The sequence below is a fragment of the Panthera tigris genome, chromosome D4 (assembly GCF_018350195.1).
Source record: "Panthera tigris isolate Pti1 chromosome D4, P.tigris_Pti1_mat1.1, whole genome shotgun sequence".
In the NCBI taxonomy this organism is placed as follows: domain Eukaryota; kingdom Metazoa; phylum Chordata; class Mammalia; order Carnivora; family Felidae; genus Panthera; species Panthera tigris.
The window spans coordinates 3,749,937-3,821,696 of record NC_056672.1 but is presented as its reverse complement, the minus strand read 5'-3'; the positions used below and the strand labels follow the sequence as shown (position 1 = coordinate 3,821,696).

Genomic DNA, 71,760 nt, shown 5'->3' with positions numbered 1-71,760 from the left:
ATAAAAATAAAATAAAATAAATAAAAGAAGGTTTATCTTTCACATCACCCCAAATAAAAACCTAAATTAAAAAAAAATAAAAGAAGGTTTATCTTTCACAACACCCCAATTCCTATGTTTGGAACTAAAGAGGACGTGGAAATCATCAGGTATCTCTCTTTGCAGAAGGCACATGGCCCCACTGGCACCATGGCGGTGGCTGGATGGGCAGAGTGAACAGCCAAGGGCGGTACCCCCCGTTCTGCATAGGGAAGCATCCCGCCCGGGTCCCCCCCGAGGATCCCTTGCTTTTGCATATTCTCCTGAGGAAGACATTGCTGGAAGGGAGGATTCTTGGAATTGAACTTGGCAGTCATTCATCTTTGTGCCTAGGTTTGCTGGGAGCTGAGGGGAGGAAGTCACCTGCATGCGGGGAAGCCCCTCAGGACAGTGAGGACGGTGCCAGCCTCCGGGAGAGGACGGGGCCAAGTGGGCTCCCGCGTCCGGGGCTGCGCAGTGGGGTTCTGACTTCAGGAGGTGCTTCGGGGTGCAGCCTGCAGCCTGTTTCTTGTGCAAGCAGCCAAGCGGGAGTGTGGGCTGGGGACATGAAGAGAGGGAGAAATCCTTGCCCTTGAATAATTAATCACTTCATCTTCTCTCTCCAAAAATTGGTTTATTATCTCAAATGGAACTCCTTTATTTTTCATTACCCGCTGCATAAGTGACATTTAAATAAATGTCTTGTGGCATCCTGCTCCACGGCTTTGTTCCTTAGAGACCTCTCCTGCATGCCAGATTCAGGAGTTTGTGGAAACCATCCTTCTCACAGCGCACAGCCGGGTGGCAACTCATTAATCACCCCCTCGTCATCTTATTCCTGTGTTCACGGCAGCCCGAACTTTGTTATCACGGCAGAAGTGATGTGGGCTGAAAATTTCTTGCCCAATATTTTGCTATATCCAGACAAGTTAGAATTTTTTCACGGTAGGTGAGAGAGTGAAAAGAGAGAGCACTGATCCGTGCCTCTCCTGATATGTTCTTGAAACCAGTATTTAAAAAAAAAAATTTATTTATTTGGCCGGGGGAGGGCCAGAGAGAGAGAAGGAGAGAGAATCCCAAGCAGGATCTGTGCTGTCGGCACAGAGCCCGACTCGGGGCTCGAACTCACGAACCACGAGATCATGACCGGAGCTAAACCGAGAGTCAGACGCTCCACTGACTGGAGCCCCAAAGCTCAGTATCGTTAATACAGCTATTTTTTGTAAGTCATGTATCACACGGCATTAATTCTCACATGATGTTGCCGTCAGTCTATTTTTTCAAGTTACATAGAATGGAACAGTTGGGAGTATTTCTTCCTTAACTGCCAGGTGATGGGGTTAAAAAACCCTGAGTTATCCTTAAAGAGCAAAAGGAATGCTTCTGAGGAAGGAGACCATGCAGGGAGCATACAAACGGGTCTCTTTTGGGAAAAATAGAGAAGGAACTAACTTTATATTTAACGGAGTCTTTACTTGAGTCAAAGAGGTGGCAGTCGCCAAGGTGTGCAAATATAAACGTACAGCGAATCTCCTATCGCATGTGTTTTCTGGAAGTTCTTTGACAGGCAGTCCCTGTGGACTGGCTTTTAGAGTGTTCTCTTCTGATATGATTTGCATAAGCTTGCAAGAGTGAGATTCAAAACTGTCTGAGTTTAGGGGCGTCTGGGTGTCTCAGTCAGTTGAGTGTCTGACTCTTGGTTTCAGCTCAGATTGTGATCCCAGGGTCATGGGATCGTGCCCCGCATCGGGTTCTGAGCTAAGTGTGTAGCATGCTTGAGATCCTCTCCCACTCTCCCTCCCTCTGTCCCCCCCCAGCTCATGCACGTACTCTCTCTCTCTAGAAAGAAAGAAAGAAAGAAAGAAAGAAAGAAAGAAAGAAAGGGAGTTAAAAAAAAAAAAAGAAAACAACAATTCAAGGGAAATGGGCGAGTGTCTCTAAAATGCAGGGACCAAAACACATCAGCCCAAAACACATCCTTGCAGATGCTGCTGGTTCCTAAGGGTGTGACTCTTCCTCCTGTGTCCCTGCTGATGTGCAGGGATTTCCAAACAGGGATCCACAGTCCCGCAAGGAACCGAGGCTCCACAAAGACCAGAAAGCAATAAAAGGGGAAATTTTACATCAAAGTGTGTGAAAACTATACTCCAGGGAAAATGCATAATCTTACACACCTCCATTACTAAAAACAAAAGGTTAAAAATAAAGGAAATCGGTACTTAGCCAAAGAATATAAAAATCTGGACATAAAAAATTAGAGGAAAAATACGACTCAGGGGAGAGATTTCATAACAACAGAAGCTGAAATTAATAAATTTGAAATCAAAAAATGGTACCGGGAGAACTGAAAGTTGGGTGTTTGCCCTTTCCCCTCGTACAACACGCGGGCGATATTCCTTCAAAAAATTTTTGGGTTGTTTTTAATGAAAGATAGTTTCTTTAAAAAAAGAACAACAAATTCATGGAATTCTCATGAGCCTGAGAAGTAAAAAGAAGGGGAACAAATATTACACGAGATTGGGAAAGGAGGGAGACGCAAACGCAAGGTGGTCAGTCGAATCAGGAGAGAACGTTGCTCACGATTCCACAGCGAGGCACAGACAGCTTCCCATCAAAATACAAAGCAGAAGAAGAAAATATAAGAATTTCCATAGAAGGATCAGAATATGATTGACATTCATCACAGTTTTGAAAAGACAATGTTCAGATGGCTACCTGGTCTTTTTACAATTTTAATTTAATTTAATTTAACTTAATTTAATTTAATTTAATTATTTTTGAGAAAGAGAGGGGAGGGGAGGGGAGAGTGGGAGAGAGAATGAGAATCCCACGCAGCCTCCACACCCAGCACGGGGCCCAACTTGGGGCTCGATGCCATGACCCCAGGATCATGACCTGAGCCAAAATCAAGAGTTGGACGCTCAACAGACTGAGCCCTCAGGTGCCCCTCTACCTGATATTTAAATAACTGGTTATTGGTGTGGTATTTAAAGTATTCTAGGACTCAGGATTAAAAAAAACAAACTTGTAAAGTCACTCAGTTTATCAGAGAATCTAGTGTTGTCAGTTATTTACATTAATATAATTTCAAAAAGAATCACATTAATCCCGATCATGAATACAATGCTGCAAAACCAAGCCCAGAAATATCTTTAAAAGCAATTCAAAATAACTTCAGGAATAATCTACTATAGAAGGGTGGTTCAGAAATTGTAAACTTTTGGGGTACCTAAATGGCTCAGTCAGTTAAGCATCAAACTCTTGACTTCGGCTCAGGTCATGATCTCATGGTTCGTGAGTTCGAGCTCTATGTTGGGATCTGTGCTGGCAGTGTGGAACCTGCTTGGGATTCTCTCTCTCTTTCTCTCTCTCTCTCTGCCTCTCCCCCTCACGCACGTCCTGCCTCTCATTCTCTCTCTCAATAAATAAATAAATAAATAAGTAAATAAGTAAATAAATAAATAAACTTAAAAAATAGTAAACTTTTGGTATTCAATTAAGACAGAAAAATCATGTGATTATGTCGATGCTAAAAGGTAAAATTTAGCAATCGTTCCTCACAAAAGTTACAGGCAACATGGGAATAATGATCCAGGGCTAACGTTAGATTGATCCAGTCTACTCCTGAAAAATAAAAGTAAGACAGAGCCAAACAGAAGAATATTTTACAAAACACCAACAAGTGCTCCTCAGAACTATCAAGTCCTTCAAAAGCAGCACAAGCTGAGAACCGTCATAGTGCATGGAGGCTAAGCAGCCGCGAGGACGGGATGTCATATGAGCCACGGACAGGATGTGTTAATTAAGAGCAAAGTGGGAGTGGGGTTTATGCGGAACCTCTGAACTGTCATGGCACGTTTTTTTATGCACGTGCAACTGTTCAAAAAGTAAAGCTCAGTAAAAATTTTAAAAATTACACGTGTGTTATGTGTATGTGTAGATCTGTATATCCTTGCTTGCAAATAACTATATGAGCAGAGGAAATCATGAAAAGATACTTAGGAGGTTATTAATTTAATGTCAGTTCAGGGAAAGTGTGAGAGGGAGGGGTAGATATTGATGAGCAAGTAAATCTACGTGTTTCCAAACATTAGAAGTGACATGCTATTTGGAAGCATTTTTTTTCATTTATTATTATACCAACACAACTGATATTGTGTGAAGATATATATATATATGTATATATATGTATATATATATAGAGAGAGAGAGAGAGAAAGAGAGAGAGACAGAATATATAAATAGAGTTTACTATAATACTACATAGTATACTATGTATATATATAGTATAAAAACAGTATAAATATATAGCATAAATATATATAGTATATATACTCTAAATATACAGTATATATATACTACTTATAAATATATAGAGCAAACATATATAACATATATAATGTAAATATATAAAATATATACACTATGTATAAATACATAGTATAGAGTATAAATACATAGCATAAATATATAAATATACATAGAATATATGATGTAATGGTATATATATATATATGTATACACACACACACATATACACATATAAACACACACACAAACATCTCTATACATATATGATATAAATTATGTGTCCAGCAATGGTCCTGGGGCAGAGAAATTCCAGAAAAGTATAACTTTCTTCCTTATACTTGCCTTGCTCACAATTGTGAGCTGGTTAGTGGTTTCTGATCATATTGTGAAAGAAAGAAAGAAAGAAAGAAAGAAAGAAAGAAAGAAAGAAAGAAGAAAGGAAGGAAGGAAGGAAAGAAGGAAGGAAGGAAGGAAGGAAGGAAGGAAGGAAAGAAAGAAAGAAGAAAGAAGGAAAGAAAGAAAGAAAGAAAGAAAGAAAGAAAGAAAGAAAGAAGGCAGGGAGGAAGGAAAGAAAGAAAGAAAGAAGAAAGAAAGAAAGAAAGAAAGAAAGAAAGAAAGAAAGAAAGGAAAGAAAGAAAGAAAGAAAGAAAGAAAGAAAGAAAGAAAGAAAGAAAGGAGGGAGGGAGGGAGGGAGGGAGGAAAGGATAGAACGAAGGAAGGACCTGCTTAGGTGGGAAGCAGGAGCCCGCTCACCTGGAAGATTCCATCACAGCAGCGCCTCTGAAGATGCCTTGTTTATGAACCTCCCTCGCGGTCACTGACACGTGTGCACAATCTATCCAGGCCCCCGGGAGTGGGCTGGGCCAACATTCCGTCATTCCTTCCGCGTCATTCCTGTCGTACACCCCGTTCTGGGCCCCCCATTCGTATGTTGTCTCAGTGAATAAGCAGTATTCACGCGGTAAGAACATTATCGTGAATATTTTACAGCCCCATTGCACAGGTGGCTCCTTACGGGTGACCCCTGACTCCTGTGACTGCACGTGGCAGGGCGTGATGGTTAGTTTTCTGTCAGTGGGACTGAGCTAAGGGGTGCCCGGCCAGCTTCTACGACATCACCGGGCGTGTCCTTGAGGGTGTTTCAGGAGAGACGACGTTTGGACCAGCTGACTGAGTAAAGGGGGTCACGGCACCAAGGTGAGCGATCATCCATCGTGACCGGAACAAGAAGACAGACGAAAGGCGAATTTGCTCCCCGCTTGGATAGGAGCCTCCACCTTCTCCTGCCCTTGGCACCCGCAGGAGTCATGGATTTGGGGACCGGGCAAACCGTCCTGAGGCCAGATTTCCGGGAGGGGGAATCAAGAGCTCCGAGGTCTCTGGCCTGAACGGCGGGGTGAGTGGTGGTTTCCTGCGAAGGGCAGGCCTGGGGGGGACAGGGTCCAAGGCGGGGGAGCCTGATACTTCTGACCAGTGCTGGCAAGTGCACGCTCCCCGAGGAGGGGGTGGGTGTCAGCCTTCCACAGACCTGGAAAGCAAGAAAGATGCAGGCTGGGAATTCAGCCCTGGCCTTGAGCACACCTGACTGTCCTTCAGGCCACAAGCAGGCCCAGGAAGGTAGGACACTTAAGAAAACGTCGTGGGGGAACGGCAGGGTGGGACGTGAGCACTGACAGACTCCCCAAGTCCTTCCGTGGCCCTGAGTTTGCACTCCGCGCTCCCCCCAACCCTCGCTCCTCGTGGCGAAACCTCTTCCTGTGATGTCTCTCCTGCCTGCGTTCGGGCCCCGAGACTCCTCTACCAAGGCTCCCGGGACATCACTCGGTTTCTCTAACTTCTCTCTTTATCTGTAAAATAGTGATAACAGTAACGCGATACCTGACATTCACATCTAACCCAATAAGCAAATGAAATTTTGTAATTATAATGCACTGTAACCGTGTAAGACTTCATATAACTACTCACAGGCCTTGTATTTTTCCCCTTCTATTTCCTTCTTTCCAGAATCTGAGAAATGCTTCTGACAGTAAATCAATATTAATTTGAGAACAGCTAGGGAAGATGTTCTAAGTTAGGAGAAATTTGAATTATTGAAGAATTTTATATAAATAGTGTGGGAATACCAAAAAGAATGGCTGTTAGAAAGATATAAGTTTTGGCTTTAGTTAAAAAAAAAAAAAAAAAAAAAAAAACCTTTTAACATTTAGCTATATCCAAAAATAGAATGAACCGCCCCCTGCCCCCGTGTTAGGTCAGGAGCTCCCGAATTCAAGACAGACTGTCCTAACATTTGCACACGGTGGGCAAGACCACAAGTGGGGGCCCACAAGGCATATTTTTGTACTTAAATATTTAAAAGAAATAAATCGAGCTGACAAACTATTAAATAAAACATGTTCTGCGCCCCCCACCTTGAAAAATAAACCATTATAAACTTCTAGATTCATATTTAGAGTATGAAATTCTTTTGGGGTTCCACTGAGCCATATTTTGGCTGAAGGAGGGCTGCCACCCCTTACCCTCACCCGTGTCCCCTTCCTCGTCCCCCAGGGAAGGAGGAGGAGGAAGGAGGAGGGCTCTCACAGCCACCAGTCACAAGGAGGCTTCAGCCCGCTCATCCAAACTCTGCTCAGATGCCTTCAAAGAGCCACCCTTTGGCCACCGAAGGATCAGAGCCACTTGTGAAATGTCTCATAGACAAGCTGGGCTCAAAAGAAGGGGCTCAACTAATTGACCTTTTGAGGGCTCTTTAGAACTCCATTATTTGCAAGCATTGCACAAAAGGTGAGCCAAAGTATATGTGGGAACATGAAGACAAAATGAATTACGTTTTCCATTTATAGTTCAGAGTAATCTACGTTATCCGGTAATGTATCAGAAACACAAGATAGGAATTAAAACGTCTCCTGTCTGAATAGCCACACCTCCTGAATTCATAGGGTCTGAATCCTATTATATGTTAAGTGCTGTTGCAAAACCTCTAAAATACATAGCAATGTTGATCTTAAAGTAGGAAATAGAAACAAAAAATCATCATAAGTAGATCCAAGTTTACCCAGGACATTTCTGGGTTTTGCCTCCTGTCCAGGAATAGTCACCAACACTGTTTCTTTTCAGCCTCAAAAATGTCCCAGTTTGAGGGTAAATTACATGACCGCTTACTCATGGACATCGAGTGACGTCTTCTCGATATCTCTTCACTGCAGTGAAGGCATGTGTAAGCCAGAAATAAAGATTCACATATAATCAAAGGATTTATTTGTTTATTTTTAAGTATTTATTTATTTTGAGAGAGAGAAAGAGCGTGAGTGTGAGTGGGGAGGGGCAGAGAGAGAGAGAGAGAGAGAGAGGGAATCCTAAGCAGACTCCATGCTGTCAGCATAGAGCCCGAAGTGGGGTTCCAACCCACCAACTGTGAGATCATGACCTGAGCTGAAACCGAGAGTCAGACGCTGAACTCACTGAGCCCCCCAGGTGCTCCTCGAAGGACTGTTCTAAGTGAGAACGTCTTCAGAGATCATCCTGTTGGAGCCTGTGGTCTACCAGGAGGTGAGCACAGATTTCCAGTGAGTCTCCCAGGATCCCATAATTCTGAGGGTTGGATTCTCTTTTTCCCACTGGAGAAACCGTAGGCCAGGGGTCCCTCTCAGTCTGTCACTGTGCCCGCCTGCGTCGGGGGCGGGGGGGAGTGATGCGGTCTGCGTATGGCCGCTCCTTAGCCTCACGTTCTGGAATTTTCACAATAATTGCCTGGTTGCCAGGTGGTCTTCTTGGGAGGGCACTGTGATTGGGAATGTCCTATGTCACCATCTTGACGATGTCACTCTTTAGTCTCTGAATTTTACTCACTTCGCTCAGGGCAGAACGTGGCCTCCCGAGGGGGTGGTGTAGCCGTGAGTGGCGGACAGAAGCATGCTTGAACCCCACCTCCTGTTGTCCTGTGTGTCACTCTTGTGCCCCACCACCTCATGCAGTAGAGGAAAACGGCCCTGGGGACGAGGACTCCATGGGCTAAGAGAGCAGAGAGTGGGTGATCAAGGGGGCACTCAATCCACATGGACAGGAAGACCCCTAGACCCAAAGAGTGGCAAGGCGAAGGCCAGAGGCTGGAACCTTCCAAGAGGAGGCAGGATCCTACAGCCAGAGGGGAAGAGAGGGCTCAGGAGACACCGCACTGGGATGAAGGGGACAACGGGGCACGGAAGGAAAACCAGTCTCGGCCCGAGATGCCACCGGAGAGGCGGGGGCTGCTGAACTGTCAGCTTTCCATTTGACCAAAAGGCTGGCGGACTTGTACAGAGCGGTCTAGAATTTAGAGAAGCTTGACGGACAAGGCGTGCGGGTCCGGAAGGATACGGTGGAGGGTGTGGGGAGGAGGGGAAGAGAGGGTTTGTGTTGGCTGGACCCGGGGACAGGCAGTGCATCGTGCCTGCACGGGTTTTCCGGCTACAATCATCCGTGTGTGTTCCCCAATATTCCAGTCGGCCGAGAGAACCAGGTCAACCTTAGATAAGGCGGGGATGAGAAACTCTCGAGATTACAGAGCACAGATGTCAGCTTTAGCATCTGTGTGGCCCGGGGAAGCCGAAAAGCTTAAGAACAGAGAGCAAGCGTGAGGCGTGGGCCTCGCATCCGCGTCGAGGGTCGGGGGGGGGGGGGGGGCGCAGGGAAGGACAGACGTGGAGCCTCCTTAGGCCTGAAAGCACCGGGTACAGCCGGGTGGAGGCTGAAGGGGTGGTTAAAAACAGAGAATCAAGATGAAAACCGACGGACTAACAAAGAATCTGCCTCCTCTGCGACAAGGCCTGCCTCCGAGAGGCATCATTCGTGGCCAGTTTACACCCGTGTCTGGACCTTATCTCTGGAAGCAGGGTGTGGCTGTGGCGCATCCCCGAACCCACGGCTCAGGATGGAGGCCTCGGGGTCCCCGTGCCTGGAGTCTTGCTCCTGAAATCTTGAAGGCTCTCGGCTGACTCCCTCCCCGGGAATTGCCTCAGAGAGGGCGTGGGGAGGGGACAGCCTACGGTGACCAATCCCACGGTTGATCTGATGTGGGACACCTCTGAAGAGCTAACCCAACTGCAGAGCTCTTACTGGGGGGCCACCGAACTCCTGGACAAAAATCAAAGGCCAACTTCATTTTCTTCTTCCCTTTTGTGGGAAGCCTTTATTTTCTTGGGCCTGGGCTTCCCTTTTGCCAAGTAGATGTGCAAGGCTTTTTACGTTTTGGGGCCGAGGGCTCAGCTCGGCGGGTCCTGCCTGTCCGAGGATTAGGCTCCACGGGTGGAGGATGGAAACAAGGGTTTGAACTGAAGGGTCAGCCCGGCAGGTGGACCTCGCCCGGGTGTCATTGCTGGGAGACAGGGTGTCCTCCGGGTGCTGGGGACCTACACCCCACCCTTATGGGGTAAGCCCCCCGAAAGGACAGCGGCATGGACAGGCCCTAAGGGCCACAGCACTGGGGGAATCTGGAGGACCAGAAACATCTAGGGATGGAGGGCACCGTCCCCTTAACACATCCCAACGAGATGGAAGCCTCAACCATTTTCAGGAGATACGTTGACATGGCGTTTGGTAAAAATATGATGAAAAAGCAGACTTTAGTGCAACGGGTTTCAAATCCTACCCCGTGTCATCAGGATGGCCGGGACTGATCACTAAACGCAAGTTGCTCCGTGGACCCTTCAGAGTTTCTGAGTCGGGAAGTCTGGGCGGGGCCGAAAAGGGCCTAGTAACTTCTCAGGTGCTGCTGGTACAGCTGGTCCCGGGACCGTTGTCTCAGAGGAAAGAGGATGGACGTGAGACCATGAGATGCTTAAGGGACACAGGCCAAAGGTGTGTGTTTTCACTGCACGTGAGCTCGTTCAGCGGCCAGCCAGGGTGTCCCCGGCCTTATCCCGTCGGCTCCTGCCCCGATGTCACTTTGGCCCCGCCTCTCCCGCGATGGCGTCTGGCACTCTGTGGGCCTGTGAACTCAGGTCCTAAATAGAGCTGCTGGAGCTCAGGTGAACGAGGGATGCTGGCCCGGGGGGCGGGGGGGGGGGGTGCAGGCCAGAGGAGTTCAGTTGGGCCCTTCGTGTAATGTACAAAGGTGCCCAGCAGAGGGCGAGGGTGTGGGTGGGGTTTGGCCGGTGCCCCGGAAGGTGGAGCGGGTAGCACCTGCCCCAGGAAGGTTCTTGGCACAAAGGGTCTCCTGCGCCTCAAGTCGTGCATTGCCTTGGGGCAGGGGGAGAGTGTGTCCACCCAGAGAGGGGTCCTTTGGCCGGGTTGCATACAGGCTAAATGTCCGTTGGCCAAGTTGTAGGGGGAGAGAGCAAGGTGGGAGCAGAGCTGAAGAAGCTCTTTTTACAGCCCCCCCCCCCCGAAGGCCCGGGGCTCCTGTGTGGTTCTGTGGAGAAGACAGTTTTCCTCTAACTGAGGGATGCTGGACTGGCTAAGCTCGCTTCGATTTGCTTCAGAAAACGGAAGCCTGCGCGTTTCTCCTACCTGACCACACTGTCGTTTGTCTCAGTCTCTGCATTACCCGGGGGGCTGGTTCTGCGGGTCCCTGCTCCAAGCAGCCTCAGCACGACAGGGAACCTGATAGAACTGCACATTCTGGGAGCCACCCCAGCCCTGCTGAGCCCGAAAACCTGGGGCGTGACCCGGCTGGCTCCGTTGAACATGCTAAGAGTTTGGGAGACACTGGCCTGGAGCTTCTCGCCTCCAACAAGCTTAGAAATCTCATGGGGATCTTATAAGAGTCAGATTCGGGGAGCAATCAGCTCCTTCTGGCCAGCGAAAAGTCGGGGCTCGCCGGGTGACGGGGAGACCAGCGACATCATTCAAAGCGCGGCACTGCTGTTTACACGGGGCCTCTGAGGTCCCCGCATCAAGGTCTCGGGACAAATAACGATTGTATGTGGCAAAATGCGGATTCCTCTGCAGTGTGGAATCTGCAGAATCCACTGGTTCCGTTGGCCAGCCCCCGGTCCTCCCTTCCCTGAGCGCAGTGCCAGGAAGGTCGGCCTCCAGTATTTTCTGCCCGTCCCATCCCTTCACCATGCCTTGGCATCCTCAACTTCCGTTTTACCATTTAACCTGATAACCCACATTTGAGGTTGTCACGGAAAACAACATCCCGATTTGTTAGACTGTGCGGTCCTTTCAGATTCCAGAAACAGATGCAGGCAGTGCCCAGAACCCACCGTCGGTGCACCTGCTCCCTCCCTGGGATGGCTTTCCTCCTCCTGGTCGTGGGTTCACTTGTAATGCAGAGCGGACCCAGATGGGGAGCAGCCACTATGCTTTCCTGTCTCGCCCCAGGGTCGTGGCGCTTGGGGGCTCAGTTGGATGAGCGTCTGACTTCGGATCAGGTCATGAGCTCACCGTTGGTGAGTTCGAGACCCACGTTGGGCTCTGTGCTGACAGCTGGGAGCCTGGAGCCTGCTTCGGATTCGGTGTCTCCCTCTCTCTCTGCCCCTCCCCTGCTCATGCTCTGTTTCTCTCTCTCAGAAATAAATAATAAACATTAGGGGCACCTGGGTGGCTCAGTCGGTTGAATGACTTCTGCTCAGGTCATGATCTCACGGTTCATGGGATCAAGCCCCACATCAATGCTTGGGATTCTCTCTCTCCTTCTCTCTGCCCCCTCCCTGTTCACACTTGGTCGCTCTCTCTCTCTGTCTCAATATAAATAACAAACACTAAAAAAATAAATAAATAAAATAGGGGTAGAGTTGCCCAGGGTAGCCTTCATGCAGTTCGACAAAATGGTGTATTTTTCATATTCCAATGGCCCTGGCTTCTAGGTCGGAATTCAGATGAACCAGTGGGAATCCTAAATTTTCTCGATTACAGTTATCATCCTAAGGTAAGATTTTTAAAAACAGATATTTCCTGTGAATAATAGAGCACAAATTTACTTTGGAAATGACATCAAAGGAGAAGGCAATTTGAAACTATACGGAAATTCAAGACAGTTTCGGAACAGGGAAATGGGATTCTATAAGCTACACCAAACGTGAAAAACAACAAAACACTGCCCAGTTCTCTGGGAAAAATTGTCATTAAAACAGACTGGGTTTTAGTAGGGCGAGGCAATATTCCTCAAACCCGTAGTTTCAATGCAATATTCCATCAGGGTTACAGGCAAGCGTTTGAACACCGTTGGCACAGAGCTGTTAGCCACAAATCTTGTTTCTTGCTGATTCACCTGTTTCTGGGCAAATGCTTCTTGGACAAAATGGTTTATCAATGTCAGAAAACAAAGCTGGTTGTTTGCTCCAGACGCTAATGCGAAACTATTCGGTGGAAAGTCAGTTCCAGCCCCAGACCGCCCGGGGTGGTTTTGTCCCAGGGGTTTGTTAAATCAGAACGCGTTAATCTGCAGCGTGTGGTTGGCTACCGGCCTGGCCCTATTTCACCCGACTTCGAAACGAGGTGGTTTTTCATTCAGCGTCTGGACGCGGAAAGAAAAGCCTGTGTGGTTCGCGGTGATTGCAGCTGACGGTGTGAACGATCCCAAACAAAAGAATCCGGCGCACTTGCCACGGAAGGGTGTTAATTCACTGAATTCTCAGAAAATTCCAGTCCCGGCCATCCATTCCAGGAGCGTGCAGTAGGTGGCACCTAAAAGCTCTTTGGAGGCGAGCGGACGCCATTTAAGCAAAAGCAGCCGCCGCTGCAGCAGCTGGTCCAGCTCGGAAGTGGTGACTGGAGAGGGAGAGCGAGAGGAGGAAGGCCGGGCTGCGCGGCGCAGGTGCGGGGTGCGCGGGGCGCGGGGCGCAGGTGCGCTGGGGGCGCGGGGAGCAGGTGCGCGGGGGGCGCGGGGCGCAGGTGCGCGGGGGGCGCGGGGCGCAGGTGCGCGGACTCGGGGGCGCGGGGGCGCGGGGCGCAGGTGCCGGGGCGCGGGGGGCGCACGGCGGGCGAGCAGCTGACGGCATCGTCACGGCGGCGGCGCCCCGCCCGCCTCGGGAGGAGCCCGCAGCGGCACAGCCGGCCCTACCCCGTCCGGTGCCAGGCGAGCTCGGGACAAGCCCGGAGCGCAGTTGCGCTGCCCCTCAGGTAAGGATCCCCCTCCTCGGCCGTGGCTGCGCCGCGCCCGCCCTGGGGCCCCGCCGGCCCCGGGCCTCCGCGCCTGGAGCCCCCGAGGAGGAGGGATTGCCGTCGCCGGGAGGGCGAGTCAGCAGCACGGCCCCTGGAGTTGGCGAGCGGGAAGCCGCATTTCTGTATCCTTGGCGGGGAGGGTGTGCGTCTCGGTGCCGTGCCGTGGTCTGAAACGCGTTCTTGAAAAGAGAGAGAGAGAGAGAGATCCGTACCTTGCACATTCTTTGGGATCCCTTCCCAAACAGGAGTTGGTGCTTCAGAAGGTGCTGTGGTGCAGGTGTTTGCAGCGTGGAAGTTGCTTGAGTGGATTTTCGGAAGTGCCACGAGACGTGGCTCCAAGTGGGAAGGATGGACAGCGCGTTATGAAGGCTGTTGGCTTAGCACGGTTTCCCTCAGCGGCCCTTCACGGGCTGGGCTGGGACGTGGCGAAATATTTCAGTTCTCCCCTTACATGTGCCTCCCGAGTCTGCGGGCGCCCCTCGCTGTTGCCCTGGCGCAGGGGCCGGGGAGGGGAGGGGCCGCAGCCCCCCAAATGACAATGACTCCCGGGGGCTCCCGCTCCCTGCAAGGCACCGCTGGCGTCGTCTCGCCCTGCGGGAGCCTCTGCCCCAGTCCGCGCTGCGGCCGAGGATGCTGTTTTTCTCCTTTAAAGCTCCAATACCCATCCTTGGGGGTTTGGGAGACTTGGAAAGTGGCAACCCTGTGCGTCCCCGGTCACATCCACTGGACGCTGAGATACAGCTGGTGGGGGCATCCAGTCCTAACTGAGCAGTGACACAGCGTGCCTTCCTTAGGGATCTATTTGCATATTCGCCCTTTACTATCTTCTGAACGACCCCCCTTCTACGTGAGAAGCCAGTCTTAGCACAGGAGACCTTTCCTGCTTTGAACTAAAAACCTATAAAATCTTCTCTTTAAAGAAGATTTTCTAGGTAACCAAAAAAGCCCGGAGCATTTTACATCCAGATCAGTCCGAATGCACTTCTTTTCCGGTGGCATTTGGATTTGAAGAGGTGGAGTGGGAGGGAGAGAAAAGGGGAGGGTAAAATTAGAACAAATTTAACAAATTTGGGGGAGGGGAATAATACTTTTTGTTGTTGTTGGCCACTGCCTGAACTTGCAAATTGCCAACAGTTCTGTCTCTGGAAATGCAGGAGCCCGGCATTCCTATGGGCCGAGGCACCAGGAGACCCGTAGTTGATCTTACAGAAAGAGAAGAGACCAGACGGGGACACATTTTCATGCTCTTTAACACATGGCCCTTCGTTTGGTGGTCAGGCAATGGTCTTGGTGAACACAGACAGGGGAGCGGGGAGAGGGGACTACCTTCCATCGCCTGGGGTCGCTGCTTCCTCCTCCTGGGTTACCTCTGCAGACGGCAATTCTGTGTGCACGGTTATTGCAGAAACCTCCAGAATCTTTTCTTGTTACAGCTTTAATAGTTGTTCCTGAGGAGAGACTCAGAAGACAGCCAAATCGAATTCTGAGTTGTGGGAGTGCCTTTGCGCTCCTGTCTGGCAATCTGGCATTCTCAGCCATCAGGGAACACGGTCTCCACTCGGGTGCCTGCACAGCTTACTGGAACATTAAAACCTTTGAAAAATGCCGAGCCGTTCTTTGTCAAACAGAGAATGCATCTGTGACTGTGAAAACATGTCTGTGCTTACTTTGTTGCCTTAGGTGGTGTGTTGGTGTGTTGCAAGTTACCTACTGATTTGGACGAAAGCATCATTCTTCCCCCTAGATGAACGCAGTGAACTTTTGCACTAAAAAAATTTCTTTGTTATAAAGAGGAGCGTCTGGCTTTCTGCGGGGGGAGGAGGTTGCCTGCAAACTGTTGGAAGTTAAAGAGGGCTCAGTGCTGAGCTGTAACTTTCAATTCAGGTAACCCCTGTGTCCCATTCTCACTTTTAAGGTGGGTTGGATATCTATCTATCTGTCTGTCTGTCTATCTGTCTATCTATCTATCTATCTTTCTATCTATCTATATCTTTATCTATGTCTATTTTTTCTGTCCATTTTTCTTTCTATATATTTGTCTGTCTGTCTATCTATCTGCCTATCTGGTTGGGGTATTTACAATGGACAGCTGTCTCTTTAAAGACAGCTGATTTCTAGGCCATTGTTTTTGTTATGATTCTTCTAGGGAAATATCTGCTCTTAATCCGAAAGGCAGGTGGTGGTTGTCATGCCGTCACGATTGCTGATGTTCTTTTACAAGTTGAATTGGCACACGCATGTGCAGTTAAGGATGAACCTGAAGTTATTTCACGGATTTTTGCAAATGATGCTTCAGTTTTTCCTAGAGGATGTTTCTCGCAAGCCTTTCTCCCTCCACCAGCTGAGTATTCATTACAGTACCCGGAGTGGATGTGCCCTGGTCCTCACATCTTTTGCTCCCGCCACTGGCTAAATCAGGAAAAGAAAGGTCCCCGGTGGGTCTGTCCTTAGTGCAGTGAAGTGTTGTCCTCAAAATCGGTACTGTCCCATATAGATAAAATGTGTGAGGCTCATGCATGCATTAAAATGTCCTAGTAGTCACATTAGAAAAGTAAAAATAAACAGGTGTAATTCATTGTAATATTGTATTTTCTTTAATCCAATCTATCAAAAATGACTGTTTAAAGATGTAATCGATACAAAATATGTATAAGATATTTTAGAAGGTTTTTTTTCTTCCATGCCAAGTCTTACATTTATGGAACATCTCAATTTGGATCAGCCACATTTTAAGAGGTCAATAGCCCATGTAGCTGGTGGCTGTTGTATTGGCCAGCATGGCTATGGAATATTAACTTTTTGACAAAGTAACTTAAAAGCTGAAACATTAGGAGCTGTTAAATTGAGCCACTTAAACACTATCAAAAATAAATAAACAGCTAATCTCAAATTGCTGTAAGAGCTGTGGCCTACCCTTCCCTACCAGTAGCTGGTTGTGCGATCTTAAAACCTATTTTTGCTTCTTTATTAGTAAAATAGGAGGGTTGGATCAAATATCTGGTTGGGTTAAACACTTGCATCAAAAATACCTGGTTCTCTGAAAAATAACCAGTGGCTAGACTTGTGGATTCCACCTGCATTCAGCCTAGAGGACCTGCTGTAGCAGAAACAAAGCAGCAGACCTGGTGGGTGCCGCCATTTTGCACAACCACTGTGTGCTTCTGTCCAATCCTTGATGGCGGACGTCAGCAACTGAGTCCCCGTGTCCCATTGGAGATCATTCAGTTTTCATATTTAAATTCCTTTAGTGGGCAGGTAACAGCAAATCCATTGTCAAATCGATAACCAACTAGTGAGCTAGTATCTACTGCATGACTGAATATTCTCCACAGATCTTTCCGTATTATCCTTTAGGGTATGTGTATGTATTTTCAATGTTGCCATCCATTTCAACGCCATTCAATAGCGTTGTGAAATGTAACGCTTTATCATTGACCCGTGAATACTGACTTCTCGAAGCCCAGAAATGAGGGACCTTAATGAAAGGATGTTGGTTTCTTCACCCAGCCCCTGGATGGCCTCGGTGGTCAATGAGTGATGGAGAGGCGGGTGTCATTTCCATCACACGGCTGCCTGTCTCAGAAGCCAGGATAGCAGGTTTAAAGAGCGCAGCGTCTTGTACGAGAGGAGTTTGTGCAATGTTTTTCTAAAGCTAATTGATGTCTGGAAAGTGATTGGGTTTCTGAGGAAGTAAGAGAACACGGGAGCTGTCTATGAGGACTTTCTCCTCTCTCCTGCCTCCACTGCTGAAGCTGGAGTCCAGAAGGGTCCATGTGCTTATGACAGAGGAGCTCAGACAGAGGGGCCCTTGGAAGGGGACACTTTCCTTCCTGTGTCATCTTCCCACTCCGTTGGTCGTATTGGTGCATACCTGTGACTTTTGAATGTTGAGTGTACCTTTGGGGGAAAATGGTCAGTATCCGGGTCTCTGAGTCCAGCACAAAGCCAGGAGCTCGCTCAGTTCTCCACATCAAAAATCCAGCTCACTGGTATTTTCCTTATTTTATGGACTCGGACACACCTTCCTAACCCTACCACCCCCACCTCCCATTACCTATGGGCGCATAAGATCAGCGGGCTGTCTCGTTGCTCCCCTGCTTGGGAAAGACCCCCTAGGATTTAAAGACAACTGTGGAATAGTCCCGTGACTATTGGGGGTACGATACTCCCATTTATCTTTCTTTCTCAGCCATGATCTATCAGTTGGTACCTATTCCTCTTTGACTAGATACCTACTGTTGTAGTCACACCCAGTTATAATGCTGGTTCTGTACCATTGATCGATCAACATGCGCGCTAAACGTTTCAGGACCTACCCTCCTTTATGCAGCAGATCTATGCTCTTGGCAGGGGACTGTTCCTGGCGACTGGGTCAGAAAACATACACAGTCGTCTGTTCCTAGCTGCCTAATGTGGCTATTGTCTTTTTAAAGCAAATACAAGACCATTCTGAAAGTCGCTTGGCAATATTAGATGTTACTGTAAAAACAAAACAAAACAAAACACTTCCTTCCTGAACATTTTAGCATCCTGAGCTCGTGGTTCGGTTGTTGCCGATTTGGATCGGCTCAGTTGCCTTCCTGGGTTTGCCGATTCTCGGCTGAAGAGGTTCCCCTGCTCCCTAGCTGGGCATCGACCGCTGTTGCTTCAACTGTGGGTCTCGGGTCCTTCATCTGTTCATCAGGGCTGCTGACACCCAAATCAGGGGTGTTTTGAAGGCACAGCTTGTCGGGGACCTCTCCACCCTTGTGGGAGGTTCCTGGGATGTTCCAGCGGGTGGATGTGATCGGACCGGCATCTTACAGGTCCCGTCTCTCTCTCTCTCGCTGTATCAGATTGTTCTTCCGGCGCACAGCCTGGCATGGAGCCTGCTGTCTCACATTGCACCTTGCTTCTGGATGGCCTTCTGGCCTTCGGCATGGGCTCTTTCTAGCTCCCCTGGTGTAGACGCTCTCCAGTTAATCTTAAACTATTGATTGTTTTCTTTACATCTTGCTCTTTGAGCTGGGTCTGCAGGGACGCGCCAGTTTTTGTCTGGTTAAATCCATGTTCCTGCTTTTGCCAACTCTTTCCGTCTGTTCCTAGCCTGAGCTCATCTCCGCACGGGCAGTCCCGCCTCTGTAACTGCATTCATGCTGTTTTGCCTCCGTAGGCATATCCCCTCCTTGATATTTTTGTGGCGCTAGTCCGTTCATCTCTGGAAGGATTCTGGGGATCATAGCTTTGACCACAAGCCTGCTGAGGACAGCTGGTGCTAAGGACCGTCCGACGTCACCTGCTGTCGGATTCTAGACGCGTCGGTAGCCACAGCCTTTTACGGCACGTTTTGCTGACCTGCCTGGTAACTGCAGAGCGGACGCAAATAAGTATTGATTAGTGGTTCACAGCTACTGACTCCGCGCCCTTGCTTTGCTCATCCCATCGGCTTCTGACCTCTGATGCTCTTTGCTCACCACGAGCATTGCCTCACCAGGTCCAGGGGCCGTCCTCACGGTTTGGCCGCATGCCATCCAGGTGACCCCAGTCTTTCTGTCCTCTCTTCTGAAGGTCCACGTGACAGTGACAGGGGATCTAGTCAGTCCTGGGAGCTCTCCCCCATCCGGGGGGTTGTGGGGCACCCCTCCTGCAGCCACGGCGTCCTGTGCTTACGGCACGCCTTCTCAGTGCCCTTGCTCAGCTGCTCTCCCGGGACGTGCATTTCATCCCGGTGGCCTCTTCAGTTGTTACCTTCCCATTGATGTTTATACACGTTCATGTCTGTGTAGCCTTCGATTAATTAAAAAAAGAAAAAAGACAAAAGCCCAAACTGGGTTCCATTGAGCCAATGATTTGCAACCATCCCCCCGTTCCACAGCCAGAGCCCCAGGAAACGTTCCTAAGCTGCACCTCACGCTCGCTCCGTCAGAACCACTCTCGCCGGGTGCCCCAGGGACCCGCCTTGCTTCCCGGCCGGGGGTTGCTCTCCAGTTCCTACCCCCATTCTCTCCATCGTTCTTTGAGGACCGTGCTTCCCTGGGGTGCTTCCCCGACACGGCCCTCAGCACGGCTGATCCACCCTGGGGGGGCTCCCTGTGACGTTTGCAGACCCGCTGCCCCCCACGGCACTCATTCCGGGGTCTGTCCGAGCCCTCTGCTGTCGCCTCGTGGTTCTCCCACACCGCCTCGTCCACACCGGGCTTCAATCCCTCCCTGAACAGCGCACCCTGATTGATCCCAGTGCTATGGCCGGCCCAGCACGCGTTACCCACCTGCCCCCTCGACGTGAGCCTCGATGGGCCCAGACACTCTTGCCGGGTGCTACGCGGGAACCCAAGCTCACCGTCTCCCCTTAACGCCTGACCTGGGCCCAGCGTGCTCTCAGGAGAGGATCTCATCCTGTGTCTCCAGTTCTGCCACTTAGAAACCTTAGGAGTTTTTCTCTTGACGCTTTATCGACCGTCGCTTGCGTCTTAACTCCTTCCCCAGCCGGCCGCCACCCATCCCTGCTGGCGTCACTCTACCTGTGTTCCGTCCTCCTGCTGTCTTTCTAGGCTCAGCTGCCTGGGTTTTGGCCGGTTGGTTGCAGCGGACTTCTGGTCCGCTTTCTCCGTGGGAGCCGGCCCCCCTCGGTGGCCGTGAGCCGCCCTCCGAAGCCCGTGCGGTCATGGCCAGGCGCCCCGTCCGGCCTCCGCTCACATCGCGACCCTCCTGCAGCCTCTGGCAGTCACGTCCCCCTGCTTCTGGTATTTGGGGAGCTCCAGCTGTGGCGCTTGGGGCGCGGAGGGCTCTCCCCACACGGGGCCCGCACGGGGCCGTGGTCCGCCTTGTGGATGCGCTCCCCCAGCACAGGGCCATGGATGACACATCACGAGCACAGCGCCGCGCTGTCATTGAAGCGGGGTGGCCTCGTTCACGCTGTGTTGCCACGGCCGGGAAGCCACGTCCGAGATGCCGCTCAACGCACGTGGCAGCCGCAGGTGCCTGGCCGCCTCGAGCCGACCCCCAAGATCTCCGCCCGCGTGGCTCTTGCCCGAGGCACCTTGCGTGGTCTGTCCTCGTCCATCTGTTCGTCAGAAGCGAAACGCAGATTCGCTGACGCTCTGCGCAGATCCTTACTGAACGCCTCCTACGGGCCGGGCGGTGTGCAAGCCCTGGGGAGACAGCAGTGGACGAAACCGATAAAAAGCCCGCACGGAGCCTATGGTTTAAGAAAGTCAATTACGAGTATGTCAGAAAGGAAAACGTGCTGTGGAGAAAAATAAGGCAGGAAGAGGGGATAGACTTCCAGGGCTGAGGCTGGGATCGTGCAGTGAGATAGGGTGGTCGGCAAAGTCTGGGCCGGAAGGTGATATTCGAACATAGGTCTGCAGAAGGTGGGGGAGGGGAAGAGCGGTCCATGCAGCGGTAACTGCCTGTGCAAAGGCCCCGGGGCAGGAGCATGCCAGCTGCTGTCCAAGTAGCAGCGAGGAGACAGATGTGGCTGGGGTGAGCTGGGGGGAAAATAGCAGGAGGTGACTGTGGGGGTTGAGCCCTTTAGCTCTCGTTCTGGGGGAGACAGCGTGGCCAATGGAGGGTCTGGAGTGCAGGGGTGATCTGGGGCTGTTGGGGAGTGGATTGGAGTGGCTGGAGGCCGCTGGTGCACTGAACGTGAGGCGTGGGACACGAAGAGGGGTTCGGGGGGGGGGGCTCTGGGGGTTTCGGCCCGGACAGCCGGAAGGGAACGTCGCCATCGGCCAAGACGAGGAAAGTTGCAAGGGGAGGCGTGGAGGGGGGTGGGGGCGGTTCGGTTGTGCCCACGTTATTTGGGGGTGTGTCCAAGGCGTCCCAGCGGAGAGGTTCGGCGGGGAGAGGGCACATGGCCTGCACCTCCGGGCAGAGGCCGGCCGCGGACATGCCGTTGGACATTGCTGGCATATGGCTGGCATCTGCGGTCTTGGAACCAGAGGGTGATCTTGGCGGGGATGACACTGACCCCCTGCCCTGCGGCCACCGTGGTCCAAGGCAGGACGTCCTGTCTCCCGCTTCCACGCTGCCCTCCTGGGTCCTCAAGGACGTCCCACACAGCACGGGTCACACCACCGTCCCTTCTCTGCTGAAAACCCTCCGTGGCTGCCGTCCTTCTCGTGACAAGAGCTGCCTCCTCCTGCCCCCACCCATTACGTGTTGACTTCACCTGCTTTTCCGATCCCTCCCTCCCTCCCTGCGTTCTGGAATCTTCCGTGGCCCTAGAGCACACCACACTGGCATCAGGTGCTTCCACGGGATGCTATCTCTGCCAGGGAGCTCTTCCCCAGGGCCCCAGACCTCACTCCACTGCCTCTCTCAAATCTTAGCTCGAGTGGCAACTTTCCAGGGAGCTGTCCTCTGGCCCCTCTGATGTCCCCTGTGCACCTTGGTGTGGAACTGAGGGGCGCTGCATCCATTCGTTTTATCGATACTCCCACACTCATGGAAACCCTTCATTTGGAAACACCTTTAAAATGATAGAGAGGGGCGCCTGGGTGGCTCAGTCGGTTAAGCGTCCGACTTCGGCTCAGGTCATGATCTCGCGGTCCGTGAGTTCGAGCCCCGCGTCGGGCTCTGTGCTGACAGCTCAGAGCCTGGAGCCTGTTTCAGATTCTGTGTCTCCCTCTCTCTCTGACCCTCCCCCATTCATGCTCTGTCTCTCTCTGTCTCAAAAATAAAAAATAAACGTTAAAAAAAAAATTAAAAAAAAATAAATAAAATAAAATGATAGAGAAAAAAAAAAGACTTTGAGTTTCAGGTTTTAAACTGTGCAGTTAAGAGAGCTGTACAGAAACACGTCTGCATTGCTTCCAACACGGTCACGTAACAGAAGCCGCTTTTCCCCGTCACGCTTGACGAATGATTGCCATACATCCCTGTGTAAGTTTAAGGCATCTGGCATGGTTTGATTTATCTCTCTTGGGTATTGATTACCCTAATAGGTTCATCTAACATCCGTTTTCTCATATGGATAAAATAAAAAGAAAGGAAAAAATATTTAAGGAAGGAATTTTCTCCTTGGGATGAGAACAATTAGGATTCACACCCTTTCAGCTTTCCTGCATGTCCTGCCCACCGTTGGCTGTCGTCGTCATGATGTACATCACAGCCCGAGTACTCTTGTCTTATAACTTAGAAGTTTGTAAGGCTTGGGGCGCCTGGGTGGCTCAGTCGGTTGAGCGTCCGACTTCGGCTCAGGTCCCAATCTCACGGTCCGTGAGTTCGAGCCCCACGTCGGGCTCTGTGCTGACAGCTCGGAGCCTGGAGCCTGTTTCAGATTCTGTGTCTCCCTCTCTCTGACCCTCCGCCATTCGTGCTCTGTCTCTCTCTGTCTCTCAAACATAAATAAACATTAAAACAAATTTAAAAAAAGAAGTTTTTAAGGCTTTTCTTTGTTGTTGTTTTCGTTTTTTTGTTTTGTTTTGTTTTGTTTTGTTTTGTTTTGTTTTGTTTTGTTTTTAGAGAGAGAGAGAGCACACAGGGGAGGCCAGAGAGAGGGAGAGAGAGAGAATCCCAAGCAGGCTCCATGCCAACAGTGTGGAGCCAGACACTGAGATCAATCCCACAAACCATGAGACCACGACTTGAGCTCAGATCAAGAGTCAGATGCTCAACGGGCGGAGCCCCCTTGACTCCCCGGTCTGTTCAGATTTCCTGTTCACAGTTAGGTTCCCGATGGCTAAGCGCCCCCCCCCCCCAACACACACACATCTCTCTGCAGTCCCCATGGTGTGAATTCGACTTGGGGCTCCTGCGAAGTGACCACAGTGCTGGGGCAGGCTGCTGGTCCCTCCTGGGTTCCCTTTTTCCCCGGAGGATGCAGGGGCTCAGGGGAGACCCCTCCTCGTGGTGCTGTGCTGTCTTGGGGAAGGGGCCACGCGCCCAGTGTGGCTCCATCTCTTGTCCCCTGCAACGCAGTCTGTCTTGGCCTCTGTGGGGAGGGGGTGTTTCCGCGCCCCCCCACCCCCCGGTGTTCTGGGATCCTCTGAAGCGACGTCCGGTTCTCAGAGAGGTGTCAGTTGGTCCTCTCGTCGGGGGGAGCAGAGCCAGGAACAACCCTGTCACCTTCTTAGTGACGTCACTCTCCCAGAAGCATTTTCACGCATCTCTTTTCAAACTGCTGTCTCCATAGGATGGTTTTTCCAAAGGAAGTATGGTGCCCCTCTCTCCCGTCTAAAATGTCTAACATCTCATCTTTATATTAGAGAGACAGAGGAGATTGCCTATTTTCATAAAATATCTGCTGTGTGGCATACTAGTGAAAGCCATCTCCCATGCAGAAAACGGCCGTGGATTTAGAACAGTTGTCTTTTGCATAAAGATAAACGCATGACTTGCCTTTTAGTTTGGCAACACTTCCGTATTCTTTGCTACAAGATGACTGGTAAGACATCCTGCGGGAGAAAGTACTTTTGTGGGTGCTTCTAACTTCCTTCAAGAGTATGTGGAAGAATTTTCTGTGTCTTGCAGGTTTTATTTTTATATATTACATATTATTATGTATTATTTACATATATTAAAATACTTGCCGTATATATAACATATACAATTGTATAGGTAACATACAATATACGATATATACAATATACAATATATACAATATACAGTATGCAACATATTGTATATGTTTTATATATGTATGTATAATATTATATATATAATAAGGTTTTATTTATTTATTTTTGTTTTTAATTTATTTTGAATTTATTTTATTATATATAACAAAGTTTTATTTTTATGGTACACGTTAATATATATTATTTATATATATATTAAAAATACTTGTCGTATGTGTAACATACGTTATATATATGTATGTATAATATTATGTATGTATATAATAAGGTTTTATTTATTTATTTTTGTTTTTAATTTATTTTTAATTTATTTTATTGATTATATATAATAAAGTTCTATTTTTATATGTTACATGTTATTATATATTATTTATATATACTAAAAATACTTGCCGTATATGTAAAATACGTTATATGTATGTATGTATAATATTGTGTATATCTTTTTGCCTATTATAAATTACAAATACCTGTTTTACATTAAAAAACACCAGTTGGGGGCACCTGAGTGGCTCAGTGGGTTAAGCATCTAACTCTTGGTTTCAGCTCAGGTCATGATCCCATGATCTCACAGTTCGTGGGTTCGAGCCCCATGTCAGGCTCTGTACTGACAGCACAGAGCCTGCTTGAGATCCTCTCTGCCCTCCGTTGCTCCTGCCAGTTGGAGACAGCTACATGGAAAAGAATGAAACTGGACCACTTTCTTACATCCTATGCAAAAAGAACCTCAAAGAGGTAAAAGACCTAAATGTGAGACCTGAAACCATAAACTCTTAAAAGATAATACAGGCAGTAATGTCTTGGACATTGGCCTTCGCAACATATTTATGGGTAGGTCTTCTCAGGCAAGGGAAACAAAAGCAAACATAAACTATTGGGACTACACGAAAATAAAAAGCTTTTTTTACAGCAGAGGAAACCATCAATAAAATTAAAAGGCAATCTAGTGAATGGGAGAAGATATTTGCAAATAATATATCTAATAAGCGGTTAATATTTAAACTTGGTAAAGAGCTTATATAAATCAAGACCAAACTCCCTCCACCCCGAATAATCTGATTGAATATGGGCAGAGGACCAGAATAGATATTTTCCCAAAGAAGACATCCAGATGTCCAACAGACACATGAGAAGATGCCCATCATCACTCTTCATCAGGGAATTACAAATCAAAACCACAATGAAATGTCACCTCACATCTGTCAGGGTGGCGAAATCAAAAAGACAAAGAACGAATGTTGGCGAGGATGTGGAGAAAAAGGAACTCTCATGCACTGTTGGTAGGAACGCAAACTGGTGCAGCCACGGTGGAAAACAGTACGGAGGTTGCTCAAAAAATTAAGAACAGAAATGCCATATGATCCAGTAATTCCACTCCAGGGTATTTACCCAAAGAAAATGAGAACACTTATTCGAAAAGATATATGCACCGCTATGTTTATTGCAGCCTTATTTACAAGAGTACAGATGTGGAAGGAGCCCAAGTGTCCACTGACAGATGAATGGATAGAGAAGATGTGGCATACGGACAATGGAGTATTACTCAGCCATAAAAAAGAGCGAGCTTTTTGACACAACAGGGATGGACCTACAGGGTATTACGCTAAGTGAAATAAGTCAGACAGAGAAAGACAGACACCACACGATTTCACTTAGCTGCGGAATCTGAAAAACAAAATAATTAAACAAATAGCCACAGATTCATAAATACAGAGAGCAAACTGCACAGAGCTGGGAGGGTCGGGGAGTGGATGAAATTGGAGAAGGGAGACCATAAAATAAAATAAAATAAAATAAAATAAAATAAAATAAAATAAAATATCCAAATGCATGGTATCCGTAGCCCCTGGGGACTTCTGGCTGTAAGCACTTCCCGTGTGATGGAACAACTTCTGCCCCTCTGGTTCTGTCTCTACAACGTTACCACACATCCTTTTGTAAGGTTGACGTTGCCAACCTATGAGGGGTTGCTCTTATGTAGGCTTTTTTCAAACCTTTGTTTTGTTTCCTTGAAGAATTCACTTGTCTTCTCTGGTAGGATTTGCCTTGGTCCACTCACAAAAATGTATTTCAACAGCAGATAATCATTCGATACGTGCAGAGTGTTTCTCCCACGATGGGTCGGATGCCCTGATGTGCTGGTGAGTGAATCCAACAGGGACCCCACCCCGCCTTTGCGGGTGCGGATTTTGGAGAAGGAGTGGGGAGAGTGACCACAAACAAACAAACAAACAAACAAATAAACAAACACCGAGTGAAGGATGTTTGTGCCAAAGAACCTTGTTATTGAAGGAGAATCATTCCAGCAAATTATGGACGCACTAAAGTGTGTTTGGAACATTTGTACTTTTTCTCAATTGTAGCCAATCTCTCTGCTGAGAAACTTGGAATATTGGTTTCTTCCTAACTTAAGTACTACTTTCTTTTTATCTTTCTAGAGGATTCAGAGAAGGAATGCATTTTAGTTTGTCACCGTGCACTTTGGTGTGTTATTTTATATACTTTGCCACGGCAGGAAAATAGGTATTTTTTTCTGGCTTCTGGCTTTTTGGCTTTCACTGTTAATTAGAAGACGATTCTAAGGGTTTTCTAAAAAAATCACGTTTAAGTACATTTTGTAACACATTGGATTCATTACAACGTGTTGGTAAATTTCGCTAAAAAAATATAGGGGTTTGTTCCAGAACACTGCATACCAGTAAATATACAATGTGAGCCATGTATGTAATTTTGCATTTTCCAAAGTAACCACATCTTAAAAACTAAAGGCACAGGGGAAGTTATTTTAAGTAATTTACCTTACCCGATGTATATGAAATAACATCATTTTAACTTACAATCAATATCACAATCACTATCAATTTAAAATTCTTTCTTACACTAAGCGCTCAAAATCCAGCGTGGGACGCCTCCCTTCAGGGCAGCAGGAACTCCCATGGGGAGTGGCCACCATATTGGACCAGGCAGTCCACCGGGCTGGGCTGGGTTTCCAGTGCCCTGGTTACTGGTGACGCTTCATGTCACCTGTAATGCAGTATATACTTAGGGCCAGGAAGTAGGTGCAAATCGTAATTGGTCTCGTCGGGATTTTGTCAGGTCAGATTAGACCCTTATTGCTTCTGCTATGTGATGTGGACGAGAAAGGGGTGAGGGTGTGTGCCCTGCTGCCTGCTGTCCGTTGCGCTCACGTCAGGAGCGTGGTCTTTTAATAGTGATTTGCTTGTTGCCAAAAATGTTTTCACTCACACTCGTATATTTCTATTGTGACGAAATACACATTACAGGAGATCTACCATTTTCAGGCGTGCAAGCCAGTGATCGTAAGCACGTTCACGCCATCGTACGTCCTTCCGTCCACGGACTCTTCACCTCCCCAAACTGAAGCTCTGTCCCCATCAAACACTGTCCACTCCTTCCGCCCCCCCAGCCTGGCGCACGCCATCACCATCTCTGGGAGTGTGACTACTCCGGGGACCTCATTTACGCGGAATCCTATGGTATTTGTCTTTTCCTGCCTGGCTGATTTCATGCCGCGTAATGTCCTCAAGGTTCATCCATGCTGTAGCAGGTGACAGAACTCCCTTCCCCTTTCCGGCTGAATGATGTTCCATTGTATGGATGGACCACATGTTTATACGCTCATCTCAGCGGACACTGGTTTGCTCCCACCTTTTGGCTGTAGTGATGAGTGCTTCTGTGAATGTGTCTTTTCAATTATTTTAATTATACCTCCATGTATCAATTGTGTATCAGTGATTTGGGAGATAACACCCAAGAGTGGATTGCTGAGTCATAGGGTAATTCTCTGTCGAATTTTCCCACAGTGGCTACCCTGTCTTAGATTCCTACCTGTAATGCACAAGGGCTTTAATTTTTCCATATCTCCAACACTTGTTATTTTCTGATTCTTTTTTGTTGCTGCTGTTGTTGTTGTTCTTTTGCTTTGATTTTGGTTAGTAACCATCCCACTGGGTGTGCAGTGGGGCTCAGTGTGTTTTCCATCTGCCTTTTCCCCGGTGACTAGTGGTGTTTACCATCATTTCCTGTGCCTCTTGGCCATTGGTAGAACTTCTTTGGAGAAATGTTTATAGAAGCCCTTTGTCCATTTTTTAGTTGGCTTGTTTTCTTTTTTGTTATTCAGTTGTAAGGGCCCTCTATATATTCTTTCTATTCGATCCTCATCAGAATATATATTTTCTCCCATTGTGTGTGTTCTCTTTTAACTTTCGTGATAATGCTCTTTGTTGCACAGAAGTTTCTAATTTTGACAAAGTCTGATTTATTTATTTATTTTTTGTACGCCATTGCAAGAGGCCCCAAAGAGCCAAAACAGTCTTGAAAGAGAACAGCGAATCTGGAGATGTCACACTTAACAGATTTCAAAATTTAACGCAGAGCTACGGTAGACAAAACAGTGCGGCACTGGCATAGGAAGAGACATATAGACCAATGGCATAGAATGGAGTCCAGAAGGAAATCTTCACATTTATAGCTAGTTGAGTTAAAAATAAAATTTTTTTAATGTTATTTATTTTTGACAGAGAGAGAGAGAGAGAGTGAGTGAGCAGGGGAGGGGCAGAGAGAGAGGGAGACACAGAGCCTGAAGCAGGCTCCAGGCTCCGAGCCGTCAGCACAGAGCCCAACAGGGGGCTTGAACCCACAGACTGCAAGATCATGACCTAACCTGAAGTCGGACACTTAAGCGACTGAGCCACCCAGGCGCCCCGAGAGCTAGTTGATTGTTGACAAGGGGGTCAAGATCATTTGGTGGAGGAAGAATTGTCTCTCTAACGAATGGTGCTGGGACAAGGGGACATCCACAGGAAAGTGACCTGACACCCTTCCTCACACCGTATTCAAGAATCAACTCAAAATGGATCAATGGCCTAAATATAAGAACTAAAATCATAAAACTCCAGAAGAAAGCAGGGGTAGATCTTCATGACCTTGGGTTGGGCACTGATTCTTAGCTTTGACCCCAAAAGCATGAGTAACAACCTAACTGATGATGGTTTGAGGGACTCTTTCGTAGCCACTTGCCAACCTTGCAGACTTTTATCTGGCCAAACCTGGAAACCAACCTGAGCAAGTACACATCACGTAGGGCTTCGTTTCAACAGGCTCGCGGCGAAGGCAGGCCCCGGGCTGCGCACAGCACACTGAGCCTCACGCCCCTCATGGAACACATTCTTTCTCCGTGTCCGCAGGGTCTCCGTGTCCCTGCCGCCTTCATGCTTTGGTGTTCATTTCCCTGCAGGGCCAGCTGCAGGGTCAACCTCGGTGACCCATCCTTTGACCAAGGAGATGGTGTTGCTGCTTATTCGCATGACTTGTCTCTTCATTTTCCGTGGAAAGAAGAGGAGGAAGGCAGAAAATGCCCCAAATACGGCCAGGCTCTTGGGAGTCTGAAAAGTGTGACGAAATGCATGTTACTTGGCCCTTGGGCGTTCCTGACCATGATGCTTTCTCCAAATGGAATAGTAGCAGACACACACTAGTGAACCTTTTTTCTGTGCCTAAGCTGCGGGGTTATTTGCCTCCCGACAACAAAGGTCTTAAAGAATAATGTATTCTAATGCTTCCAATCCAAGACATGCCTCAATATATCCCCACTTGTTTCACTTTTGCAGATGTTAGGAGTCTTGCCATGAATATCTGGGTGCCCCCGGGCCCCCCGCCGTGGGACGGTGGCTCCATTATCTAGGTGCAGATGTGTCACCTGCTTCAACACCTGTCCCCACACTGCAGGGCGGGGTGTTTCCGGAACACCAGGAAACAAGGTTCCTGAAAAACTGAGTCTGCTTCCTTAGGGAAAGACAGACCATAGCTGTTTAACTCTTTACGATCTGGCAAACGTTTCCCACTAACGAACAGATCTTTCAGTTTTTAGGGTCAGCTGAGAAGGTACATGAAATGAATCTTCCATTAAATCGAAATTCTAAAAGTGTGTAAAAGTACCCACTCCTACCTAGAGAATTTACATTCCGTTGAAAATTAATTTCTCTTAAAAGTGTCCTCATTTGTGTTGTAAAGTCGATAATAGTTTTTATTTTTACTTAAGTGACCCATTTATCTTTCATTAGTAGTAGATTTAAAGAACTTTTTTTTTAAGTTTATTTATTTTGAGAGAGAGGGTGCAAATGCAGAGGGACAGAGAAAGGAGAGAGAAGCCAGGCAGGCTCGTGCTGTCCGCGCAGAGCCCCACACGGGGCTTGAACCCACCAACTGTGAGATCATGACCTGAGCCAAAATCAGACACTTAAGTGACTGAGCCACCCAGGTGCCCTGAAAAATATATTTTCATCATCTGAATGATCAAATGTATATTTCTTGTAAATCATAATACTGTACCTCTAACCTAATATTCAGTATTTAAAACGTCTCACTTTGAATTCTTTAAGACACACATTTCTATATTTTTGTGATCCTTTGGGATGGATTATTTACTCTCTTTCTTTGATCCGTTCCCTCATTTGTCTGTGTATAAGCTTTTCAGAGGGGTGAGGGGCTGAGTGACCATTTAGTCCAGATAAGTCCCAGAAAAGGAAAGTAGAAAGGGGTCATTGCAGACAGTTGTCCTATTCAGGGCAGAAGAGACTTTGGTGGACAGATCTGTGCATCCATAGAAACTGCCCTGGCTGCCTCTCCCAGCCAGGTGGCGATTTCTTTCATAAATCAGGGGACAACCAGGGACGAGCAGACATTTGGTGGAAACCCCATGACAGAGGAAGATTGCAGTGAACAGACATAACCAGAGATATCTCAGATATGTGATAAGAACAGAGGCAACAAATCGCAAGTAGCATTCTTGCTGAAAGTCCGCAAGGTATCCCCTTGTCTGAGATAAGAAAGCGCTTCTATGAGAGGGGCAAAATCAGAGTACGAGAAAAGTGATTGAAAATATAAGGAAAGCCCTTCTAGAGCAATTAAGAATAGGTACACTCGGGCCATCACCTAATAAGAGTTCCACAAAGAGAGAGAAGTAGAGGGGTTGGGATGAAGCACTTCCTAAAAATAGAAAAAATAAAAATTTCCCCAGGTTGCGGAAATGATCAGATTTTTAATCCGCTCCCAACCCCCCAAAAAATGTAGTCAAAAAGCAGTTCTATATATATCCTGGTGGGATGGCGTAGCTCTCAGAATAAAGAGAAACCCCCACCTGCCAAAGAGAAGGGAGAATCCCGAGTTCCCTACAGAGGAGAGAGTATCTTACCGCCTTTGGATTTCACACCAATATCCCTGGTGATGACCAAGTTAAAAGACACATGGTCCTTAAAATCTGTAGAGAAAATACTTGCAACTTTGTTTGGCTGCAGGATTGCATCAATCAGGGGAACGTGGCACGGACTCAGTTTTAAGGCCATCTAAAAGAACTTACCAGTAATGTTCATGCCAAAACATAAAATGGATCCAAGCAAGGTGATAATAAATTGAAATAGAGAAATTGGCAACTCGGAGCGCCTGGGTGTCTCAGTCGGTTGAGTATCCGACTTCAGCTCAGGTCACGATCTCACGGTTTGTGGGTTTGAGCCCCGCATCGGGCTCTGTGCTGACAGCTCAGAGCCTGGAGCCTGCTTCCGATTCTGTGTCTCCACTCTCTCTGCCCCTGCCCCACTTGCTCTCTGTCTTTCTAAAATGAATAAAAATTAAAAAAAAAAAAAGACAAATTGGCAACTAAGAGTGACCTAGGTACAAAAGCAAAAAAACCCCAAAAAACTAGGGTTAAAAAAACCCAACCCAACCTAAGACCCCAACAATGCAGACACAGAAGATTATGTATCAGTCAGCAAAGTCTGATTGACGATGACCTTTCCCCTCACTGGGTTCAGTCCTACTATCGACTTCTGCATTGAAAAATCTTTACAAAACCCTTTCAATAAGCTGTTTCTTGATAGAGTTTAGAAACAACCTGCAGGCAAGTACAGAAGACTTAATATAAATTTTGGAACAAATTGTAAATGTTATATCTGGGAAACTGAAATACTGGCAGGTGCTTAAAAATGGAGTGTAACTCACAAAAATCAGGCAATGGAGGAAGGTAGTGTGCTAATTTCACAGAAAGATATGGTCCAAAGTCAGTAAGTCGAGACATTAAGTTCTACGCTTCAAGCCATGAGTGCATTATTTAAAATTCTCATGGTGCACACCAGGAAGTGATAACTGAATTTCTGTTCTTTTTAACAGTGGTTGTTTCTGGAAAGAAGCTGTCAAAGGAGGGAAGGGGCCTCTGTGTGGATGAAAGAGTGTTTTACGATCTCCATTATCTCTTTAACCAAGTATATGCATTATGTGGCTTCTCATTTGTTCCTTTTAACACGTTAAGCTGAGACATGACAGGTGGTTGGGGTCGAGGGGCCGGTCTAGACGGGGTCCCGTGCCTCCACCCGATCTCGCTCTTCTCTCCGTGAAGACCCATCGCCCTGTGTGCATTCTGGATCTCAGTGGCTCCTGCCTTCTTCCGGGTTTGCTGTGTTGAATACGCACAGCCGATCCCTACAGTCTCCCCCCCACAGTACCTCGGCTGATTGTCCCCTCCTCTTTCCTCAGCCCTCAATTTCCTTAAAGAGAAAGCCCCACTTCTGGTCTTTCTGACCATCTCCTTGGTTGTCCTTGCTCCCACACGCACTGCAAGATGCTTTGACTCCCTTCGTAGTTCAGGACATCCCAGTCAACTTAAAGTTTGCCAGACTTCCTTCACCTCTTACGGCCCCCAGATCAAAGCTACCACACTCCATCTCCAAGGGTACTTTCCTTTAACTCGAGTCTGAGAATCAACCCTATTGGGTTTCCTGGCTTGTAAGTGATATTTCATTTCCATGATAAGTTTGAGAGAATATGGTCATTCTGAACAATCCGCAAGACCACTGCGTAACTCCTCCGTAACCCCCAGCCGCACGAAGATGGGCAGCGTTTCCAGCATCCAGCGGGCTGTGGAGCGCATCTCAACTGGCACGTTCAACCAGCGTGTTGCATGTTCCACTCCTGGTATCGCTTTTTCTTATCGTAGGGATGTATTAATCCGATGCGTTGCTTTTTATGGTACGAATATTCCATTTCTACCGCGAACATATGGGTTGTTTCCATCGCCTGGCTATCAGGGATAAAGCCAAGCCTGTTACTTTAACATGTTATTTCTCACACTGGGGGCTCTGGATCTGTTCCTGTGTATCTGTGAATCTGTTTCAGAATCTGTAGACAATGTCGTCATGTATAGTGTCTTTCTGCTCCTCTCAGTGAGTTTGAAATCAGGAAGTATGTGTTCTCCAACTTCCTTCCTTCTGTCCTTCCTCCCTTCCCTCCCCCATTCCCTCCTTCCCTCCCGCCCTTTCCTTCCCTTCTTTCTTTCTTTCTTTCTAAATTCGCCATTGCTTCACTATTCTGGGCCTTTTGAATTTTCAGGTGAATTTTGGAATCAGCTTGGAAATTTCCATAGAGTAGCCAATTGGAATTTATGTAGGGACTGTGCTGAATCTGTAGGTAATTTGGGGAATATTGCTATTTTAACAAAATTAAGTCCTCTGATACATAAACATGGGTGCCTTTCCACTCCTTTGGGTCTTCAGTTTCTTTCAACAATATATTTTTTTTAATTTTCAGAGTACAATGTTTATGCTTCCTTATTAATTTTATTCCTAAGTATCTTATGCTTTTTCATGATGTAAATGGAATTGGTTTCTTAATTTTGTATTCAGATTATTCATTGCGGGTGTGGAGATATACAGTTGATTTTTATATGGATATTTGAAAACCTTTTAGAAGTAGTTTATTAGTTTTCTTTTTGGAAGATTCCTTAAAAGTTTCTATTTACAAGGTTGTGCCTTCTGCAATAAATAGTTTCATTTCTTCCCTTCCAATCTGGATGCCTTTTATTTCACATTCTTGACTTATTCTTCTAGTTAAAACCTTCAGTAAAATGGTAAATAGAAGTTGCAAGAGTGGGGACACTGGTCTTTTTCTTGATTGTAGTGAGAAAACAATCTTTCATCATGAAGTACTGTCTTAACTGTGGTGTTTCATAATATGCTCTTTTCTGGAGGAAGAAGTTCCCTTTTATTCCTGATTTGCTCTTTTTTTTTTTTTTATCATGATTGAGTACTGAAGTTTGTCAATTTTTTCTTTTTTGTATCTACTGAGATTATCATGCTTTTGGTCTTTTATTGATATGGTATGTTATGTTAATTTTTGGATGTTAAGCCGACTTTGCATGCCCGGCATAAATCCTACTTGGTTATGATGTATAATCCTTTTTATGCATTGGTGGATTCGTTTTGCTAGTCTTGGTTGAGGATTTTGTATTTGTTCAGAAGAGATACTGCTCTGTAGTTTTCTTGTCATGTCTCTGTATCTCAAGCTGGTATCAGGGTAATTTTGGCCTCAGAGAGAGTGACAGGTGTATTCTCCCATTCAACTTTTTGGAAGAGTTTGCAAAGGATTGGTATTAATCCAATATAATTAATCCCGTGAAGCTGTCTGGACCTGGCTTTCCTTGTGGATGGTTTTTTGATTACTGTCTTGCTATGTAGGTCTTTACGCATTTTCGATTTCTGCTTGATTCAGCTTTGGTAGTTTGGGTCTGCCTCCTCTGAGTTATGTAGCATGTTTCTATGCAGTTGGTCACAGGAGCCTCTGATAACTATGTTTCTGCAGGGTCAGTAGTGATGTCTCCTCTGCCACTTCTCATGTTAACATTTTGAGTTTTCTTGCTTCTTTGGCCAGTCCAGCAAAAAGCTTGTTAATTTTATTGTTATTAAAAAAACAAACCCACTTCTGAGTTTATTGATTTTTCTCTATTGTTTTTCTATTCTTTATTCTACTGACTTCCACTGTAATCTAGTATTTCCCGCATTTTTTCTCCTTTGGGGTTACTTGACTCTTGTAAGGTGGGAGATCAAGTTACTGATTTGAGATCTTTGTTCTCATTTAACGTAGGTGTGTATAGCTATGCGAGCTCCATGACTTCTTGACAGTTTTGGGCTTTCTTGGCATTTTGCTACCTTCTCTCCAGTTCTTCCTCCTGTCCCTGCTGCTCCTTTGTGACCGCCTTTTCTGCCTAGTCCTTACTGAACAGCTAGAGAGCTTGGGCCCCCAACTGTGCTGAGTGGCAGTCCTTGTCTCACAAACACCCCAGAGCAGCTCTGAGGAGAAGGTGGTGTTGCTATCTCCATTTTCTGGTGCAGGCAACTCCGGTGCAGAAAGCTGAAGTAGATGACTTGTCAAGTTCTCTGGATGTGGAATTTGATCTTCTCTCTCACTATACGTCTTCACCCTGGCTGATTTTTACTTATTATCGTGCTCTTTATATATGGATGAAACCCACATCCTTATCACTAGCCTGGACTTCCCTGCTGAGTTTTCAGACCACAGCCCAGCCACCTACCAGATACCTGTCTCCACCTGTGTGTCCTACAAACCTGACCCGGGCCCAGCTGCTTCCTGCTCAGCTTCTCCAAACCTACTTGTCTCTTTGGCCTTTTATCTCGACTGATGAGGCCACCGCTCCCTGCTCGTCAGCTCTGTCCCAGATGTCCATGCACACCAGCTGTCTGCCCTGGCACCGTGTTGGCTCCCTTCGCACCCTTGGGCATCTGCAAGGAACCCCGTCTTCTGGGTGACCCGCCCTTCATCCCTTCACACCTTCACCCTCTGTGAAATCTCCCCTCAGGGCCCCACACAGAACTGGATGCCCCAGCAGGCTCTCTTTCGGCCTTTGTTTATGACTTTACCATGGCAGTTACCACGCAGGGTGTGTAACAGACGCCTTTCTGTGCCTGGCCGTCCTCTAATGCTGGGAGCTTCTGCTGGGTAAGCACCGAGTGCGCATTATCTAGAGGGTTTCTTGTAATGCTTATAAAACAGTGACCTTGATGCCATTTTTTAAAAATTTATTTATTTGGGGAGAGAGAGAGAGCAGGGGAGGGGCAGAGAGAAAGAGAGAGAAAGAGAGAGAATCCCAAGCAGGCTCTGCAACGTCAGCACAGAGCCTGACTCCGAGCTCGAACTCACCAACTGTGAGATCACGACCTGAGCCAGAGTCCAGAGTCAGATACTTAACCGACTGAGCCACCGGGCGCCCCTAAAATTTTTAAATGAAATTCAAGTTTTCTTACGTTGGGAGCTCGAAAACAGAATGTATCCCTTTGGTTCTTTTTAAGCTATGGAAAGAGGGTAAAGCAATCCTCGTCAAGATTTTCCTTCCTTTTTTTTTTTTTTTTTTTTCTTTTAAACCGATTCTCTCGCACGTCTGGTTCCTTTGCCAGGTGCCTCCTGGGTGCGAGCCGAGCCGCGGCTGTGGAGCAACATGCCGGAACAGAGCAACGACTACCGGGTGGCCGTGTTCGGGGCAGGTGGCGTAGGCAAGAGCTCGCTGGTCTTGAGGTTTGTGAAAGGCACGTTCCGCGAGAGCTACATCCCCACGGTGGAGGACACCTACCGGCAGGTGATCAGCTGCGACAAGAGCATCTGCACGCTGCAGATCACGGACACCACGGGCAGCCACCAGTTCCCGGCCATGCAGCGGCTGTCCATCTCCAAGGGCCACGCCTTCATCCTGGTCTACTCCATCACCAGCCGGCAGTCTCTCGAGGAGCTCAAGCCCATCTACGAGCAAATCTGCGAGATCAAAGGGGACGTGGACGGCATCCCCATCATGCTGGTGGGCAACAAGTGTGACGAGAGCCCCAGCCGCGAGGTGGAGAGCGGCGAGGCCGAGGCCCTGGCCCGCAGGTGGAAGTGCGCCTTCATGGAGACCTCGGCCAAGCTCAACCACAACGTGAAGGAGCTCTTCCAGGAGCTGCTCAACCTGGAGAAGCGCAGGACCGTGAGCCTCCAGATCGACGGCAAGAAGAGCAAGCAGCAGAAGCGGAAGGAAAAACTCAAGGGCAAATGCGTGCTCATGTGAGGCCCTGCGGAGCGGGGGGCGGGGCCAGGCCCCGCCCCGCCCCCGTCCCCTCCCACGTGACCCCCCCGTCGTCAGGGCAGCATGTCCGATGCCCACGTGTTCACTAGCGCATCTTGACCGAGACGTGCCCCGCTGTCCCCGAGAGGGCACTTCGCGCCACCGCCCGTAAGCACCCCCTCTCCAGAATCAGGGACTCTGCCCAGCGGTTAAAATGGGAACCCATGCACCCTGCACCCCGGGGCACCTGGTGGGGGGCTGGGCGTTTCTGAAGGTGGGTTGGCCCTTCGCGGGGGCTCTGGGCTCGCGCCCACGAGCGATCTGAGTACAGGACTAGGTCCCATCTGCATGCATGTGACGGCATGTGACCCTGGAGCTATGCCCACCCAGCTCAAGAGCTGGGCACCCTTAGGGGCGGGAGGGGCGGGGGGGGGGGGGGAAGGGAACACCTGGCCCACGTTGTTCCATTTCACAGTTCTGTAGCTGAATTGGACATAAACTGACACAGCGTCCCCCAGAGCGCGCTCACTGCCGATTCCCAGCCGACTGGCGGGCCCTGGGCTCTGAGGGGTGCTCTCACCTCACTAGACCTGGTCAGCAGGCGTCCCTTTAATTATTTCACGGCCGGTGACAGATGAGTTCACTGAAGGGCATCCTGCTTGGTCCTTCAGTGTGCGAGTGAGGATATCGTGACACTTCCTAGAGCATCTCAGCAATGTCGAGGGTTTTAGAAGTGTGCTTTCCTCCCCTTGACCCACGAGGAGCACACTCCTTCCAGCCCTCAGATTTTAAATAAATGCAATGAAAGAAGCTCTTTTCAGGCCATTATTTCCCCCTCCACGATGGTTTTCCCTCTTTTCCATCACTCGGTCTATATCCAGCTGGGCAACAGCCAACAAAGGCCATCCCAAGACAGAAGCACATCCATTTTTCCAAATGACACGGAGATCTGTATACGCCATTCTTTAGCACCTCAATGAAATACTTTGAAACAGAAGTCGTTCACTGTGTTTTTGATGATCTGTCTATAGCTGAAGCATACTCCTGGAGAATGTGTTCAAGTAATAGTAGATTATCCTGCATGCTCCATTACAAATGTCTCCTAAGAGCTGTTCGACGTGGAGTCTGCTCTGGAATCAATTCTCTCTTCCTCTTGATGACCTTGTGTGCTTCCTTATCCTTCAAACTAAATCACGGCCTCTGCCGGTCTCTGCATGCTGGCCTGGAGACTGGACGGTGGCTGGAGGCAGGCAGGCTGCTCTGTCCTGGGCACGGCCCGTCTGGCTCCAACTGACAGAGCCTGGAACAGAAGCCTCCTCTTGTTTGTTCTGGCCAGCACAGCTCACGCTGGCCCCCACTCCGGAAAGGTCCTTCAAGAGCTGCTTGCTACGCGGCAGGCAGAGGAAGCCAGAAGCCGGGCCGGGCTGGGGCAGGGGAGCGTCCGGCCACCGGGCAGAGTTGGCCGGTTGGGGACGTCCGCGTGCACCCCGTTGGGTTCTGCGTCTCTCTTCTGCACCTGCTGTGTCCCCACGGCCCCGCTGGGCAGGGCGGCCATAGCCGGCACCTCTGTGCACTCACCATCTCCATCGGCCCTTTCTGGTTAACGGTCCTGGTCTTGACAATCCTCTGGGCTCTGCACGTGACTCCCCTGGTGGCGCCCTTGGGAACCAGCCACCCCACCCCTCTTCTTGGCCTCCTGGAGCAACCTTGAGCAAGGAAGGTGTGGAAGCAGCCCGGGGGCCCGCAGGGTCGGGGAGCCGGGCCCAAGGCCCCCTCAAGTCCCGACGGACGCCCCTCACCCCCCCGGCGGCTGCTCTGGGAGCTTCCCATTGGCACCTAGTTGGCGAGTTTTCTGGAACATTTATTTTTCAACCTATCCCTTTTTTTTTTCTATTTCTATTCTCAGAGAGTTTGTAATTTGGAGACTGGGTAAGTGGAAGAAGAAACAGGCCTTCGTGGCCAAAACGGGGGGGGGGGCGGCGCTGGGGTCTGCCCCGGGGCCGCCAGGTCCCTGAGGCTCCTAGGGTGAGGCTCCCACCGACCGTCCCGTTCCTACTGATATGGGTCAGAATCCCGCTCGCCCTCTCTCGTCACTGTCTGCCTTTAAAGTGTGTAAAGCTTCATCCGTGGGAGAAACTCTTCACGATTGAAAACTAGAGTGCATTCAGGATGTGTTTCGTTCCTTCATAGTTTGCCCGTGGGTTTATAGGAAGGCTGTGGACGCCACAGGCACGGGTCTTCGTCCTGATGTCATTTTGGGTGAACTGCACTGAGGGTTTGAGGAGCATCTCAAAATAGTCTTTGAGGAGATCCCCGATCGTCTCCGGGCTCGGGGGTTGGTCCCACCGAATCAGGTGCGTGTGGCGTGTATGTGGCCCCATCCTGAGTACGCAGTGCTGTTCCGGAGGACCCGTCCTACAACCGCACGTGGGCACAGAAGTTTCCGACCTCGCCACGGCACGTTACGGAACTCCAAATATTGCTTTGACGATGGCGTTCCGGGGACAAGCATGGGGGTTCCCATGAGTCCCCTTCTGTCCCTACCAGTACGTCCTCTATCTGGTGATAAGCCATGGGCATGCCCTGGGCATGCGTGCGATACAGCAAGACCAACACAAGAGCAATATTGAATTGTTCATCCGATCTACGATTATATACATATATTTTATGTATATATATATAATTGATCTTCCTGCATTTTTGAAGTATAAAGTAGTATATTGTACATACCTGTAAGCTGGTACATTTGTTTCACCATTTCTAACGTTTGAGAAATGCTCATTCTTTGTAGAACAAACAACTCTTCAATATTTTCAGAACTGCTCTGTGATACTTAATTTCCTTGTCGAGATTGGTAATAGGTTGCTCCTGCGTAAGCTCTCTGGAAACATCCATAAGTGACGGGACACGTGTAAACCCTCAAAGCTCCATCCTGGAACTCGGTCCCCCACGAAGACAGTACGTGGACAGAGTATTTACAGAGCATGACTTTTATACGTGTGGGATATCAATGTGTATATTTATATTTCAGGTGTATTTATTGTTACAATCCCATTATCTATTTTATGGACTCTTCAGTTATAAAAACCACACTTGCATACCTGTTTCTAGTTGCCGGTGGTGTTCTGAAAATAAAGAAACCGATTGAAATAAAGCTTCAGTTCTGACTCCCTGGCTGGAAGGTGGTGATGTTTCTGGTTCTTTGGGGGGGTGGGTGGAGGGGGTCTGGTGAGGGTCTTAACCTAGTTCTCTTGAAGCTGCTTTGATGTGCTTATCTCTGGAAGGAAGCTGTCAGGCAGGCCTGGGGTTGGGGACGGTGTCTCCAGGAGGTTTTTTTCTTTTTCTTTTTTTTTTTCCCCCCAGATGGTCCCTGTCAGTCCTGGAGGGTGAGGTGGGAGTGGGTAGGGGCTCCATAGGAGTGAAGAAAAGCTCCCTTTTAATCCCGTGTCTCCTGCTCAGCCCCCGGCTCCCTGGCCTCCTCACCAGTCCAGGCTGGTAAGTGGGTTTGGTATTGAGAAACCCCAGTGCTGCTTCTGGACCCAGTTCCTGCTTCTGGACCCTTGATCCTTACTTCTCCTCCTCATTATAATATAATCCTCACTAATCATAGTATAAGCCTTACTGTTGGTAACACGGGAAAAACGGATCAACAACTATGAGCAGGACAAAACCCTTCCTCTGCCCGTGACCCGCTTGGTGACCCCTGGGCAGGTTTTTAGCCTCTCTGAGCTTCTGTAGGGTGGGAATTCGCAGCGTGGGTGGCCCTCACGATTAAATTAAGAAGCGCCAGGCACTTAGAGCCCTGTCGTCACGTACTGAGCTTTCCGGGGAAACAAACAAACACCCTCAACCGTGTCGGGCTCTGCCAGGAAGGTTTGTGACAGTGTGAAAAACTCGCCCGTGCAAGCCCACAGTCAAGGGCAACTTTCAGTTTCTTTAAGCCTCTTTAATGGCTTTCCCGGTGGTGCTCTTGGCATGCCCCCTCCCCCACCCCCAAGGTCATTATCGCTACATTATTCCGGGTTTCTCTGCTTATGCAGATAATTGCAATCAGCAGGCCCCATTAGGCCCCATTAGAGGGCATCCCATCCGATACTTATCAAGCTTTAATGTGCAGCTAAAGCTCTTGGAAGGCCTTGTGACTCCCCAGAGCTGGAGTCAGCAGGGCTGGGCGGGGGCCTGGGAACCTGCATTCCTGTTAGGTTCTCGGGTGCTGCCGATGCTCCTGGTCACGGACCGCACTTTGAGGGCAAGGTGGCCCTCCGGTTTTTTTTTCCCTGCACCTTGGAGTCGCCTGGAGAAGCTCGGAAGCTGATGGATCCTCCCTTTGCCTCAAGCAACATGGAAGATGTGAGCCCAGTGAGGAGGGCAAAGGAGACCGCCAGCTGCCGGCTGAACCTCCATAAGGAGGGAGGGCCAGGGGTCGGAGAAAAACGGAGTGGAGACAGGGCCGCTCATAGTGAGTACGCAGTGACATCTACGCAGGTTCTTTCCCGGGGCAACAAAGGGCATCGTGTGGATGTGACATGTTCACTGCGCTCTTGTCAGAAGTCAGGCCAGCAATCTACGGACGAGGGCGTGCTAGCCTCAAGAGGTACCAGTTGAAAGGCCCGAGTGGTCATCAGCACCGAGTGCACACACACACACACACACACACACACACTCTCTCGCTGAACCATAGTAATAAATCAGCCCTCAGAGTTAGGTACTCCAAAGTGCCCCCAATACCCCTCTGACAGCCACAGGGTAAGTATCGGGAACTCAGAGGGCGACGAGGAGACAGGCTTTGTCTAGGACGTCACTGTTGCTGTAAAACTGTCAACAATTACAAAGCGGCGTGCCAAAACGCGTCACCGTGGCCCGATGTGACTGCTTCCTCTGCTCAGAAGTCCGTCTTTTCCGTCTCCCTGTCCCGTCCGTGCACGGAGAGCTGATTCCCATATCCAGCCTGCCATCCCGTGAACTCTCCAGAGCCCTCCCCAATTCCCTAAAATCAAACCAATTCTCTCCTCCTTGAGAATCCCCCTTGGCTCCCGTTTTCTGTCCTTTATGGCTCTTACACCGGGCTTCCTTGTGCTGAGAAGGTTTCTGCCCACGTCCTGATCTGTTCCATACTATTTAACCTGAAGTCATTGTCGAACCGTCTTGGCAACAGGAACTGTACTTTGCCCCAGTAAGTGCCCCGTGAACCCTTCTTGGGGTGGGCAGCAAACCCCACCTAACCCTTCTCCAAAGGTTGCCACTCTGCTCCTCGGGGCACAGAGTAGGAGCGCGCTCCCCGACCCCGTGGTGTCAGGGGGGATCTGACCCCTTCTGGCGGAGGAGTTTGGAGTGCGAGAGACACCTGCCGTTTCCGGGCTGGAGGCGCTCATCTCCTAGGAGCTGCCGTCCTGTGTCCCCCAGGAGCCAGCGTGGAGCCCACTGCCCTGCACAACACGGCCAGGACAAGTGACATGGGACGGGGTTCCCTGCTGACCTGTGATGGATGGAGACCCCGAGGGAGGAAGAAGCCCTTGACCTTCTGGGAAGCATCGCCCACCCCACCTTGACTACCACACCGTCCCTGGTTTGTAACCTCAAACATTAGCATTTCCTCCTGCTAACTCTTTTCTGTTCAAATAATGAATGAATAGATAATACAATACACATAAATATATGAATAAATGAATTACAATGAGTAAATATATGCAATATAAAAAGTACAGTGTTAAGAAGGAAGAAATTCTGGGGAATGTGCCTGAGTCAGAATGGTAAGCTGGTATTTTATCTTCTTTGACAGATTATTTAAAAAGAAAAAAAAAAAGCATTCTCGAAGTTAGGCTGAGTAGCGTTCACTAAAAATGAGTCAGATTACAGAGGGGCGTCCGGGTGGCTTAGTCGGTTAAGCGTCCAACTTTGGCTCAGGTCATGATCTCGCGGTCCGTGAGTTCAAGCCCCATGTCGGGCTCTGTGCCAACAGCTCGGAGCCTGGAGCCTGCTTCGGATTCTGTGTCTCCTTCTCTCTGTCTGCACCTCCCCTGATCACACTCTGTCTCTGTCTCTCAAAAATGAACATTAAAAAAAATAATAAAATAAAAAATGACTCAGGCTACTACAGACTACTACAGAAATTATGCAGCAGCATTGGTCAACTGGGTATTTTGAAATATCCTGCCCTTGCCCACGTCAGTGGTTCAAAATGTGGCCACCTGAGGAACCTGTAAGTGGTTCTGTGGTTTTCTTTGTTTTTTTTTTAACGTTTACTTATTTATTAATTTTTTTTCAATTTTTATTTATTTTTGAGACAGAGAGAGACAGAGCATGAACGAGGGAGGGTCAGAGAGAGAGGGAGACACAGAATCTGAAACAGGCTGCAGGTTCTGAGCGGTCAGCACAGAGCCCGACGCGGGGCTCAAAGTCACGGACCGTGAGATCGTGACCTGAGCCGAAGTCGGATGCTCAACCGACTGAGCCACCCAGGCGCCCCATGTAGTTTTCAAGTAAGAGACAGTGAAACAGTCTTTGACTCCTATAAATTTTACAGATGGGGACTATGAAGCCAATGGGCTTCTGGGAAATCCCACTGAGTTCCTACCAGCTGTGTCTCAGCAACTGTCCCAGAAGCACGGGGACGTGTCAGCGAGGCTGGCGCCCCCTTGACCCTGGGCATCTCACTGAGGCTCCACATCCCCGTGTGCATGGTGGACACTCTCTCATCTTTGTTCAATCGCATCTATTTTTATTTTTTTTTATTTTTATGCCTAAGTCATGATTCAATGAAGCACAAAAGTAGAGATAAGATAGCAGCAAGGTACTAGACCCGTAATGTCAGGAAGCACGAGTCTGTCTATTTCGGAGTATGATAATTTTTCCAAGACAGGGATGTCCTCTCCCCTCAAAAAACAAGAACGCAAACAAAACAAAACAAAAACAAAAACAAACCAGAAAACCCAAAGGCGTTTAGGAAATAAGACACAACCGTCCGACAATGTGATGTTATGGGTCTGGAGTCCCCAGGCCCATAGGTTATTTGTTTTTTGGAAAGTGTTATCAATCTATCAAAACTTCTTCATCAGTTCCGGTCTCATTTTTAAAAAAAGAAACAAATGCAAAATAATACTTTTGAGTGTGAAGTTCATGAGTTGTGTTTTAAAGAAAATGAATAAACCCCAAATCGTATTTTTTAATGTTTTTTTTAAATTATTTTTGAGAGAGAGAGAGACAGAGTATGAATGGGGGAGGGGCAGAGAGAGAGAGGGAAACACAGAGTCTGAAACGGGCTCCAAGCTCCGAGCTGGCAGCACGGAGCCCGGCGCGGGGCTCGAACCCACACACCGTGAGATCGTGACCTGAGCTGAAGTCGGACGCTTAACCGACTGAGCCACCCGGGTGCCCCCCCAAATTGTGCTTTTAATAGCAGAAAGAGACACAAGTCTTAGCACCACAGAAAGACCGAGAAGACCAGATTTCAAAGTTTATTGAAGACGTTCTCAGGGAGGAAGCACAACTGGTTTCTGGTTAAAATTCCTTTCTTTTTTGTTGGATATCACATAATATTAGTGGCCTGGCGTGTACAAGAGCAGACACCAATGCCCCCGTGTGTTTGCCGATTCTGTTCCACGTTCAGTCAGTTCCCAACGTACAGGTGGGACCTATGAGGGGGCAGCAGGGGACCCACACTGTAGGAGATGACGCTTTGTCGTCATTGGTGTAATTTGTAATTATTTTGTAGGAGGCGATATGGTCTGCAGAGAGTACACTGGGCTCAGCGGGGGACCCACAATGACCGGCAAGGAGAGGGTGGTTTTACTCGAGTGCCGAGTCGTAACCTGCTTTATTTTCCAGACAAGTTGCTGGTTAACGATGGGCCTCCTGCTCTCGATTTATGCTTCCAGGAAACGGGGAAACTTGTAAATACAGTCAAATGATGGTGACCAGCGTCTTGTTGGTCTGTGTTTAGACAAAGTGGAAAAGCAGAGCATGTACTGTGGATGTGGACGGCCGAAAGGGAACACATCTACCAAGCGTTTGGCACGTAAGATGAGTTAAACTCTTTTCTTTCTGATACTGATAATGTCAGTAGCATGATCAAGAGACATCTTTTGGGGATGCATTGAGTACCTTCACAGGCCTCGACCCATCACTTCAGGCCAAGATATTATGTTTTTTTTTAAAGTTTATTTATTTATTTTGAGAGAGAGAGAGAGAGAGAGAGAGAGATGGAGAGAGGTGGGGGAGAGGCGGGTGGGGGAAGAGAATCCTAAGCAGGCTCTGCATTAACAGCACAGAGCCCCATATGGGGCTAGAACTCACGAACCGTGAGATCATGACCTGAGCCCAAACCAAGCTTAACCAACTGAGCCACCCAGGTGCCCCATGGTTTTTGGTTTTGCTTTGCATCAAGGAGAGTGCATTATATGAGGTTATTTCACTGAAGAGAACAGCAAAACCTCAAAGAATAGGTACTTAACAATGTAGATTTGTATTCTTTGTCACGTGGAAGGAGTCCAGTGGCTTCCTAAAATTAGGAGAGATCCAGACTCCTTAGATGATTCAGCTCCCTCTTTTCTAGGATGCAGGATGCTTCCTCATGGCCCATGAAGGCTGCTTGAGCTCTAGCCATCAAATCCTCTACATTCTCTATAGCGTTTCTGGGACCCCTCCCTCAGCAGAGCTTATTCACCTGTCTGCTGCTTCCAGGGACACTCAGAATAGACCATCTTCTTATTTGGGAGGCAATGTGGCCTCCATGTTGGTTGGTTTACGTATAAAAGACATGCTCACAGGTGAGTCACTTACTATCTCTGGAAATTGGCTGACCCGGGAGGGACAGTGATTCCAGGGGACCAGACGCCCCAGAGGTCAAAGCATCAGAAATCTAGAAAGTATAAGAAACGGTTAATTCCCTGGCAATCTCTGTTACGGACAGGATATCAAAATTCCTCAGAAGATGAAACTCGTTAACCATCAACCCTTTCCCAATATTTTATGTTTTTCTGAATTTGTGAGAGGAATCAGGCAATGTCATCGTATGAATAATTTAAAACCAGATCCAAATGCTGAAAAGAAAGCATGAAGAAACACTTTCTAAAGCCAAATGAAGTAAGTGATTAAGAGATCTGGCTGTGATCTCTCCGTCGAAACGTTTAACCTCCGGCTTTTGAGTATCATGCCCTCCTTAGCCCAAATCAGATAAATCCCTGATGGTGGGGCCCACTGAGAAACACCTCCTCATCGCTGGGTCTGTTCCCAACCTTCAGCCTTTGTACTTAGAACTTTCTGCCGGAATAATCAGCCACTTCTTGTCACTGGTAATGAGCCTTTATTATTTGGCGTTGGGGTTTTCCGCTTTGGTGGAAACGGAAGGCCAGGAAGAGGTGGGCATATGCAATAAAATCCGAGGCAGGGCTCAAGGCACGCTTTGACCAGATCGAACAAGACTCCGTAAAAAGATCGGGGGTCATGGGGGCACGGCCTCTCCAGTGCCTAGGGAATTTCCATATGGGGTGTGCCAAGGTCAAGGGGCATGTGTTCTCTTGATTACACAGGGGATCCAGGTCTCCCGTCCTCCATTTAGGGCCCTTGTGTCCAGGGTGGCAAGTCTTACCTGGCGTGGCGTGGAGGCTGGTGGCGGCACATCCACACCGAGGAGGACCTTCATCCTCACCGTCCCTCGCAATTGTCCCCTGGTCTCTTGCAGCCAGGGTGCTGGGGCGAGCTCCCACCGGGTCACGAGAGCCCTGGGGTCTCATTTTTCCCGGTGCTGAGTTAAGGGAGTTGAAATCAGCCACCGCCAGGGCACGCGCACTTTGGCAAGGGCCCCAAGCAAGGGCGTTTCTTCTCTTTCCTGGTGAGCTGCTGGCCAAGCAGTTACCAGCGCCCACGGCGGGCAGTGGATGAAGGGCTTTCTCTCTTTTCCCCTGAGACTGTCCTCCCAGCGCTGCCTTCCTCTCCCCGTGTATCGTTCTCCTTCTCCAGCCTCCTTTTCACCCAGAACCTTCCTCACCGACGAGTTCTGGCAACGGGATGGTGCAGCATTTTGGAAACATTTTTTGGAAACATTGAAAAAAAAAACAACTATAGGGGCGCCTGGGAGGCTCACTCTGTTAAGTATCCAATGGTTTCAGCTCAGGTCATGATCTCACGGTTCGTGAGTTCGAGCCCTGAGTCGGGCTCCACGCTCGCTCAGGGTGGGATTCTCTCTCCCTCTCTCTCTCTCTCTCTCTGCCTCTCACCCACCTCTCAAAATAAATAAATAACCATTAAGAAAAAGAAAAAAAACTGTAAAATATTTTATAATCCAACTGACTCCAACATTCCACTTCAGGTATATCTGAAACTCATTTGAGTATAAAAGGAAAATCTTATGCTCAAGGATGTCCTTTGCAGCCTCAATTAATAGCAGGCTAGGAAAAAAAAAACAAAACAAAAGCAGACAAATCTGATCCAACCCTGAGCACTGCGTGTGTTGCTGGTTGGTGAGAAGCAGCTTCCAAACTGTGGGCCCGAGGCACTGTTAGTGACTTCATTACCAAAGAAAATTTAAATCGGGTTCACTAAGTTAGGAAATTGTGTCTCAGACACTTTGGGGGGGAGAAAAAACCCTGCTTTGATGGAAAGGTTTTCCTGGTTCGTGCTCAATTAAGCCAGGAAATTAAATTACCCGGAACAGTCGATTAATTGAAGATCGTCTTAATTGAGATTTTTACAATCACATTTGGAATCAGGCGCTCCGCTGAGTGTCTGGAGAGGGGCTCTTTCCGCCGTGGTTCCTGTAGCTGGAGAGACGACGGGTCTACGGGGGCTGGGCCCCAGCTCTGCGCTGTGACCCGGGCAGGGGCCAGGCCGTGCTCAGCAGTGACTGGAGGTACACCGGTTAGGACCGAATACAGGCACACACGTGGAAGGCTCAGGGCCCTGTGGGCACGGGGAAAACACTGGAATTGTCACAGCTGTCTCTCTCCATCAGAGAGGGAGGTCCCCAGGCAGGGGACAGCGTGGGACAGCCGGTCACTCCTCCCCGGATTCAGGTCCCGCGCGTCCCTTCTCCTTCCGAGACACGGTTTCCTTTCTGTGACCGTGAGGCCGTGCTCCCCGCTAGTCACCTAGCACGGCACCCCGTCGTGGAGCCAGCCACGGAGCCAGCCACGGAGCCAGCCACGGAGCCACAGCACTGGCCTCCAGGTCCCGCTTCCTCTGCTTTCTCACACACTCTCTCCTCTTTCAAGTTCAGCGGTTGCCTTCCTTTACACCCAGCTCAGAATAGCTACTTTCGGGAAGTGCTAAATATAGGTAATCTGAAAAAGCCAGTTGTTTTCCGTCCCTTCAAGGGTTCCTTCCCCCCCACCTCGAGCAGTGAAAGGGGCTGGCGGGGGGCTCCCGCTCCCCTGTCCTGATGCGGGCCCCACTGGCCCCTGCTGGTGTCTCAGGGGCTCCCGCGGCTGCCAGGCGGGGGTCTCCGGGATGGCCTCCCGCCCCGTGCACACAGCATGAGCAGGGGACGGGGCCCGGCCAGTGTCCTTCTCCCGAAGGCCTGTGCTCGGCCGCATGAGGCGCGAACCCCCAGTGACAATGGCTTAAGCAGGGTCTTCGCCCGGGTAATCGGGGAGTCTGGAGGGGAGCGTCTCAGGGGTCCTTGGATGTCTCTGGGCGTCTCCGTCTTCGTTTCTCACGGGGAGGCCACTGCAGTGCTGGTCACCAGGCCATGTTCCCGGCCGTGGGCGGGAGACACGCGGGGGAGAGAGCTGCCCACCCAGCCGGCACAAGCTGTGCTTGCACGAGCCCTCCTCCGGGGCCGAGGGGGCGATCCTGGCGGAGCGGGGCGCACGGCCACCCGCACGACTAGTGGGATTCGGGTAGGCAGGAGGGGGGACGCGCCTGCTTGTCCCCGTGCCGTCTACGTTGTCACCCAGCACAGCTAGCTGCCCGTCACACAACCCGGCAGTTGGATCAATGGAAGGGGATTGCATCGCGGACCAGGTCCCCGCTTCCTGGCCTGACCCCGATACCGCCTCAGTCCCGACCTCCACCAACGGCTCCCGGAACTTCCCCCCATCACACTCTTACCCAGACTCCCGATCATCTCCTCCAAAACAGCACTTCCTCCAGCTTGGGCCACGAAAGGACAACCCTGGGAGAAGCCTGTGTGAGCCTCTGGGTGGTGACCCACACCACTGGTGCACGAATGTTACTAACTGACGCGAGACTGCAGAACTGGGTTGAGCCTCTCAAGCTTACGGTGTTTACGCATCTTTAAAACCACAGCAGAATCTCGCGGCGATTTCAAGCAACATGGTGCAATCAATTAAGTTGAGTTCGCGTAATTCATTGGATGGGAGGCAGGGTTTTTCCTGGGCGGGAGGCCTGCTCTCAGGAGGACGCAGCACCGTAGCTGACGTAGCTGAGGGTGCAGGGCTGTTGCCCAGGACTCCCCTCCCTGTTCCGCCCTCGAGTCACTGCCAAGCTCACGCTTTCCCAGTGCACCACACAAACTATGGCCCCCCGCTCCCTTCTCACTGACGGTAAAGGAAGTTAATTCTCCTTGGTATGGAGGGTATCACAGGTGCCGGTGGGATATCAAGGCAGGATGTCCTGGCAGGTGACCTTCCAGCGGCTTCTGGCCGTGGCAACAATCCCTCCCGATTCCCTCTCCGCTTTCCCATTAAATTTCGCCCTCCGGGAGAACCCGAGATAAGAAATTTTCTAAAAGCGTGGACATTTGGGAAAGCAAACCTTTTGCGTGTAAGGGTTTGATTGGAATCTCCGGCCAGTTCTATCATCTACCAGGGACGGGGATGTGGTGGGGGAGGGGGCCACGGGCTGTGTCAGGAGCATAGAGATGTCTTTTGGATTTTCCACAGACGGGCATCTCTGTCGGGGTGTCCCAGGGCTTGTGACCTGGGTGATGGCCTGTCACTGTTACTGAGTGCAGCAGGGGCAAGGTGTCGCAGGGATGAGACAGGGAGGAGGGAAGAGGCTCGCTCTCTCGTCCAGAGCAAAGTCTAAGGTGAGTTTGGCCCATTAGAAAATCTAGCCTGTGGGAGGCAGAACAGAGTTGGCCAGTCTCTTGGTGGCTAGTGATTTTCCTCTCTAATTTATAATTGTTACGATCCTGACATCAGAGTTTCCTGACTCAGTTTGGCCCACATGCCATCCGGGCACTCTCTCTGGGTCGAGGTCTCCACGAAACAGCAGTGGGGCAGGGACACGGGAAATGTTGGAGGTAACACTTCAGCATCACTGATATTTTTTTTTGGGGGGGGGTGTCAAATTGCATAGCTCTTTCTCTCATCCCAATAAGACATTCCCTTTCATCGCGCTGGAAAAAAATGGGCCCTTAGCTGTGGTCACCAGACCCAGGAGCGTCCCCCAGGCCACAAGGCGCTATTGTTCTGGGCCTTGACTAGCCCACCCCATTACCTACGATTTAAAGTTGCTCTCCCTCCTGGATGTGACTTGAATTTCTTCTCTGATTCCTCCCGCCCTTGGAACTAAACCAAGTCTTTGGCATCAGCAAATAGTTCTAGAAGTTAAGTGTGTGAGAAGGGCCATGAAGTGCTCTGGGACAAAAGGACACACGATGTCTTCCCACAGCCCGTCAGCCAGAATTAGTCACCTGCTTCCACCGGGCTTTCAGGGGACCAGTGACACAGTTCTTCTGTGTTCCTACGGGAGGGGAGGGGGGCTGGTGTGGAGGGAGCGGCCCGCAGAGAGAACTGCCGACCGCCGGGGTGGGAAACGAGAGCGTGAACCACCTGGAAAAGGGGGTGTCTGCCTCGCCAATCCCACTCACCATTTTGGTATCACCATTTTGGTAGACGCTGACCACGGCTCAGGCATCGTTCATTGCCTCTGTCACTTTCAGTTCCGTGCAATATCCGCCTGTGTGTGAATTCAGACAAAGGCACAGAGTCATGGCCTTAGTCACGGTCCCGTCGAGCAAGATGTTGGAGGCGGGACCGTCCCTGTGAGGTAGGCTGAGGAGAGGTGTGTTAGCTCCCTGGTGATAGTTGGTTCCTTCCTCAGCACCATCTGAGGTGGGAAAGGTGAGGTGGGTGGTTTTCATGAGGCCTGGCGGTGGGGGGGGGGGGCAGCCAATGCTGCAGGAGCATCCGAGGAGTCTTAGCCCTAGCTGAGAGAGAATTCTGGGTACCGGAAGTGGTTGCCATAGCAATTAGTAGGAGGACGGTGGGGCCATTTTTAAGAAGAGGGATTCCAGATCATCTGAAGGGAAAAAGACATACTTAGCCTCTCCGTTGTCTCCGTCTGCAGGGAAACATAATTGTAGGTGGCATTTGAAATTATTTACATGATGTCTGTTTTATTTTACACTATGAGGAGAAAAAACCCATGCGTGTCACTGGTAACACTAGAAAAATCTGACACGGTAACACTAAAAAAAGCCATGGTAACACTAGAAAAATCTGACAATTACTTGCATTTCTGCCTCTTTCTCCCCCCACGACAAAAGGGGGGAGGGAGAGAGAAAGGAAACTGTTCAGATATAAACCACCGAGAAGGACAAATACTTGATTAAAAGAAATTGTGCTGGTGACATATTACGTTTGGAAGATCTTTCTCTGCAAGCCCCCAAAGCACCATGAACCATGGAAATAGGGCCCCTGACCTTCGTACAAGTAAGTTCCACCTGCACTGAAGGGACAGGTGAATAGACGCACCAAAATACCCAAATGATCTTACCCACGTTGGAAGGTCAGAGAATAGATGGCTGATCTCACCGTGAGCTTCTGCCTGCAAATTCTGCACTCGTTACAGCTCATACAGAATGTGGTTGACACTGTACGTGACAGGGATTGGCCAATTCCTTGAGAAATGAGTGTATCCAGTAAAGATGGGCAGTCATAGATCTGGACTGAAATCCATAGTACATGCCCGCAAGGGTGGAGAGCAAACTTAAGTAATAGTTAGCCTTTCAATGGCAAGTGAAAAATAACCTTTCAGCTTTAGAAGACATGGACGTTTCTCTTATGTCACTCACAGTGAATATCGATGCTTTCTACTTTTAAAAAGCTAGTAGTAAATTTAAAAAAAAGCAGCAGCATGGAGGAAAAAGAGGAATCTTAAGAAAATGGAGAAGGTTGTTTGTAAGCTTTGACTCTTCACCAGATTCTGTGGATCTAGCAGAGAAACAGGAGGCCAGTGGCTTCTGTCCCGTTCTGTACTGGGTTTGGATGGAGGAACTCAAGGGTTAGAGCAGAGGATGTAAGTGCCCCAAAGCAAGGGAAGAGGTCTGAGTCCAGGCTCCCGGGATCAGGGAGGACAGGAGGGGCGTGCGTGGTCAGGGGCGGGACCGTGGCCTTGAGGCCCAACCAGAGACGGGAGACTGAGGGTGTCCAGCCGGTTCCGGACGATAGCACCTATGAACACAGATGCCACCTTAAAAGGATAGATACACTTGAGCTTTTCTTTCTTTCTTTCTTTCTTTCTTTCTTTCTTTCTTTCTTTCTTTTTTTTAACAGGTGCAAATGGTGATTCTCTTGCATCTTCCCAGAACAACCCTTTCTTGGAAGGAAAGACTTGGTCCTGTTCTTGGAGCCATGATCCACGGGGTAGGGGCCCTCCCACGGGAGGCCACCTGTGGGAGGGACAGCCGGTCGGAGATTTTATTTATGCCACGTTGTCCGGGTGTGATGAGCTCCTCAGCCTCGTTCCTGCGGGGTCGTCCTGCACGGTCCCGATTGCAGGGGGACCAGTGCTTTTTCTCTCTTTGCCTTCTCCCTCATCCTCCATCTCTGCTCCCCACGGAAGGGAGGTGAGGACCCTCTGGGGGAGTCTGTGCGCACGGGTGGTAGCCCCGTGCTTCATGCACCGTGTCAGCGTGCATGCTGAGCGAAGGCATCTCTCCGGGTTGACAGGGCTCTGCAGACATTGCTTGCTGAAAACTTGGTGCCGGCAGTTTATTAGGAGCAGGTTTTCACCGTGCGCAGAACACGAAATGGACTCGCCCAGGGAGCCAGCAAGTGCGCCCTTGGACAGAGTTATTTTTAGGCAGAAACTTGTACGTGAATGCTCCCAGCAGCTTTACCTGTAATAGCTCAAAACAGGAAATCGCCCAAATGTCTTTAGTGTGTGAGCGGTTCCACAAACTTGCACGTGTGTGCCAGAACCTACCACGCAGCGACACAAGTAAACAGACCGTTGATCCATGCCACAGTTTGGATGCACGTCAGGTGTGGACGTGGAGTGACGAAAGCCAATCTCAAAAAGTATATACTGGGTGGTCCCTTTTTTACAGCATTCGTTGTCGTGATTACAGAGATGGAGAATAGATGGGTAGCTGCAGGTGTGGGAATAGGGGAGGAGGGGGGAAAGGGTAGCGTGAGGTAGTCCCTGTGCTGACGTTCAGGTGCGTATCTTAACCGGTGGCAGCCACACGGGTCTGTCCAGGTGGTAGCTTTGCACCTGCACCACAGGAGTGTACCCGGCACAAATCCTATGAACAGATTCGATGGATCGTACCAATCTCAGCATCCTGGTTTTGATCTGACAGCTCTGGAAGACGGGAGAGGGTGGCTAAGGGGTGTGCCGGACGTTCCGAGGATTTCTTCGCAGCTTCCCGTGAATCTACAGCTATTTCAAAACCCAACAATTTAAAGCGAAAGTAATAGGTAGCCACATAATTGCTGTCACTTGTTTCGTGCTGTTTTTCAACACTTGTCCATGACAATGTCTGAGGAGCATCAAACTGGTGTCATTTTAAACAGTACAAGGAATACTATTTCAGAACACACTCTTTGGAGGCACAGGTCATCTGTGTATCACAATAATAATTATAATAGAAAACCTAACAGGTACGTAACGTCAACCAATCTCTGTTAGCAAAGCTACTGGGGATCTACTCACGCTCGTCCAGTAGACTCAGGCTCAAAGCGGAATAAAAACAGCCCCTGCTAGTCCCACGTGTTCATTAAAATAAGAACGAATATGATCCAAACCATTACAAATAGTTCGGGATGTGATGCGATGGGTGATAGACCTGTTTCTTTTCTCATCTGAGCATTGAATTCTATACATTTCCCCCTAAGAGCTGTTCTTGTTGTGTCCCACAAATTTCGATCTGGTGCACTGTGATACTGATTCTATCAGGGGTGCCTGGGTGGCTCAGTTGATCTGACTTCAGCTCAGGTCGTGATCTCACGGTTCATGGTTTCGAGCCCCGCATCAGGCTCTGTGCTGACAGCTCAGAGCCTGGAACCTGCTTCCGATTCTGTGTCTCCCTCTCTCTCTGCCCCTCCCCCGTTCATGCTCTGTCTCTCTCTGTCTCAAAAATAAATAAACGTTAAAAAGAAAAATTAAAAAAAAAAATTGGAGGAGTTTACAGCCTTATTGTTTTCCCTCTCATGAGGCTGATTATTTTGCAGAATCTGGACAAGTTTTATAGACTGTCTCTCAGTTTGGCACGGTGGATCTTTTCCTCATGGCCAGGTTCAGGATAAACATTTTGGAAGGAGTATTATGTGGTGATGCTATGAATTCTTCAGAGCCTCTCACCATCGTTGATGCATCCTTTGTGGGGTGTGTGTGTGTGTGTGTGTGTGTGTGTGTGTGTGAGTGTGTGTGGCTTTGAACATTATTTTTAAAAAGCATCATACAGTAACCGTGACTCACATTTTGGTGCACGGTGCCATGAATTTGAAGACATGTACGGATTTATGTAATCCCCGTGACGATCTAGATGCAGAGTAGTTCCATCCCCTCAAAAACTCCTGGACTCCATCCCAGTCTTACTGAATCTGAATCTGCATCTTAACAAGTACCTCGGGGACGTTCAAATTGAGAAGCCCTGGTTTAGAGAACTTGACACAATATTGACAAACTTCTGAGCCCGCGGGAGACTGCCGTGGATACCCTAAATCTGGCTTTCCTTGATAGAGGGTTTTCCAAGCGCGTACAGCTCTGTTGCATTGTATGAGAAAGATTACCAAGTCCGCAACTGGTAAAGCAGATTCTACCCCTGGTCAAAGAAAGACGGGGTCTTGCTTTAATGACCGCTACTGTGTCATTTCGGGGGTCACAGATACACAAACCCACACACACACGTGCAAGCGCTCACACCTTAACTAAGGTTACTGGAAATACCTTTTTTCCTTATGGAGGATGTTGCTACAAAAGCGAATTCCCTGAGCTTTCTACTGAGGAAAGCATTCTGCTAAAACTGAGGAGGCTGAGTGGAGTTTTCTGGGTCTCACGCCCATCATCATTCGCCTGGGGGCTGATACAAGAAGGCAGTGCAAAACGGCCAGCACAGGGCAAAACAGGGCTGGGATAGACAGTGGTTCACATCGCTAGTCTTTGATACCCATCCAGAGCCCAATAAAATGGACTCGACCTTTTCTAAATCTTTGTCGGTTAAGACCTCCATGTCTTGGGAGGGCCTTGAAAAACCTAGGGCGTGTAAGACATGCAGTCATGCTAATGTGATGTAATTGGGCAACTTCAAGGCTATTTTAATATGTGAATTCATTAAATCAGTGAGTACTCACATGTTTGTGCGATGTTGGATTATGGGTAGGGATTGCTTATAGGTTTGGTCCTGAAACGTCGGCGGCCGGTTCCTCAGAAAAGATGACTTCCAAAGGTCCTGTTGATCAAGCAAAGCTAACTTTATTAGATTTATTGCAGCATGGGAGAACACCACCTTAATCGTCACGGTATCACGGTGGGGGAGTCAGGGGACGGGGCTCATGAGATTTTAGAGATGTGGATGGGTGTTTTTTGCCAGTAGCCTTGCCAAGGGGCAGCTGGTCGGCGTTGGGCACAGTTTGGGACTTGGGTTGGTGTCACAGAGTGGGAAGGTCGACCAGAAAGTATTGATGATATGAGATGCCAGTTCTGATAATAAGCCGTTTGGTTAAGTTATACCCAATAAGTTATAACCAACAAGTTAAGTTAGCTAATAAGCTGGTTCAGCCTTTTCTCTCTCCAGCACGTATTTCCTGGAGTAAGTAATTGTGATGTTTCCCCCTGATCCCAGCATTACACACCGCAGAAATGGGAAAGTATCTGTCTGAGAAATCTCTGCATGAGGACAAGAAAGTAGCCAGCGAGCGATGGCCCTTGGACCACTGGTCAGTGTGGGGCTGTCCTGGGCCTCCGCAGGCACCTCTGACCTGAGAGTGCGGGGACACAACCGATGATCTGTCATCCTGCCAGGGGCATCCATCCTGACGTCTTCTTCTACCCCTTCTCATCTGTGCTTTGGCTTTGTTGTTTTGTGGGGCTGTTTCTACGCCTTTGCAGAAACCCGAAGGGAGCTGCACATCACAATGGGGACCCAGGCTGGGAAATATGAGTATGAAAAATAGAAATTGAGACAAGTCTTCGCCCAAGTCATTGTGAGTGTTGACTACATTCGCATTCCCCATGTTGGGTTTCATGGCAAAGTACATCAACGCTCAAGAGAGAGGACATCTGCAGACCAGAGTTTTGGACGCGTTGGTGCCCATGTTTCTGGAAAGGTTCTCAGGGCTTCTTGGCATCTACTCGCAAAGGGCCTCTTGTAAGAGCCCCGAGTGAATTCCACTTAAGTCACTGACACTCAGATGTATTTGACAATGGAACCATTTTTACATTTACCGGGTACCATCATCCTGTAGAAACCCATTGTAGCTAAATGTTGAGCCACCCCGATCACGGAGAGCACACAAAACCACCTTTATCTGTGAACCAGAAAGACAGTGAAGTGAAGGGTGGATGTGGTTCTGAGAAAGGATTTTCATGGTGACCAAATAGGACTTGTGAATGAATAAATGGGACTTGTGAATGAATGATTTTTGCATTCGGGAGCCAGGTTTCCAGCACCCAAAGCCATCTCCCTTACTGGTGCCTGTGAGGTTCAATCTTTGGAAACACAACCCATTTCGAACCAGAGCTGATTACACTGGACTAGAAGAATCTATGATGTCCCGTGGGGCAGAAGGCGTGCTTGTATTTAGCGTGTAACCTAACGTTGGACCAGTGTCATGGCACATCACGGGGGCTCCAGAGGGCACGTTGAACTCATAGCCCAATGACCGTGTGTGAATAAAGAAACATACGGGGTGTGTTTGTGGAATTCTTTCTTATTGATTACATGCATGTTTACTAAAAATGTATTAAGTTTATAAAAATAATACATGATCACCAGTACTCATTACAGGGCAGATTACACACCTCCAGTCTCCTTCAATCCCACCACTCTTGAATCCCCTACCATTTGTAGCATATTCTTTGAAACTTAAAAAAAATATGTGTATATAAGCTCAATCTTTCTTTTTTTTTTTCCCAGCATGATAGGAGAAAAAAAACCCAGTAGTCCATTAATCTCTTAATTTGTCTTTCTTTAATTTAGTAGAGATCTTTTGGTCGGCTGGTATATTTCATTTTATGATATAGCTGTATTTCTGAGGAGTTAAATATTTGAATCTGAATATCAATCATATTTTACTTTTTGTGTCATAATATTCAGATGTTTCATCTGTCTTTGTGATTGTCCTTTGTCATCACGTGACTTCTTTTATTTTTTTTTAAATTTTTTTTTAACGTTTATTTATTTTTGAGACAGAGAGAGACAGAACATGAACGGGGGAGGGCAGAGAGAGAGTGAGACACAGAATCTGAAACAGGCTCCAGGCTCTGAGCTGTCAGCCCAGAGCCCGACGCGGGGCTCGAACTCATGGACCGCGAGATCGTGACCTGAGCCGAAGTCGGACGCTTAACCGACTGAGCCACCCAGGCGCCCCACGTGACTTCTTTTAAACAGCACTTTAATTAGGAATCAGAGAAGGGAAAAGTTAATTTTGACGTGCTTGATTGAATCTGATGGTCTCCAGGAGGGCATTGGTGTAGGGACCGCGAAGAAGCGTTTTCTCCGTTTGGGAATTCTGTCTAGTCGTTATGTGCCTGTTATGTAGTCGTTATGTAACCGCGCGGGCTGGGTTACAGTCCGGGGCTGCTTGAATGGCTCCCGTGACCAGCATCCGGTGGAACCCCTTCCAGAGTGGAGGCTGGACCCTGTGACCTGCTTCTACCCGGCAGAAAGTGGGAAACATGATGGGGTGCTCTCCCGGATGTGGAGACCCGTACTCCTGCTTTGCTCATGCTCCCTGTGGCTCTGTTTGCTCACGCTCACTGACGAAGCCGTGCTAAGTGACTTGAATCAGACCCACAGGGCAAGGGGTTGAGAGATGCTTCCGGCCAACAGCCTGCAAGGAGCGAGGCCTGCCAACGACCACATTAAGTCAGTCTGGGAACGGACCTGCCACTCGGCCTTGATCTGACTGATGGCTGCAGCCTCCCCCAACACCCTGACCACGGAACCCTGAGCCACAGCTGGGCCTTAGTGGGCTCCTGACCTGCTGAAACCGGATATGAGAAGCACTGTTTCAATTCGTGGAATTTTGGAGCGACTTGTGACACAGCTATAGGTAGCTAGTACGAGCTGATTGTTAATTGATTGCCTGTTCCACGATGTGTAGATCTACCTTTAGTTCATGTGTGTTCCTTCCAAACAAAATATTTTTTTCCCTATCTAAAAAGGAAAACCTTATTTGGGTATGGCTTAACATTTTTAACATGGGAAAAATAGCATAGCTCCAAAAATATCCTTTTGTGCTTCACTGCATAGTTGTGGCGTATACAGCTATGAGCCTTGAAAAGACAAGCCTGCGATTCCTTTCCTTTTTCTTTAATGTTTACTTTAGTTTTGAGAGGGAGAGAGAGAGCTTGAGTGGGGGGAAACGGGGAGCACAGAGGATCCGAAGCAGGCTCTATGTGGACAGCAGGAAGCCTGACGCGGGGCTTGAACTCACAGACCGTGAGACCGTGACCTGAGACGAAGTCGGATGCTCAACCGACTGAGCCCCCCAGGTGCCCTTGTGATTTATTTCTATAATTCTGGGAAATTTTAGTCTGAGTAGCCCCATCTGGACGAATATAGTTAGATTCAACATGATACACTTATCAGGGTGGCCAGAAAGGCCCTCTACCAACCGGGTTTACACATGGGATGATTTTTCATTTTGAACCTCAGAACCTATGACTGGCTTCTTCAATCAGGTTAACACTTAAGTGAGTCTTTCCCTTGGAAACATCCAAATGCCACCTCCAGCAAAAATCCAATTACAAACAAAAGACTCTATAATTTGAGAATGTTCTAAAAGGCTTAAGTGAGTTGCTCTTCATGATAATAACTGCCTTGTATACCATATAATATCCCCTGGACCCCATGAGGGCTCTAGAGAAAATATTGGAACAAAACCGAAGCATCGTGTCCAATGGTCGCAGTGGGAAACCACCAACTATCAATTTAATTACAACTTTATTACTCACCATTCAATTTGGTTCCTACAGAGTTTGTGTTCCTTCAGGGAATACAAAAAATTAGTTCTAATTAAAGTATAATTATACATCAAGGACAGAAGGGCAGGAATCATTTATTTCTGTGCCTCCTCACATCTCAACGGACGGGAAGAGGCTTCACTCAACCCCCACACCTGGAAATCTTGCAGGACGTGTGGTTTCCCATTGAAATTCAGGCTTGCGCCAAACACTTGTATTTCCAGTGAAAGAAAATAAAATCCCAGAAGATGCAGTCGACTGAAATAGGGTAAGGTTAACGTGGACTGCGAAACATTTACGTGTCTCATCGGAATGAATGCTTTCCGGGTTGAACATGTTTGGTTTAGTCGTTAGGTCCGATCAGCCATGCCGTGTGATTCAGGCATTAGCGTCCAGGGTTGATGACCAAAACACACGGGCTTCGTTTTCACCCACTTGTCACCTTCTGGCCAAACTATCCTTGGCGCCTGTGAGCCTCAGAGCTTTTGTCTTTGCCATGCCTCCCTCCAACCTCCTCTTTCCTAAACGGTCCTGATACTCATTGCTGTATTCTTGTTTTTATCTTAGGGAGCGCTGCCTCTGGGCGTTACTCCATTTTTTGCTTCTGGTTTCAGGTGGTGTTTGCTATCTAATGAACTGTGGATTGAGATCTACACACAGAGAAGGTTTGGAATCAAGGATGAGACGGGGAGTGACAAGATGTCATCACTTAGTCACGCAGCCAGCGCCCGAGGAAGTGTTAGCGGTGCTAACTTCTGGGCATCATTGTATTTTCATTGGTTGGCCTATGAGTAGGATCTATATTTACCTTGTAATTATTTTTTTAATAATTATGTGGAAGAGAAATGCCTATAAAGAGGACGGGTTTCCCACCAGACCTGTGTCTGCCTAGGGAAGCATGGAAATAACAGAGGGCTGCTGTCTCGTGCCTCCGGTATTTTGGGGAGAGCGGAGAATCAGCCAAGACGTCTGCTGGTCCACTCATTTCTCTCCTCGGTCGTCATGCCCAGAAGCATTCTATGTGGCTGAATTCTAAGCCCAAACTCATATTTCCGTTCTTTGTTTGTGTTCAGGAGTTTTAGTCCTAAATTTGTTGGTTTTATTGTTTACTATGTTGGAAGGCTGATGACATCCGAATTCCATTTAAAACTATACAAAATTGCATATTTACAAAAAAATGCCAGTGAGGGGCCCCTGGGTAGCTCAGTCAGTTGACCATCTGACTCTTGACTTCAGCTCAGGTCATGATCTCATGGTTTGTGGGTTCAAGCCCCACATCGGGCTCTGTGCTGACAGTGCAGAGCCTGCTTGAGATTCTCTCTCTCTCGCTTTCAAAATAAGTAAATAAACTTAAAAAAACATTTTGAAAAAATGTCGGTGAGGACAGACTCAACTAGTCTGACTGACTCCAGTGAGGACATAAACAACAGGCTTAAAGGTGAAGAGAAGGGTGACCCCAAAATCTGAGGAAGAAACACCATCAGGGAGATGTCCCTCCTCCTTCTGTTGTGTTACTGAGCCCTTCCTCTGGACAGGGCAGTACAGAGGCCACCCAAAAACAGAGGCGGTAGGTGACCCTTTTGAAGAGGAGCTTTCTGGGTAGTAGAGAATCAACCTTGCATAATGTTTTAATGACAGTTAAAGAAAGAACAGGCCACCAGGTAAGATTTGTGCAAAAGGAGAAACCTAACAATGTCTGCCCCCCCCCCCGTCACACCCCACCCTGCTGCATTACCCACGAGGGGGTGCAGAGGAAACACCAGAGCGGTCCAGGGGTTCAGCGGTTCCAATCTATGATGCTCTGTGACTTGCAGAAGGAGAGAACAGAACTTTTGTAGCAAAAAGAGCACTAACATGAATTATAGACCTAATTTAAAGAAAGAGCCAAAACCATACATCCTAAGAGGCTAGGCAAAAATTCTCAGCAAAACTAATAAAAATAATAACTGAACAATGAGAAAATTTCGCATGGATTTCTTCCAGGTTAGGGAACAATACATAAATAAGAAAAAAAAAATTCTCTCTAGAAAATAGAAATCAGGTCTGTTTTAGATTTTTAGTCTATACAAACATGGTACCCCCAAACTGGAATAGTGTACCAGAGGTAGGGTTTTTAAAAAAATGAGTATAAGCTGGCACCTAAATGATGTAAAGAGCATAAATGTTTCACTGACCATTCGATTCTAGTTAGTCCTTTGCTGGTCAACGAATATCCTAGTAGAGAAATCAAGAGTGCTGGAAATGTACATTAAAAAATAGATGATAGGGCACCTGGGTGGCTCAGTCGGCTAAGCATCCTACTTCGGGTCAGGTCATGATCTCACTGTGGGTTCAAGCCTCGCCTCAGGCTCTGTGCTGATGGCTCAGAGCCTGGAACCTGCTTCGGATTCTGTGTCTCCCTCTCTCTCTGCTCCTCCCCTGCTCATGCTCTGTCTGTCTCTGTCTCAAAAATAAATAAAAACATTAAAAAAAATTTTTAAATAGATGGTAAAGCAGGAATGACAGTCAATAGTTTCATTTTTAAGGTTTATAATAGGAAATGTTGCAAAAATGTTCATATTAGAAAAAGCTATTCAAAATAGGGCCCAAAATTTGAAAAATCCATGATAATCAAAGTAGCTTCACATTCATAAGCATAAAAGAGGAGGTCACCAGACATTTGAGGAAAGAGTATTATGATGAATGAACAGAGCAAAACAAAACACAACTTTTGCTGCAGGGAAATAAGGAATCCAAGGAAAAAGGAAAGAACGCTGAACTAGTTTGAACGTCTTCAGAGAGACTTGAAATGTCTCGTGTTATTAATAATAAGAAAAGGCTGCCATGACAAGGGAATGGAAGGAAAACAGTAGAATATTTTTTTGGAAATGAAATCATGGCCAGGCTGAAAATGTTAGTGAAGGGCCTGAGGATTGATCACCAGGAGGCAGCCAAAGATAGAATCGATGATCTGGAAGACGTTGAGGGACTGTCAGGGGTGTTGAAGGGAAAAGGGAGAATGAGGATTAAGAGAGAAAAGGTCAGCAGCACGGGTACCGCCTTCTAGAGAGGTCGGTGTTCACTGCATAGTGTTTCTAGAAGGAGGACCCTCCATTCCCCACCCCCACCCCCACAAAAAGTAGAAAGGAAGCAAAATCAGAGAAGAACAGTAAGGATAACAGTGTTAAATATAACAGAGCAGAATGTCCACCCGTTCACGTTGAAATGACCCAACGGGTGTGGGAAAAGATTAACCACAACGGGAAAACAACCCGCCAGGACATATCTGCCGCAATCTCCTAACTCAAAGTGTGAAGAGAGAATCCTAAAAGCCACCATAGGCAGGGAAAAATCAGCAGACTAATGAATAGTCACTTGGGTTGTTTCTAATCGGTAAAAATAGACTTAAGAAAATAACACAGTGATTGTTCAAACTTGAAAGAGAAAGTGATTTTCACCCGAGGGCTATGCCAAACTGTTCACAAAGCCAGTGGAAAACAAAGGCTTTTTCTGATGTGTAAGAAGTGGCATTACTCCATCTGTGAATCCTGTCTGAATTAAAAATTACTGAGGCAGCATTGAAGGGAAAGAAAAAGAGAATCCAAACATTATGCCAGTAGAAGATGTGAGATCCAGTGATGGAAGACACCAAAAATAAGTTAGAAAGAAAATTTTTCAGATTGATTTCAGTTAGGAAAGAGACAAAAGTTCATATTTTTTTCCATATCCCTCTAAACAGACTGCTTAGCTCTCCATAAATATTTCCCCCATAGTGGGGCACCTGGGTGGCTCAGTCGGTTAAGCGTCCAACTTCCGCTCAGGTCATGATCTCACCATTCGTGGGTTTGAGCCCTGCGTTGGGCTCTGTGCTGACAGCTCAGAGCCTGGCGCCTGCTTCGGATTCTGTGTCTCCCTCTCTGCCCCTCGCCCGCTCGCACTCCCCCTCTCTCAAAAATAAATAAACATTACAAATTTTTAAAATATATTCCCCCCGTAGTAATATGGTCATTGTTATGTCTTAGTTTTTCATTGTTATAGCCAATTTGTAGACCCGTATTTAGGGAAAGAAATATACTTTAAAGCAGAATATATATGTTATAAACCTTAAAACATAGTAAATAATAAAACCAACAAAAATTAGGATGGCAAGAAAGAGAAGAAACACTCAACTAAACTAGAAGGGAGTGGTTGCAGCACATTGTAAACATAAAGAATCATACACATACTGATATAATATGTATGCGTACACGTGATGCATGATTTCATTTTTAAAATAAATAGTATAAATAAACATTTTGTTTTGGAACACTTTTAGGTCTACAGAAAATGTCAAGGATAGCTCAGGGAGTGTCCCCGCTCCTTCCACCCAGTTGTCCTATTATTAACGTCATGCATTAATATGGTACATTTATTACAATTAGTGGGCCGATGTTGATACGTTGCTGTTACCTAAAGCCACGTCTCTTTAAGTTCTTCTTGGCTGTGACGGTTTCTCAGACTTTCCTTGCCTTTAATGACCATGACAGTTTTGAAGACTAGTCGTCAAGCATTTCGTAGAAAGTCCTTTTACTGCGATTTATCTGGTGTTTTCCTCACGCGATGGCTGGAGCTACGTGTTTGGAAGAGGCACCTGGCCACAGAGGTCAAGTGCCATTTTCACCACATCCTGTCAAGGGCGCATGCTACTTACGTGACTTATCACTGTTGACGTTATTAACCCGGCTCACCGGGCTGAGACGGTGTTTGTGAGGTTCCGACGCAAACGTATCTACACAAAGGCTGTATATAATTTTAAATTTATAAATGCATCCGCAAGAAAAGAAAAGTGTCTCTTTTCTTCCCACTTCCCACACTGTCTTCTCTGAAGGCAGGTCAGCATGCCCGGCCCCTGCTTGAGCGTAGAGATGTTTCATCAGCTTGAGGGTAGCTTATCCAAACAAACTGACGGTCTGCTGCACGGGGAGACTTGTCTACTCTTCGCCCATTTACTTATAACCGCATCATCTCTGTAGGTTAGGATAGACTCGTAGTAGATACTTATTTTATACTTTGGGATGGACTCCAAAGTATTTGTTATTTATTTCTGCTCAAATCGCTCTAGCTTTGGCCTTTGGGAGCCCTTCCCCTGGACTCTGGCAGCTCTTGGACATATTCCCATCATTTTGATTTGTTTGTGAGCACTTCACTTTTTGGCTCTACGTTCCTCTCTTAGGCATACATCCTGTCCCAGCCCTGTCATCAGCCACGTCTCCAAGGAGCCCTGGTTTCTCCTATTGAGAATGGTATTAGAAACCAAGATCTGGGCGCTGGATGTGTTTATTGCTGCTGGGATTTTGTTGCTCGCAGACCCTCTTGGATGACAGTAAGGAAGCCCCTATGTGTGCACTACTCAGTCTACACACACACATCTATGAATATTTGTATTTGCATCCCTCTGTATCAATATTCGATTCACCAGGAGTTCACACTGATGTCTGCAACTCTAATCTGTTATCAGTGGAACATCATTCCATCCTCCTCGTAATTATTCGTACCCTCCGACTCTAAAGAGTGGGAAGCCTGCCTCCCACTACCTGCCATCCATTTCCTGATTTGTCCAACTCAGTGCACACGGACGGTGGTATCAGAATTGCTAACCTGCGCCCCAACTGCAAACAACTTTATCAACCGGACTACAGCGTGAGACACAGTCCCTTTCGCCTCTAGTCCTACAGACTCACACGTAGCTCCAAAGTTACTTGGAACAACACCTTCCTCCCCATTTCCTCCAGTGAGGCTTCTTCATACATCAGTGATAGACACAGAATGTTGTGTCCCAGTCAGCATCCCCTCCCAGGATCAGGCTGCATATAATTTTACATTTATAAATCCATCCGCCAGAAAAGAAAAATAAGAATAATATTCCCATATGAAATGTGGGAGGTGGCAGGGAAGGAGGAAGCAGGAAGTAAGCTAAATTTCTTGTTTGTTTTAATTATTTCTTTTAGGTTTTATTGGTTGAGTGCTTGTTATTAATTGTAAACATACAATTAAAACAGAATGGCCAACCTACCCCATCTGTACCGTCTCCATTTCCCACATCTTATATGTATTGGAACGAATTCCGATGTATCATTTCAGCTATATTTCAGAGCATCTCTCTTTTTTTGTTAAGCTTATTTATTTATTTTGAGAGAGGGTGCGGGGGGGAGGGACAGAGAGAGAGGGAGAGAGAGGATCCCAAGCTGGCTCTTCCTTGTCAGAAGAGCCCGATGTGGGGCTCAATCTCACGAACTGTGGGATCATAACCTGAGGCACAATCAAGAGTCCGATGCTCAACCGACCGAGACACCCAGGCGCCCCTCAGAGCATATCTCTGAAAGATAAGATCTGCTAAAACACATAGTTCCAATTAACATGATCATACCTGAAAGTAACAATAATTCATTTAAATAATATAATTAAATAGAATAAATACAATAAACAATAATATAATTAAAATCCGGTTAGTATTCAAATTTTCAATTCTCTCATAAATGTCACCATTATCTCCATTTTCCTTAGTGTGTCTGAGTCAGGATCCAGGTAAAGTACACCTGTTGTGCTGATGTGTCCCTTAAATATATATATCTTATCTCCTTCTGATATTTTTATTGAACGAATCTGATCATTTGGTCACTAGTTTCCTACATTCTCAATTCTGCTGATTGTCTTTTGGAAGTGCTGAACTTAACATGCTCCTTGTCCTCGGCTTCTTATCAATTATAGCTGCAATTGGAGACTTGACCAGATTCAGTTTTTCATTTTTGGCAGACTGTCTTACAGTTGATGATGTGTTTTTCCATCAGGAGCAAATACTCTCTGACCGCCTCCATTTGCCATGTTGGCTGAGCTGATGCTCAAAGTCTAAATCCATTCACTGTTAGAGCTGCAAAATGGTGCCATTCTACATTCGTCTCGATCACTCATTAGCCGGAACACGTAAGTAACAAGAAACTCTGCCTCGTCTACTCTTCAGCTAGCTTGATAAAGCCCACGTAGGAAATGTGGGACAAATGACTTTTTCTCTTAAGAGTTTTCAAAATAATGATTTCATCTATTTATATGCCAAATGTCTTATCCTTCATGATAAAGAGTTTTTGGGTATTTTCCAAAGTGGTTTGATCAAGAAATAATGGGATGTATGCATTTTATTTTATTGACTTATAAGGGACATCACCTATAAAAATAATGGACATTTTCAGGTCATGATCTCGCGGTCCATGGGTTCGAGCCCCGTGTCGGGCTCTGTGCTGACAGCTCAGAACTTGGAGCCTGCTTCTGATTCTGTGTCTCCCTCTCTGTCTGCCCCTCCCCGGCTCATGCTCTCTCTCTCCCTGCCAAAAATAGACAAATATTAAAAAGAAAAGTTAAAAAAATTTTTTTATTAAAATTTTTTTTTCAACTTTTTTTATTTATTTTTGGGACAGAGAGAGACAGAGCATGAACGGGGGAGGGTCAGAGAGAGAGGGAGGCACAGAATCAGAAGCAGGCTCCAGGCTCTGAGCCATCAGCCCAGAGCCCGACGCGGGGCTCGAACTCACGGACCGCAAGATCGCGACCTGGCTGAAGTCGGACGCTTAACCGACTGCGCCACCCAGGCGCCCCTAAAAAATTTTTTTAAAAATAATGGACATTTTATTTTATATGTTATTTTACATAAATCCGGATAATGGAAAACATGAAATGTTGCCGCTGGAGAGAGAGGCTGTAGATGGTGGGAAAGAGGCTGTTGGTTTTTACACACGGGGTCTTTTTCTACAGTATGATCACTTAAAAAAATCTGTGCAGATTTTACTTTATCGGGATTTTTTAATTACTGGGGAAATGCTCATATTATACCATTTAAATGAAAAAAGTAAAGCTCCATCGATAAATTGACCCACTAGTAGTAAAGCAGGTGGTGAATTCAGCTCAGTGGAGAAAAAAGACAACTAGAAGGTAACGGTAATAAGAATAATGGTCACGTGCTGTACGTAAGGCGGAATTCTTGTCTTACGATGTCAGTGTGGCTCCGTATTATTAAAACCTTCTCAGGTTTTGAAGAATTTCCCCTATAATTTAGTCTGTCTCGACCTTTAATGTCTATACACCCGCTGTTTATGCACAGTGTGGTCCGCTGACTTGCCGCGTCAGCATCACCGTGGGCCCTGCCTTAGATCTATTAACTCACATTATGATTTTTAACAAGATTCCCACTGATTTATAAGCTCATTTACGTTTGTAAAACTGCTTTATATTCTACTTATTGATCCACAGGGGTGAGGGCTGGGAAGTGGGACCCTATTTATCTATCATCTATTAATTATCTATTATCTATCGTCTATCTACTTATCTATGTATCTTTCTATCTATATCTTGTCTCTATCCTTTATGTATATCCATCCATCCATCTGCTATCAACTGTCTTCTATCTGTCTATCTATCTATCTATCTATCTATCTATCTATTTCTATCATCCATCCATCCATCCATCCATCCATCCATCCAACCATCCGCTATCAACTATCTTCTATCTATCTATCTATCTATCTATCTCTATCATCCATCCATCCATCCATCCATCCATGCATCCAACCATCCGCTATCAACTATCTTCTATCTATCTATCTATCTATCTATCTATCTATCTATCTCATCCATCCATCCATCCATCCAGTTTTCAACTGTAGAATATCTCGTAAATGCAATTTTTTTACTCTTTGTTTCTCTGAAAGGAGATCCACATAAAGTCCATCTCACCTTGTCTGTCTCACTTTCTCCTCTTTTATCTCTTGAGACTGTAGGGAGAAACTGGGCTGTTCATCCTGCGGGGTTGCTCCCAGTCTCTATTTTGCGGACCGGTGTGGGTGTCATATGTGTTCCCCAGCCCCGCGAGCCTACTGTAGCCAGGGGGTTGAGTGGAGGCTAATGTGCAGGTTTGACTCTCTTTGGAAGACTCTTCCCGAGGCCGTGATGTGTCTTCTCTCCTCCCACTCTCTCCCTAAATGTAAGCACGTATCTTGTTCCGGTCTCTACGTATTGAGACACCAGTGCCTAAAATTTCAAAAGATTAATCCTATGCATTATAAGAAACATTTCCAAATTGTTTTTCTAAAACTGAATGAAATTTGAAAGGCGCTGTTTCTGTGTAGTTACATAAACAGTAGAACAAGGCCATGTTATGATAAGAAACTGAAGAAATAAGGCCACAAATGACACTCTGAGACAGCTGTGCCTCAGGAAATCTCGACTCGCTCATGACCGCCTCTCCTCCTCTTTCCAACGGAGGGGCAAGAAAGGAAATGGGATACCGGTTAAACCACAAAACAACAGCAACCACCCCATAAACAACAAGAGTCAAGGTAGCTGAGAAACGATGACCCATACCTCAAGGGGCCGTGAGGACACCTCCCGGAGAAACCAAGGCTGGGGCCCGGGAGGTGAGGTCTGAAACCTGAGGACCCCGCACAACGGTGGGGTTTGCTGGACACAAAGTGACCTCCGTGGGGCTCTGTGAAGAGAGGGCCTTCCCACCGGCTGCCTCCCGAGCCCTTCTGTCTGTGTCGGTGACCGTATGCGTGTGTGTTTCTGTGTTTCGGAAATCGCGGGGCAAAAGTTTAAAAAGCTCTCTAGATTTTACCCAGGAAACAAATTTCCCTTTAACTTGTGGGGGAAACTCGCCAACTTAAATGTGACACGATGTCTCCATGGCAAGGCAAAATTCTAATCACAGGCCTCTCCCGGAAGGTAGAGAGAGGGTCCCTGTGAAGCCCTTTGGAAGCTGAAGGGGCATGAAGGGGACGGTCTCTATCCCCCACTCTCCAAAAGTCTGTGCTAAGCCACTCTGCTTTTAGGAAAGATCCACATTAGCACACGGTAAGGGTTGTTTTCGAAAAAACAAAATTCTGATGTACCTCAATACACCTGTGGAGCATGCAGGTGATCTGGATTCTCCTCTTCGCTTCTGTATTAATTTCCTATGATTGCCAGAACAAACGGCCACGTGCCTCGTAGCTTAAGCCCACGCAAATTTACTCTTACGCTGCTCTGGAGGTCCGAAGTCTAAAATGAGTTTCACTGGGCTAAATTCAGGGCTGGTCCCTTCAAACTGCAACAGGCGTCCTGAAGCCTTGGCTCCAGACCCCTCCTCTCCTCCTACAATCTTATGCTTCTGCTGCTACATTTCCCATTAACTAATCTCCTGCCTCCCTCTTATGTTGTGATTAAGCTGGGCCCACCCGGATAATCCAGAACAATCTGCACGTTTTTTAAGATCTTTAACTTAATCGCATGGCAAAGTCCCTTCTGCCGTGTAAAGTAACATTCGCATGTTCCAGAAATTAGAATGTGGAACTATTTGGGGGATGGGGCAGTCAGCCTGTCACACTTTATACGGGAAGGGTCTGAGAAAGAGACCGAATCCCTCTGGAGCATAGTCCTTGGCACGCAGCCAGTCTGGCCCCTTCTTATCTGTCTCAGGCTGTTCCTGCTGCCCTCCTCCCTGTGAACACTGGGAGACGGGCCGGAGTGTTTTCCCTGTGAGGTTCTTTTACGGCAGGCTGTCTAAGTGTTCCTGGGATTTGTTTTAGTCAGCTACGGTAAGACACACAAATATGGACACGGCCATCACGCAGGAAGAAGGTCTGCCTTTCACAGTCCCCGAGAAGCAGGAGACAGGCCACGCAGGGAAATGCCAGGGCTGGTCAGGAAGCAGAGGCGGGGATGCGGGCCACAGCCTCCCTGTGGTTTCTGCCGGACAGACAAGACGCGGCAGGATAAGCGAGCTTAGGGCTGGCTCGTTTGAATGATTTCCGTGGTGTCTGGGGCATAAGGGCTGTCTCTAGTGGTCTGGCACCCAGCTCTGGGGGTGATTAGAGCAGGGGGGACAGTGGCCGAGCGGAGCCTCATCAAGGAGGCGGTTGGGCTTTGGGTTAGTTGGTTTGCATACGATCGGCACCCTCCCCGGTGAGATGTTGGCTGCTCCAGGAATGAGCTCACCCTGGGAGGGGCAGTGCCTTCTGGCGTGGGCAGAATAAAAAGGCTGATATAACTAGCCCTGTGACGGCTTGATATCACAGTAAGAGGTGATGACAGTAGGCACTTGCAGTGAATACGACATAGATTGTCTTAAACCACATAGAAAATATTTTGTTCTGAGAGTAGAAGGAACCTAAATAACATAAGGCATCTTTGTGGAACAGACTGTAACTAAGTTTCCCATTTACGTGACATCAGCAAGAAAATAGATCTCAAATTTCCAGGTCTCTAGCAGTATCTTGGTGGAACTATAAATATTGTATATATTATACAGTATATAACATATGTTTTATCTTTATTGTAATATAAAATACCTATAAATATAACATTTAAAATATAATATTATATAATATTATATAATTTAATAATAATAAATATAATAATTTAATATATAATAATTATAATATATAATTTAATATATAATTTAATATATTTAATATAATAATAATTTAATATATTAAATATAATAAATATAAAATTTATTTTTACATCTCCTCTCTCTTTCTCTCTCTCTCTACACATACACACACACACACACACACACACACACACATATACTATAGTATATATACACATACTGGTTAAGGTCTTGGGGGTAGTATAAGGGAGATTGGGTGTGTCCATTTCCTATTGTTGCTGTAACAGATTATTACAAACTTAGTGACTCAGCACCATACACATTTATTCTCTTACAGTTTTAGAGAGTTGTGAATCCAAAATGGGTTTGTTTCACTCGACGAAAATCACCATGTTTGCAAGACGGCACTTCTTCTGGACGCTCTAGGGCAGGATCCATTTCCTCGCCTTTTTCCACTTCTGAAGGGCGTATACGTTCCTTGGCTCACGGCCCCACATCACGGTGATCTCTGCTTCTACTGGCACATCTCTTTCTCCAAAGCCTTTGTCCCTCCCGCCTTTCTGACTACACGGGGTCACACGGGGTCTGACCACATGGGGTCTACCTGAGAAACCCAGGATGATTTCCTCCTCTCGATATCCTTATCTTAACCACACCTGCAAAGCCCCTTTGATCACGTAAACTAACATATTCACAGGTTTCAGGGATCGGGACATCTTTGGGGCCAGTCATCTGCCTAACACGTGAAGGAGATATTTGGGATTCAATGTTACAAGACAGAGTTTGATGCCTGGCGTCTCCACTTATTATGTCCTTACCTCTAGTGACACTTAATCTCAACTAGCTTCTGATCCCTCATTAGTAAAATAGAAATGGCATTTATACTCGCTCTGTCTCTCAACAGGTGGAATAACCTAATGAGATGTTTGCAGAACGCTTATAGAAAACGCTACGCAAAATGTACGTTCCAAATAGCGTTCCAACTGGAGTGTATGAGGAGGTTGGTAAATGGTTCCTGTCATGAATGCCAGCGGTCAAAAGTAAATCTGACGTTCAGGCGGAACAAATCACCTGACATAAAATGTTTTCTTAAGGCCAGCACTTGGCGTTGACCCTGAGGGCAATGGGCGTGAGGGTGCACGGTCTCTGCGACTCACAGCCTATTCGCTAGTTCTTTTCTGCCTCGCCCAGGAGTC

At 47.7% G+C, this 71,760-nt stretch overlaps 1 protein-coding gene across 2 annotated transcripts; it reads left to right on the top strand.

The window, feature by feature from the left end:
• The first annotated feature begins 12,991 nt into the window (after positions 1 to 12,991).
• DIRAS2 (DIRAS family GTPase 2) lies at positions 12,992 to 37,251 on the top strand. 2 transcript variants are annotated; one of them, XM_042964308.1, is made up of 2 exons: positions 12,992 to 13,069; positions 36,236 to 37,251. In XM_042964308.1, exon 2 carries the CDS (start codon positions 36,277 to 36,279, stop codon positions 36,874 to 36,876), a length of 600 nt encoding a protein of 199 aa, XP_042820242.1. In that variant the 5' UTR covers positions 12,992 to 13,069; positions 36,236 to 36,276; the 3' UTR covers positions 36,877 to 37,251. The 2 variants fall into 2 exon arrangements, with proteins under 2 accessions (XP_042820242.1, XP_042820243.1); XM_042964309.1 differs by lacking the exon at positions 12,992 to 13,069 and adding an exon at positions 13,338 to 13,374.
• The last annotated feature ends 34,509 nt before the right edge of the window (positions 37,252 to 71,760 follow it).

What these genes read in the sequence shown, in the direction of transcription:
- DIRAS2 (XM_042964308.1), top strand. Translation starts at nt 36,277, where the DNA reads ATGCCGGAACAGAGCAACGACTACCGGGTGGCCGTGTTCGGGGCAGGT.